Source organism: Paroedura picta, chromosome 4, assembly GCF_049243985.1.
Source record: "Paroedura picta isolate Pp20150507F chromosome 4, Ppicta_v3.0, whole genome shotgun sequence".
NCBI lineage: Eukaryota > Metazoa > Chordata > Lepidosauria > Squamata > Gekkonidae > Paroedura > Paroedura picta.
This window is the reverse complement of record NC_135372.1, coordinates 117,932,716-118,000,377: the sequence shown is the minus strand read 5'-3', so window position 1 is coordinate 118,000,377 and position 67,662 is coordinate 117,932,716. Positions and strand designations below refer to the sequence as shown.

The 67,662-nt window shown below is 43.8% G+C and overlaps 1 long non-coding RNA gene across 1 annotated transcript; it reads right to left on the bottom strand.

The window, feature by feature from the left end:
• Window positions 1-27,353: 27,353 nt before the first annotated feature.
• Window positions 27,354-63,619, bottom strand: LOC143836270 (uncharacterized). Its single transcript, XR_013230561.1, has 4 exons — window positions 63,143-63,619; window positions 60,006-60,100; window positions 28,446-28,584; window positions 27,354-27,493 (listed from the first exon to the last, which is right to left on the bottom strand). It is a non-coding gene; the product is annotated as an uncharacterized LOC143836270 (long non-coding RNA).
• Between the last annotated feature and the right edge of the window lie 4,043 nt (window positions 63,620-67,662).

Sequence of the window (67,662 nt, the reverse complement as noted above, 5' to 3'; positions counted from 1 at the left end):
CTTGAACCTGACTTGGCTCAGGCCTGTTGTGCACAGAGACACCTACTCTTAGGGTTGCCAGCTTCCAAGTGAGGCACAAACCCACACAAAGCCATGAGCTAGTGCCCATTGCATTACAGCACACAATGGGCTTTACTACTAGTAAATAATCAAACTTGCTAGTTCCAGTGGTCAGTTGTTTGCCAGTAGAGGTATGTAGACTGATTCCACACTGAGACTGATCTCTGTGAACCAATCAGTACTATTCCAACACTAGCTGCATGCACAATTACAACGGAGGATCCACATGTCAGTAGCTACAGCACACTGAAATCCTCTCCCTCTTGGATTATTCTATCAATACAGTGGTTCTGATCATGCACCTCCTCCCGTTGTTCACAAATTATGATTCCTAGAGTGTCATGATATCACTTCTGGTTACAAACATGAAGTGATATCCCAATATTGTTCTCTGTTCCCACTTTTTGCTTAAGCTGGAATGAAAAGCCTTCTCCTCCTGCATTTTTAAAATGACAAAAACAAACAAACAGTGGTACACGGAAAGATGCCAAAGAGGGAAAGGGAAAGGTTCCAACTGTGGTGTTGGATGTGGGTGCTGAGGCAAAGAAATCCACACCTTCCCCAAACCTACTTTTGGTATGATCTTCCAAAAAAGAACTTACCAAAGCAGGTTTGGGGAAGCCCTCAGCAAAGCAGGGAGGAAGTCTGAAGGCTGGCAGAAAGCATGACACTGTCTTGTGGAAACCAGAATTAAATCCATTGTCGTTTGGAGTGTGACAGAAAGCAAGATTTTATGCAGAAGCAATGTGTCATTCCATCTCAACAGCACAAATGCTGTTATGTTTTGTTAAGGAAACAATTCCAGGCTAATCCCACCAGATGTCAGTATACTGAAATAAAAGCAGGACAAATAAACACTCTCAGAGATTCATTGGAAGACAGCGATAGGTTTTCAAACAAAATTTCTTCATTAATTTTTTTACAACCATCTATGAGCACAACCGACCTTGATGTTTTGTCATTCTCATTTATTTTCCTTGGTTTGTATTGGGGTTGTTTTCTCCATGTTATCCCTGTCCAAGACCTGTTTCCTTGTTGCTTCTTGCATCTGTTTCTTACCCAAGTGTCCTCAGTCTCCAGATGCTGTTGGCTGCAATTAGGCATAGAACTGGCACGAGCAACGAGATCCCTTCCACACTAGCCTAGTTGTATTCCATGCAGCAAATACATATGTAGTCCTGGTGCTGGTAGCTGTAGGAAGGGCAGAGGGGTATCACATTTTGTTAACAACAGATTACTGTTAACAACCGAAAAGGCAATATCCCCTTCCACAGGAGTGTGACCTCGAGGAAAGACATTTGAATTGTTTGTAATTCAAGAGGCAATCTGTTGAATGAGCATGCACATACACAAGGTGCAATCAAGCATATCTAGATAAAGTTGACATAGAATTACACAGGATATTAAATTCAGGGACATAGCTGTGTTACAGTGCCGCCCTAAGCAGAGTTACACCTTTCATTGTCCATTGATGTCAGTGGTCTTAGAAGAGTGTAACTCAGTCTAGTATTGCACTGTGAACTTGGGGAGGGGCTGCAATGATTTGTGGAGGGCATCTCATCCTCCTTCACTATGCCCCATTTCCCTTCCCTGATAGCCCACAGAGCCTGTACCCCTTTCCTGCCTCCTTCTCACACGCCATCCAACAAACCTTTATCTCCCTCTCCCCCTCTTCAGTTTTCCTTCCTTCCTTAACCCCATAAGGAAAGGTGAGGATATGGGACATGCCAGGATGATGGAATGAGGAGATCATGTGGGGAGAGGGATACAGGGAAAGGAGGCTTCTATGCAAGTCTTTTCAGGTTCTACACCATGCAACTGGTCTGGCCCAACTGCCAGCACTGTGCACTTGGTCAGACTTGGGAATGGAAAGGAGGTTGACTGCTGTTCTGAAATAGCTTACAGTAATTTATTTTATTGTTTTATTGCACTACTAGTTTAAAACTGTTGTATACCACCCTGAGATGTCTGTGTCAAGAGGGGCAGTCATATAAATTTAATCAATCGATCAAAAACAAAGAATAAGAGATCTGTTCCACAAGCTCAAAGAAATCAAGGTGAAACGTAAAACACAGTTAGGCATGCTGAAAGATCAACATGATGGAAATACATTGACAAAACAGGACAATAAAGGAAAGATGGGAACAATATACTGAAAAACTGTAAAGGAGAGATGCAAGAGTGACAGAGTCCTTCATAGAAAAATCTTTTCAAGACTTGAAACAACTACTGATAAAGGTTAAAGCAGAACGTGCCAAAATACAATTACAGCTGAACGTCAAGAAGACAAAAGTAATGACCACTAAGGAATTAATACCCTTAATGGTAATTCTGAAGAAATTGTTTTAAGATTTTATATTCCTTAGCTCCATCATCAGTCAGGAGGGAGATTGCACCCAAGAAATCAGAAGGAGATTGAGACTATGAAGGATGGCTAGGGAGCTAGGTAAGATTCTTAAGTGTAAGGATATACTGCTGGTGACCAAGATCAAGATAATTCATATCAAGACATTCCCTGTTACTATATAGGGGTGTAAGTGAGTGGGAAAACAAACCAATCCTGAACTCTTCCTTGAAGTGAAAATTGAGACTATTATATTAATATACATTGGCCACAAGAAGAAGAAGAAGAATAGTTGGTTATTATATACCACTTTTGTCTATCAGAAGGAGTCTAAAAATGGCTCCCAATCACTTTCCCCTTCCTCACCCCACAACAGACACCCTGTGAGGTAGGTGGGGTTGAGAAAGCCCAGATATTTCTGCTCGGTCAGAACAATTCTATCAGTGCTGTGACAAGCCCAAGGTCACCCAGCTGGCTGCATGCAGGGGAGCAGGGAATCAAACCCAGCTTGCCAGATTAGAAGCCACCACTCTTAACTACTACACCAAACTGGTTCATGCAAAGACAAGGCTCTCCTGCTAGGAAAAGCTAATGGCAGCAGGAAAAGAGGAAGACCCAACATTAGATTGATTGGCTCAGTAAAGGAAGCCATGGCCCTCAGTTTGCAAGACCTGAGCGAGACTGTTAATGACAGGACGTTTTGCAGGTCATTAATTCATAGGGTTGCCATAAGTCAGAATTGACTTGATGGCACTTAACAGACACACAAGGGCACAGCTGAAGCAAATTAACCTTGTGATATATTGTGACTGATGGAGCATTACATTCATAATACATACCCAAATGGGGGATGCGTATGTATGTGTGTGAGAGAGACCTTTGTTCAAAACTGAAGAGATCAGATTTGTTAACACATACAAGTTCTACAGAATCAGTGCCCTACAGTGTCTGGCCATAACCTGGGCAACAAAGGCCAAATACCCACAATACCATGGGGCTCGCTGGATGCCCTGAGGCCAGTCACCTACTCTCAGGATTGATGATGGAGCTACAGCTGTCACTTGTCACTTGATGGTCACTTACTTTTTACTTTCACTACAGCTTCTTAACATTCAGATGGGTTTAGTAGGAATTCTTTTATCTGGTTTTAGACAACTTAAATAAATGGTATATATAAAGAATTGACTAGCAGGCAGAGATTATGCCAATGAAGATGCAACTCAGTGGGCCATTCCGCACCGGGATCCATGTAGCAAATTGTTTGCTGAACGAAAAATCGCCATTTTAAATAGTGGAATTCGTCGTTATGCATACCTGCCTTTGTAGTGGAATCCAGTTGCGTTTCTATCGTTTCCCACAGGCTTTCAGTCTCGGCAAAAATCTCTAGAAAGGAAGCGCTATTGCCGAGCTCGTCCCGCCCCTGGCCATCAAGCAGCCAATGGGCAGCTGTTAGCATGCTCCCAAACAGCCCCTTTCCCTTTAAGGAAGTTTAAAAAAAAAACACACACCCGTTGCAACGAATCTGCGTTGATTCGTTGCAACGGAGAGACCCATCCAGCTAGCAGGTGGTGTTTGAGCTGCTGTTTCATCATTGCCACGCTCCCCCCGAGTGAACCCCCCCCCTCACGGGTGCGATTTTCGGCCGAAAACAGTGTGAAAAATAAAGGGAAAATAAACCAGCAAACGGGCTTCTGTGTTGCTTGTGCTTAGTGACTTTAAACAGAGGGACTGCAGCTGGGGAAGCCTCCCTGGGTAAACGAAGGCTCGCCGGTGCGTTGATCTCTGCTCGCTCGGAGAAAAAAAAATGGCGATCGCTTCACCGGAAGATCAGAGGAGAGAGCCAGGGGGAGGGACTTTGCAGAAACCGCAACAATGGTAACGCACAGAACTTTCCCGCTAGTGTTGCAGATTGGTTGCAGGAGTGTAGCGCTTTCCGGAGGGTGAATCCATTTTTTGGGATTTCCCTGAAAGCGCTACAACTAAGTGCTTTTTGCAGATCGGTTTCAGGAGTGTTGCAAATTGTCAACGACGTTGTGCATAACGGCAAATCAGTAGCGATTACAATTGGCAACCATTGTGCAATTTTGAAGGAGTGCGGAAAGCCCCAGTGTGTTGGCAATAAAATGGCTGTGGCCTTTATTACAGCCCCAACAGGGGGTTGGCCCAAGAGCCAGGTAAGGAAGCCTGACACTCAGCCATCTGGCTGATCTTACCCGTGAACCATGGTGCTCAGGTTCCCTGCCTGCTACCAGCCGGGTAGGTCGCACCACGCCACGGTATCAATCACTTGGGAGGCAGCTTGTTGGGGGCCAACAGGCATCCACCTCCATTGGCTACCCTGACCACCTGGCCACGGGCCCATGGCCTCCCAGCCGGGTAGGCCGTGCCCACTTGGCAGCTGATCTCTTCAGAGAGACCCCCATGCTCAGGTCTTCCCATTCGCTGATGGGAATCCCTGCTAACAGGCTCCTTACTCGGCTTGACCCCCAGCTGCGACAAACATAAAATCTTAACAATTAACAATGGTATGGGTGGGTGGGCAGGTAGCTGTTTTGAGGCAAAGCAGTGCAATGAGGCTGGGAGGGTGACATGCCGAGCCTTAAATAGACTGGCGCCCCGCCCCCTCCAAGTGACGCCTGGCTGCGGTGGAGAGCGTCCTGGCCGAACCGCCGTCGCTCTCCTTGGCCCACTGCTGTGTTGCCAATGCTGTCACATTATAATACAGAAAGGGATTACCACTGTTATTATATGTAAGGTATATGTTCATATAGCTGTATTAACTTTGTAATATTTCTTTATTTCTGTTGTTTTATTATTATTATTATTATTAATATAATAATAATATAATAATAATTTCTGTTGTTTTCAGGACTTGTTTATTATTATTTAATTTATATACTGCCCTTAATAGACTCTCAGGATATGGATATTCTATTTATATATGTGTGGATTAATAATTGACCTTTGAAGATGATCCAGTTGGATCAAAACATGTCGGGTCGTTTTGGTATACATGACATTGTATGCGTTACTCAAAAGGTTTTTGCATATTATCTACTGCGATTTTAACATGTTGGTTCTAATTGCTCTTTTTTAGTATTGTGCAAAAAAAAGTATATTTAGTATATTTTTATTATGTTTAGATTTCTCAACCTTTTTGGTTCCTAGCCCAAGTCATGTTTTTTGTTGGTATAATTTTTCTGCCTCTGACAGGAGCCATTCCCAGGCTGACAGGGCTCAGGGAACAAACTAATTCTGGCTACCTCCCTCAAACTTCCCACAATCATGCTGGTGCTGGTACTGGTACTACTAGTTTTAAACTGGTAAGGTGACCAGATTGACCCACATTTGGAGGGACATCCGGGGGCACCTGGCAAATTGTACTTATGTTGAAATTTAAAAAATATATATTACAATACTATTTTTGCGTTCTATGCGTTCTATGAAACTTTTTGTTGCTCCATATAGACCAAATTTTTAATCAAGAACCCCTCCCCCCGGTCGATGGTGTTCCACTTTACCAATGTTAAAATCTGGTCACCTTAATGCTGGGGCCTATGTCTCAGTTTGCCAATTGGTAGCTACTGTGGGCCTGCAGCAGTGCCCAAGAGATATGGAATGGCACCAGGAGCCTGCGCCATCATAACTGGCCCTTATGATAGCAGAGATATACCATCACAATGGCCAATTGGCTCCCTGAGCACTTTGCCCCCTACCTCCCCTAGGACTGCACTGTTAATTGCTCGCTGTTGTGAAGAAATATTTCCTTTTCCTTGTCCTGATTCTACTGCACATCAGTTTCGTTGGTTGCCCTCAAGTTCTAGTATGTTGGGAGAGGGGAGGGGGGAATGTCTCTTTGTCAGCTTTGTCCACGCCATGCATAATTTAATAACTTCTATCGTGCCCCTCTAAAATCTTTTCTAAACTAAGACGTCCCACTTTAGCCTTTCCTCATAGAGAAAATGCTCCAACCCCCTAATTGTCTTGATTGCCCTGCTATGCGTTTTCCCCCAGCTCTGTGATGTACTTTGTCAGATGGTGTGACCAGTACTGCACAGAATATTCCAAGGGTGGCCTCACCATAGATTTTTACAGGGACATTATAATATTGCCTGTTTTATTTCCATTCCCTTTCCTAAAAACCTCCAACACAGAGCTAGCTTTCTTAGTGCTGCAGCAAACACAGCTGACACTTTTTTATTGAGCTGTCTACTACAGCCCCAAGATCTTTCCCCCTCTCAGTCTCAGCAAGTTCAGACCCCATTAGCCTACAAGTTGGGTTTTTAAATTCCAGTGTACATCACCTGACACATACAAATACTGAACTCCATCTGCCACATTTTTGCCTACTCCTTGGTTTTCACACACCCCCTTCCAAATAATCCTGTATAATTGGCAGTACACTGCTCACCCTTAGATCCAGGTCATTTACGAACAACTTGAATAGAACTGTTCCCAGGACCGATTTTTATGGAACCTCATTGCTCAGCTCCTTCTATTGGATCCGTATTATGCTAAGCACCTCCCACTTAAAGTCATAGTGTCCTCATAGTGTCCTTTTTGTTGGTCATAGCGGACAACCTTCTCCTTTTTTTACCCATGGAAAATCTTGTTGGATCCAAACTAATGGCAGAAAAGTAACATAAAATATCCAGTAAATTCACATGACCTAATTGGGCTCTAGCTGCATTCCATCTCAGGGTCTCAAATGGCTATCATACTGTACCTCCGTCCTCTTGTGCACCAAAAACTGTGCTGGCCATGTCCCAGGCTTTCCCCCTGAATCCTTTGGAGCTCCCCTCTGATTGCTGAGCAGCCCCCAGGAAAATAGTCTCTCCTTGTTCCAACAGATGAGCAGATCTTGATGGCTGCCCAAGCAAAACACATTCATCAAGGAGCAAGAGGTTTGCAATGCTACAAATTCAGCCCTGAGCAGCTTTGACTTTTATGAGGGAGTAACTAATGTGGACCTTTTTCGTAACACCTGAAGGTACTATTACGGACCAAACAAACCATAACATGTAATAACGTGCTATCTCAAATGCAGCCACAAGATAAGATGCTACCTGATACAGACCTGGGTCTGCACAAGAGAAACTGTCATTTCAGCAAGCAAAATATTAACCTTTGGAGGGAGGAAAATGTATTGCTGGGAAAGCTGTCATTGTCATTTATCAGGTGCTATATGTTAGTAGCACCACCATTTTTAATTTTATTTAATAATGCCAGAGTCATCAGAGGAAGTGAATGGAAACCAGATTGTTCAAGGTGGTAATGCACCATTTGCAAACAAGACGTGCATTCCTGGTTGAGTCTTCCCATGAGCATAAAAATGAAATTGGCCTGTCACGATTAAGATATTTGTCTTTCCCTGTTGGGGGGCAAAATTTGTACTGCCAGTTGACGTCTTGTGCACACTAAACAGTGATGATTACAAATGTTCATGGTGGAACAAAGAGTTACGTTGCGTACATTCTCTCTGGGGCCCATAACCACTTTATTCTTGGCATGCCAGATGCATCTGGGTGCAACTCACTGGGCACCGTTCTTTGTGTTCAGTGTCAGTGAATGAGATATGCTCAAGAGCTGTGCAGTGCTTCTGAATTGCTCTCTTTGCATATCCAAGTGTGGCTTGCTTAGGAGGTATTCCTGAGGGATTGTGCTTGCTTGTTCTGTAATATTATAGAACAAAACAATTTTATCCCAGTGGCAGAAACCCTGTGATACGTCTATGGCCAGAATTTCCACAGGTGTTAGGGGAAATGGTTTTCATACATTCTTCCCTCCTGAGAGAGACCTCTGTTTACCCCAAGTCATTCTTAGGGGGTCCCCTGTGTTGTGTCTATAGCCCTGCCAAAGATCCTAGCCTGCACAAAATTGACCAATGTGCGGCTAGATCCATCTGCTGGATCCTGTCAGTTTAAAGTGAAACTGACCAATAGCATGCACTGATCGGAAGGTCTATTGTGTTTCTTGTGCATATATATTTGAGTGTTTTGTGGGTGTTTAATTCAGTTTCAGTCTTGCTTGAACCATGCTAGGGCCTTAATAAAGACCTCAAATCACTACCGGTGTCCGTGTCCACCTCTGAACCCATGGATTTAGCACCCTGGTCCTCAGGAGCAGCATCACAGGAGGCATCCAGAACTGTGATGGGAGGGGGGGAATGAGCACATTGCTCCCTCCTTTCATGTACAAAAATGCTTATTCATTATGAGAATAGGATTAGAGGATTAGCAGCTAACTGAGGCTAAATGTGGCATCTAACAGATGTCCCCCTTAGCTTTTAAGAGCCAGGATGATGCAAAAGTATTATGCTACCTCAGGGAAGACCTGGGTTCAAATTCCTGTTTGCCATGAAGAACTCACTGGGTGACCATCAGCCAGTCATCATTCCTCAGCCTAACCTACCTTGTGAGGCTGAAGCAGGGGAGAGAATCATGCCGAACACCCCAAGCTCCTTAAGCCTGCAGCCTGTGAGTCTACAGACAAATGTGGCTCAGTACAGAACTAAATATGGTTCCTCAAAAAAAATTAAGATCTGTTGGAGGGGTAGTTGAGATCCTAGAAGAACCAGTTTGTGAAGAAAATGGCAGGAAAATATTTTCATTGGACTGAGCAGATTTTTAGAGATGGTTTATAGAAAGAGAAATCGTTAGTGTTAAGAAAGGTCCTGTTTTTAGAGGATGTCCTATTTTGTTGTTGTTGTCTATCCTCTTTTGGGCTCTTAAAAAAACCATGACAGTGTCCTTTTTGGAGGTGAGAAGGTTAGGAATATCCCTAGTTGGTAGCAATTATCACAGCTTGAATAGTAGATGTATTTAAAATCAGATTGATTGGTTTGAAGGAGTCAGTCAGAAAATATTTCCTCTTTCTCGCTTTTGAAAATATGGTAACAGTAGCAATGATGGAGGAGAATAGTTATAAGTAAGGCAAGTGTAATCCGTGCATGCAATTATGGCAGCTAGCTAAAACAACTGCTCAGTGTGCTCTACATGTATACTTAGTATGTATTGTGAGACTTCATATGTGCTGCTTTTTAATAAAGGCCTCACGACAATTAGTACTAGGGCCACAGACAACTGATAGTTTCTTAATCAATATGTCTATTATCAGTCATGCTAAGTTGTATATTTTCAAAGGGGCCGTCTTATACTATCTTTTTGTTGATCTCCTAGTCTGAATTTTCATGTTGTTTGGCTTTTTAATTATAACATTCTTATTGCACTAATTTCTAGATTCTGGAGAATGCTGTTGCGATGAGGGAGAGGAAGTTGTCCTGCCACTGAAGGGGAAAACAGGCACTCATTCGAGCCTATTGGAATGCTATTCCAGTATCCAGCCACCTTTGGGGCAAGCTAGGAGGTGAGGTTGTACTTAATCCGAGGTCAGCAGAGGAATCTAAACCTCAGCCTCCCCAGTCCAATTCCAATTGTGCATGCACATTAAGGTGACCAGATTGTCCCACTTTTGGAGGGACATCTGGGGGTATCTGGCAAATTGTATTTATGTTGAAATTAAAAAATACATATTACAATACTATTTTTGCGTTCTATGCGTTCTATGAAACTTTTTGTTGCTCCATATAGACCAAAATTTTAATCAAGAACCCCCCTGGTCAATGGTGTCCCGCTTTACCAATGTTAAAATCTGGTCACCTTAACACACACTCACACACAGAGCATTGGAGTAGGGATGCCAGTCCCCAGGTGGGATCTGGGGAATCCCCTGGTTTTACAGCTCATCTCCAAGTGACAGAAATCAGTTCCCCTGGAGAAAATGGCTGTTCTGGAGGATGGACTCCGCAGCATTATACTTCATGGAGGTCCCTCCCCACTCCAGATCCCACCCACTCCTAGCTTCACCCCCAAAGTCTCCAGGTATTTCCCAATCCAGAGCTGGTAACTCTGCATTGGATGGTTTTTACAGTCACTGAAGATTGAACCTTCTGTTCTGGGTAGCAAATACACTTTCTGTCTGACCGTTCCTTGAAAAGCTCAGCTAATAAAGTGTATTTGTGCCTGGCAATCCCGTAGGGATTTGCAATGCTAGCAGCTGCATTCAAGGAACCGTATCTTCCTAGTGTTGTCAAATTATTTATCTGAATGTCAGCAATGCCATTTTTTGAAATTCCTTTCTGGTAGCAGGGAATGGAATCGAGTCGCACTAGGCTGGGGGGAGACTCCATGGGAACTTAAGTTTAGCGATCCACTCCATGTGGATTGCTGTTCCACATTTTGTTTGAAGGCGGTTTGGCCGGGACATGTTTGAACTGATCCCTGTCTATTTTATTCTGTGCTATTTCACACATATTGCTTTGTCAGAAAAGAAGCCTTAGTCATTTTCCCTTTCTTTCTGGGTACTGAGCTGTAAAATCCTGCATCAGGCTGAAATTCTCCCATCAAAATAATTCAACAAAAACTCAGCACCATTGTATACATTACAGGAACTCCACATAGTGTTGAGTTTACTTTTAACTCTGATGGAGAAAACCAGCTGGCTTCTTCAAAATGAAATAGGAATAAATTGCCCAGGATTACTCTACCCTCATGTACCTTCATAAAATAATATTAAGAAATTCAACTACTTCTGCAAAGGACTTCACAGACAATGCAGATCCTTTAAGGTCCAGTTTTTTAATTGTTCAGCTTTTGGGTCTATTATAAGATCTTTGGGGCTCACGGGGCCACAGCTGTAACACTCCTGTGTTAGCCATCCTAATTCATGATGTTTGTCATGTTGCCTTACTGTGCAGTGTTCATTAAGCAAATATTGCCATGCAGATAATTGAACAGAACTGAAGATATTATTGATTCTCCAATATGTCTTTGTGTAGTGAAGCAAACAACAAATACAGAGGCCCATTCTGCACCAGGATCAATGTGGCAAATTGATTACGGAAAGAAAAAACGGAATTTAAAATAGTGGAATTCGGCGTAATGCATACCTGCCTTCATAGTGGAATCCAGTTGCGTTTCAATTGTTTCCCACAGGTTTCCGGTCCCAGCAAAAATCACTAGAAAAGAAGCGATATTTGCCATGCTTTGTCCCACCCCTGGTCGTCAATCAAACGAGTAGCCAATGGGTGGTTGTTACCATGCTCTGGAAAAGCCCCTTTGCCTTTAAGAACATGTTTTTTAAAAAAAGAAAAACACATGTTGCAACGAATATGCCTTGATTCCTTGATTCCTTGATTCCTTGCTTCCTCCTAACATAGAGACCCATCTAGCTGGCAGCTGGCGTGTGAACTACCGTTTCATCATTGCCACGCTCCCCCAAGTGAACCTCCCCCCCCCCGTGCACGGGCGTGATTTTTGGCTGAAAATAAAGGGAACTTGCAAATGGGGCTGTGTTGTGCTTGATGACTTAAAGCAGCTCTGTGGAGGGACTGCAGTCGGAGAAGCCTCGCTGGGTGAATGAAGGCTTGCCGATTCGTTGCTCTCTGCTCGCTCTGAGAAAAAAAAATGGCGATCGCTTCGCCGGAAGATCAGAGGAGAGAGCCAGGGGGAGGAACTTTGCTGAAACCACAACAATGGTAATGCACAGAACTTGTTGCAGATTGGTTGCAAGAGTGTAGCGCTTTCCAGAGGGTGAATCCACAACTGTCTTTAGAGCCAGGGTTGTCATGCCTTGGCTCTGCATATTCTTAGTAGGCCATGCACTGCTGGCTGCTAGCAGAGAGACTGGTAGGGTTGCAGAGCTCCAGGTCAGGGGAGTGCTTTAATAACTACATTACTATCAGTGTCATTTGGGAGCTGTCTATAGACATCTTTAGTGCTTTTGTACTTTCTTTAAAACTGTCCCTTTAAGACGGATGGACCAGAACCAATAGGATGAAATTAATTCAAGAGAAATTCCGTCTCAACATCTGGAAGACGTTCCTGACGGAGCGGTTTCTCAGTGGAACAGGCTTCCTTGGGAGGTGGTGGGTTCTCCATCTTTGGAAAATTCTAAACAGAGGCTGGATAGCCATCTGATGGAGAGGCTGATTCTGGGAAGGCTCAAGGGGGTGGCAGGTTACAGTGGATGAGCGATGGGGTTGTGAGTGTCCTGCATAGTGCAGGGGGTTGGACTAGATGTCCCATGAGGTCCCTTCCATGATTCTATGATTCTATGATTTTATGATTCTAAGATAAGCATTTTGTAAAGCAGTTGTTTGTTGGGGGAGTGCTTAAACAACCACATTACTATCATCAGTGTATTTGGGAGCTGTCTACAGACAAGCATCTCCATACAATATGGCCAGATTATATGTTAAAAATTTTTTGCTTAATTAAGTTAAGTAGTCATTTATAACAAGCTATAAACCTAGTATACTTAGCATGCATGATAATGTACGAGGACAATATGGTTGAGGCCAGGGCAAATATCTCTCCCCTTGAACTCAAATGTTGTTATCATTCAAAGGTTATCATATTTTGTAGTAGGCTTACTGATTAACTATTTCCATCATACCTGTAATCTGTCTTGAGGCCCAGTGGGAAAAAAGTGGACTACAAATGAAAATAAATAAAAATAAATAAGTTTGTACCTATCACTTACCCTCTCATCCCCTGATCACTTGTAGATGAACCTGTGAGTGAGCACCTTCCACAGGGACATGTTGCATTTAACCATGTCTGTAAGTTCTGTCCATTGTGTTTGATCTGCAAGGGGCCTTTCCCACATGCAAATTAGTGCTGGATGTTGCAGTCTGCAACTGATAAAAGTTAATGTGTGAACTCCATCCCAACTAGAGTCTGAAAAGTACTAGTGTGGAAGGGGAAAGGATGTGGAGGCTGCCCATAACTTGCCTGCTGCTCACCCTTAGTAAGAATGGTTAGCCGTGATATTGCTGGACAAGAGAAATATTCAATAATGCAAAAGCATCTGAAGATGTTGGTATTGATTCCACTCTCAGGCACCTGCCAAATTCCAAAAGTAACAAGGAGTAATAGAGGTGGCAGGCTCATTATCTCTGGTAGTGTGATAAATCTGCACCATGCACCAGCAAGCAGGAGAAGGGAAAAACAAAAGGCACAGCCCAGTCTCCTGACACATCCATCTCCCCCCCCCCACCTTCTTCTTGCATTGTTTTATCAGCACATTATAATTCAGTTGGAGTCCAGATATGTACCTGAAGCTGTGAACAATTTTGCATTTTAATTCCTGCCTGATGGATCGCTTGAGAATTCAACCTTGTTTGGAACGGAATCAGAAATAGGCTTCGGTCCCCAGGGACTTGCCTTTTTCATTCCAGGATGATTAGGAGGTACTCGTGGCATGGACAGGATCTGAGCAGCGGGTTATTATTGACAGATACACCATTACGCACAACCACCTGAAATAGCTGACATTTTGGATTTAGCAAGCACCGGAACATATTTGCTGTCAGTTGGGGATTTCTAGAGGAATGTCATTCCTCATAATCATTGTTGAGGCAGGAGGCATATTAGGGGGAAATATTATATATATATTCTTTCTAACACCTAGCTCTAGAAGTAGATGTTGAGATTTATGTATATACATCTCTTTCTCCAAAAAAGAGTATATGTTTGTGCACACACATATGCACACATTTATACCCAGTTTCTGTAGGTACGAACAGAGATTACTGAACAAAAATGTCATATCAACTGACACATTCCTTAAACAGTGGTAGCAAAGTGAGGATGAAAACAATCTTCTTTTAAAAAGCTTCAAATGGTTGTTCACCCGGAACTTGAATCCAGCTATGCAATTTGACTTATAGACATACTGGTTTGCAACAATTGTTGAATCAGCTTGCTTCAGGTTGGTAAAAAGATATACATATCAATTTATTTCCAGAAAGTTTGCCCTTTGTCCCCCCCCCCCAAGTTTTAAAAACAGTGGCAACTGATATGGTGCCATGAGATGGAAGGGGTTTGTTGAATCTGCAGATTTGCCAAGGACCAAGCTTGAGGTCTGAGGCAGAATCGTAATCTTGCACTGTAATTAGCCAATACACAGCTAGATCCCAACTGCCAGATCTGGTCCATTTAAAGTTAAATTGAAACTGACCAATAGTTAAGGTGACCAGATTTTAACATTGGTAAAGCGGGACACCACTGACCGGGGAGGGGAGTTCTTGTTTAAAAATGTGGTCTATGTGGTGCAACGAAATTTTTCATAGAATGCATAGAATGCAAAAATAGTACTGTAATATATATATATTTAATTCCAACATAAGTACAATTTGCCAGATGCCCCCAGGTGTCCCTCCAAAAGTGGGACAATCTGGTCACCTTACCAATAGTAAGGGAAGATCTAGGAGAAGAAGAGTTGGTTTTTATATGCTGCTTTTTTCTACCTGAAGGAGTCTCAAAGAGCCTTAGAGTTGCCTTCCCTTTCCCCTCCCCACAACAGACACCCTGTGAGGGAGGTGAGGATAAGAGAACTCTGATACTGCTCTATCAGAACAGCTTTATCAGTGCTGTGGCAAGCCCAAAGTCACCTGTCTGGCTGCATATCAGTGAGGAGTAGGGAATCAAACCCAGCTCACCAGATTAGAAGTCCACACTCCTAACCACTACACAAAGCTGTCTCTCTATTGTGCTGCATTATATATAAGTTGGGGATGTTAGGAGGGGTTCTCTAATTCAGTTTTTTTGTCTCTTGTACCATCATCTGGGGTCACAATAAAGAGCAGAAATGAACTCCCAGTGTCCTGGTCTCTGAATCCACAAATCTAACAGAGCTCATCACGGGTGTAATGCCAATAAGCAACCATTTCCTCCAGGGGAACAGAGTCTGTAGTCTAAAGCAGTGGTCCCCAACCCCCGGTCCAGGGACCAGACAGGTCCGTGGATCACTTGGTACCGGGCCGTGGCTCCTCCTCGTCCTCCTCCCCGGCTGCTGCCTTGGGGGCTGCCCTGCCACTCTGCTGCTGGCTCACCTTTGGTGCTCTCCAGCAGCCGCCATGGCTGGGGTTCCCCCTTGGAGTGGCACTGTGCAGCTGCTGCTGGCAGCGTCCCCCAGCGGGCAGTAGGAAGTTAGGGGCGCTGGCGGGAAAGCAAGTGGAGCAGGGGCTTAGGTGACGGTGGTGACGTCCCTCGGCAAAAGACTACCCCCCCCCCGGGCCTCAGTAAAATTGTGAAGAGTTGACCGGTCCCCAGTGATAGAAAGGTTGGAGACTTGTGGGAGAGCAATTGATATCCTGGGTGAAATCCAGGCCCCACCTGGAGGTTGGGAACCCTAACTGGTGATGATAATGTCCACAACCAGCAAGAACTGTGTAGAACTATTTTCTTTCAGGGTTTACTGCTATACAAATTTTTCCTTGTATTTTCAGGGCAATAAAGGTGCATTCAGGCCATCTTGGCCACATTTACCATGTGGTCCATCTTCCCATTTAATTAGGAACAACTATCAGACATTCTTTTATTTTTAAATCATTAAACTCTTGCTCTCTGGTCTATGGGGCTGATTATAGTGGTGATCTTGCAGTCCTTCCCCCGCAGAATAGTTGATTTGCAAAAACACATGAAGACACTGCTTTTGATGTTTCTTACAGGCAGGTTCATTGGAAGAGACTAGTCCCAGCTGCCAAGCATTGCAGATGCCATCAAACTTTCATTGGCTCCAATCAGTCTCTTGGCTCTTAAAGCTACATAGGTGCTAGTCCCAAAATAGGTGCTCAATATGAGTAGGTTATACATGAATGGCAACATTCTGGAAATCATGGTGGCATGATAACATCTGAAGTAAGCAGATTACATACATGGGAGTGGCAGAGCAGGGATATAAGTCTTTCTAGCCCTCAAGGTGTCACCAGCCCTCATTGAGACTGCCTCATTTCGAACAGTACCCATAATGGTGTGGGAACAGTCACAATACATCAGCTCCTTATGCACACACAAAATAATATTTAGGTAAGCAGAAATGCAGGGAATGCACCACAGTTTAACTCAGCCTTTTAAAACATTATTATTTTATTTATTTTATTTATTTATTTGTATCTATATACCACCATCCCATGAGGCTCAGGGCGGTTTACATAAAACATAGAAATGGTATGTAGAACTTAGTTTTCCATTTTGACCATGGAAGTACTGCTGACATATTTTTCATGCTTCGAGGTAGAGGGAAGGGATGTCAGCTGGAAGTCAGAGGAGCCTTGGGTGGCAAAGGTTTAAATAGCTGGGGCCCCTCCCCTTCCCCTCTAGGCCCATCACTGGCCACTTTGGGAGGAAGTGGGTCAACCTGCCCAAATAAGGATAGATTTTTAAAAAATACAAATAAAAACACTTTTTCTTTCACAGGATGGGGGGAGGGGGCTCTCCTCAGCTGCCATTTTGAAAACCCTTACACTGTAGTACCACTGGGCCTTAGTAGTACCATATGGTACCTCAGTACCAAAGTTGGGAAACTCTAGTCCATTCCGTACAACTAGAAAGTAGCTGAATTGTAACAAATTGTAAATGCTACATTTTTGACATTCCGCATGACATTGCACACAAACCACAAAACTCCTGCAAAACTCCCGCAACATTCGCTTCATTGTAATCAATAACCCCCCCAAAAAAGTGCTTGACTTCTGAGAACAACCTGCAACACAGCAAAACACATGTGCATTCTCAAAATATCTTTCCCCTCAACCTATATTACTCATTAAAAAAAAATAATGTAAATAAAGAACTTAGGAACAATAACTGTATTTTAATATGCAAAAGACACTCTGCTGTGATGCAAGGCAATGGCAAATTTCTATTTAGCTCAGTCAATCAAATAATTAAACAATTATATCCCATCTTTCCTCAATAGAAGTGTGCTGGTTTTGCTTAAGAATAGTTCATTGTCTGCCTTCTTTCATTCACTTGTTCAAAATTTGTTATTCGTGTTCCGCCCTCCCCCCTTCCAGTATTTTGCATGCCATTCCCTGGCAGGCCACAAAAATCTAGGCTGCTATTCCTCTGTGTGGTACACAAATATTCCATGTATATCAGTCATTAAAAACAGTATACAGATTCAGCTAGATTTATATCCAAAGTGCCATTCATTATTGACAAAACAGCACCTGTTTGACACATATGATATCTTTCCTGCAGATAGGGTATGTCAGAAAGGGAAAGCCAGTTGTCAGTTGAAATGCCCTTCCAATTGACAGCCAGCTCTCTTTTTCTATTAATGTATTCATGATTTTCTGAAGGTACATAGCCTGACTTTCCATGATTGAGCCTTCATGAGGGTGGAGGAAGAGAAAGAATTCTTAGCCACATGTTAAGGAATTTGACAACACATTCCACACTCTTTTAAACAGAGAGACATGCCCAGGGGAGAAGAGAACTGGAAACATTATATTTTGACTTCTGGGTGATGAGAGCTTTCTGCTGACAAATATTTATAACCTTAGGTCCTAATTGTCCAATAACCAACGAAGAAGCAAGATTAAGTCTGGATTGTATTACTTCAGGCTGCAGATTACATGTTGGATACTCCAACATACAAAAAACAATTTCCTGCTCAGGGAAAATAAATATGCAGACAAAATTGCTAGGTTTGAATCCTTCTCCTCATATCTGGATATCTAAGTGCATGGATTAGGAAATTAAAAGATTGAGCAGCAGCAGAATAAGTATTAAATATTAAAATGCAGATATTTATTTCAATACATGTGCACATCTAAAACTTAAAAACATCAACATATATTAAGCACTATTGCAGAAATCCAAAACATTTTGACACATGGATAACAACCAAACACATTTCACCCCCCTTGGGGCCTTCTTCAGTGGTCTAATATTTAAATGCACTCATGTGATGTAATAATGGAGACTATAAGGTAGTAAACAGTACAAATGGAGAGGTTCCCACACCAATGAAAAGTATTGAAATATATCTCTTGGAAAATAAAATGGCCAGTATTGTTCTAGTTGCTGTACTGAAGAAATGTGATTGCAGAACTTGGGGGAAAATACAGACAAGTTGGAATACAAGTTGGAAAGGCTGGAAAATCTGGGCCTTTTGGAGAAGTACAAGAAGAGTAGTTTTTTTGTACCTCACTTTTCACTATCGGAGGGATTCCCAAAGCAGCTTACAGTCGCCTATCACAAGTACTCTGGGAGGTAGGTGGGGCTGAGAGAGCTCTGAGAGAACTGTGACTGGCCCAAAATCACCCAGCTGGCTACATGTGGAGGAGAGGAGAATCAAAAACAGTTCTCTAGATAAGAGGATGCCACTCTTAACCACCAAACCAAATTGGCTCTCTACAAAATTATGCAGCTTGGGGAAAGAGGATAGAAAACCTTTTCTTCCACTTTCAACACACTAGAATTTAAGACTGAATTAACTCTGCACAGGATTGCATGATGGAATTATTTGTCAAGGATTGACCATGAATACAGGTTCAGTAGCACCTTTAAGACCAACAAAGATTTATTCAAGGCGTGAGCTTTCGAGTGAAATCGCCCTTCGTCAGACTATGATCTTCTTACATGACAGGGAATATATAGCAAAAATCAATTCTGTTACATCTGTGTCACAACCAAATACAGCCAATGAATACAGGTGTCTTGGAAAGTGGATTCAAAATGTTCGTGGAGGATAGGTCCATCAATAGCTATTGGCTATGGCAAGTAAAAGGAGCCTCCAAAATCAGAGGCAGCAACCCTCTGAATACCAGTGCTAGGAGGAATGTCAGGGGAAGGTCTTGGCCTCTTTGCCCTGCTTCTTGGCCCTCCAGGGCAATTGAAGGACCATCTCTTTTCATGTTGTCCAAACTACCAGTTAAGATCTGCCTCACAAGCACTGCTTTCTGTGCCCTCACCTCCAATGTTGAGAAGGGGGAGGCATGCAGAAACAGGGCCTTTTCAGTAGTAGCATTTCACTTATGGAATGCCCTTCCTCTTGAGACTTGCCTAGTGCCTTTCTTGCTTTCTTCTGGACACCAGCCAAAAGTGTTTTGGTTTACCTGGACTTTTAATAAGGAGTTAATTTTTGAAATACAAACAGAAAAATAAATAAATAAATAAACAAATCTAGTTTATTCTGGAAATTGTTGTTTCAAGCTGCCTGTAGCTGGCTTTTATGATCTGGGTATTTATGCTGGTCTGGGTGTTTTTTCCCCCTCTAGTTTTTAATTAATATTTATACATAGTTTGTTTTTTTCTTATTTTTCTTTTGTAAGCTGCTTCATGTTGCTTGCTGGAGAGGGGGCATGAAAATGTTCTGAACAAGCAAATGAACAAACTGGTTGGCCCCTTTGTGAAACAGGATGCTGGACTAGATTGACCAGAAGTCTGATTCAGAAGGGCGGTCATTATATTCTTATGTCCTTAAACTTTCTTTCTTTTGGTTACCGGTGCCACAGCACTGATCAGGCATTCTGTTTCAGTTTCCAGCTCATTCATGATTCTCATAGATCCTTATCATCTGAGATTCTGCCGTAAAAACATAAAGGGTTCACTCTTCCCATTTCAGCCTGTGCAGATGTATGATTTAGAGCTAATTTCAGAACCAAAACCTTAACATTTATTAATCGTCTCTTCTCTTTATGTCAGAAATGGATTGGAATAGGGCTTGTGGTCCTTATTTGATCAGTAAATATATTATTTTCACTACAAATTATTTGGTTTCTCAGTTTTTTGATCCAGTTTAATGGCTCATGTAGTTAGGCTGTGAATTAACTAAGTGGAAGGTGTGGTATATATAAATGCACTTCTTTGCTGCCCTGGTGGATGTTACTACTAATGGTTTCCATGGCAACTAATGTACTTCATTAGAGGAAAATATGAAGACACAAATAATGTTAAAAGGCAAGACCATAAAACTCAGAACAAATAAACAAAGAAAGATTAACTACAGAATCGCACGGCAAAAAGAACCTGAAAATGATCTTGTACACTACTGCGTGAATCCTAATGTTCAAACTTCCCTAATAGAATAGGTCTTGTAAGGAAAGCATTTGGCTAATGATTTGCTGCATCGGTGATTTCCATACTGTAATAAGAGCAGAGGAGTCAAACTCATTTGTGACATGGGCTGGATCTGATAAAAATGTCATTTTGTCAGGCTGGGCCATATGTGCCAAAAAAAAATGTAATGCCAAGTACTAGAGATATAAATTTTATAAATGTAGTGACAGATTCCAAATAGCAATAGGTGAATAATGATCGCAGGCTTGATTTGATTAGGTGTGATATGCAAAAGAATGGTAGGCATGGTAATGAGACAGGAAACCCAGGTCTCAATTTGGTCCAGGGGGATTCAGTACAGGAGGATGCAAAGAATACATGAACATAAGTCTCACATTACGAATCACAACATTCAAAATACACTGGAGAAACATTTTTACCTTCCAATGTATTCAAGCGCTGACCTAAGAGTAGCAGTTCTTTTACAAAGGAATTTCAAAGACAGATTAGAGAGACAGCTGAATTGCAACTAATAATGATGCTCAGGACAATAAAGATGGCACTAATAAACTCTGCTGTTGGGTTTCTTTTTTCTTTTTCTTGATCCATTGGAACTGGAGAAGGGGGAAATCTCACCAAGTCAAATGATGTTTTGATTTCAGACTGGGCAAAATCCACTCAGTGCTAGCGGCGATAATGAAACATTTTAAAAAGCTAGTGTGAAGCCCAGCAAGGTAGGAGGAGAGAGAGGGAGAGCTGTTGAACTGGAACATATTATGGAACCATAAATGTATTTTTAAATATTTAGCCATCTCCTTCCAGTAACTAAACAATGGAATCCAGTCTAGGTCTTTTTGACAGAAAATAAAACCCCAGCTTTGCACAGAGAAATCTAATCTAAAAATAATTTTAAAACCTCCTTCCAGAATAAACCAAAATAATAATCTTATAATCCCCCTTTCCCCTTATCCCAAGACATCTCTTTCTGGTACGCCCTTCCTTTCTTTTAGCATGCATATGTGTGATCAGGTCTCAAACAAATAAAAGCTTGAATAAAATGTTGCTGACTTTAAAGGTCCCATGGTGCTCAAACTTTGTTCTTCCTCTCCATCTCTCCGGCTCTTTCCCTACCACTCCTCTCCTTCATCCCCAACTCAATCAGGAGGAGGGGGGGGGTGGAGACCTCAGCCAATGCAGGAAAGCATATTTGGCTTTGTATTTCTTCCTCATGATTGAGGGAGAAAGGTGAAAGTGAGCTGTGATGTGGTGGCAGCCCCAGCTGCAGGGAAGGAAGTAGAAAACAGCCAGTTGCCCACAGGCTGGATATGAACACTCAACAGACTAGGGGCCATTTCGCACGGGGATCTTTGTTGCAAATTGTTTGCGGAATGAAAAATCGCCATTTAAAATAGTGGAATTCGTCGTTTTGCACACCTGGCTTTGTAGTGGAATCAGTTGCGTTTTTTAGCGTTTCCCACAGGCTTCCGGTCTCGGCAGAAATCGCTAGAAAGGAAGCGCTATTGCCAAGCTCGTCCCGCCCCTGGCCGTCAAGCAGCCAATGGGCAGCCGTTAGCATGCTCCCAAACAGCCGCTTTCCCTTTAAGAAAGGTTTTTTTTTAAAAAAAACAGACCCATAGCAACGAATCTGTGTAGATTCGTTGCTACGGAGAGACCCATCCAGCTGCCTAATGTGAGCTGTCGTTTGATTGTATGATCGTTTGCACGCTGCCTCGAGTGATAAAAAAAAATCCCCCCCCCCCTCTCACGGGCTCGATTTTCGGCTGAATTTATGTGTAAAAAATAAAGGGACTTTATTTCAGCAAACGGGCTTTTAAGTGGTTTGTGCTTAGTGACTAAAGGTGAAGGACTGAAGCCAGGGAAGCCTCTAAACAGAAAGAGGCTCGCCGGTGCGTTTATCCCCGCTCGCTCCGAGAAAAAAAAATGGCGATCGCTTCGCCGGAAGTTTGGAGGAGAGAGCCAGGGGGAGGGACTTTGAAGAACCAGCAACAATGGTAACGCACAGGTCTTTAGCGCTAGTGTTGCAGATTGTTTGCAGGAGTGTATCGCTATCCGGAGGGTGAATCCACTTTTCTGGATTCCCCTGAAAGCGCTAAAACGAAGCGCTTATTGCTGATCGGTTTCAGGAGTGTTGCAGATTGTCTACGACGTCGTGGGTAATGCCAAATTAGTAGCGTTTTCAATTAGCAACCATTGTGCTATTTTTAAGCCGTGGGAAATGGCCCTAGTTCTAGCTCACAGGCTATATGTTTGGCATCCCTGAGTTAGAGGGGTCCTTGGACAGGGGATCCACAAAAAACAGCAGTAATGCAGGTCAGATCCTGTGGAAAGGCTGGCTATTGAGAGCCAGCTTGCTATAGATGGGTTTGATTCCCTGTTCCTCCCCCACATGCAGCCAGCTGGGTGACCTTGGGCTTGCCACAGCACTAAAAAGCTGTTCTGAGCAAGCAGCAATATCAGGGCTCTCTCAGCCTCACCCACCTTACAGGATGTCTGTTATGGGGAGAGGAAGGGAAGGTGATTGTAAGCCGCTTTGAGACTCCTTTGGGTAGAGAAAAACGGCATATAAGACCCAACTCCTCTTCTTCTTCCATTCATTCATCATCACTGATCTTCCCCTGAAAGATGCATTTGGGGAACAGCTTTGGGCTTATTCTAAAATGCCCATCTTCATAAAGCAGGGTGACTATGGCCTCCAGGGTCCAAGGTGAACTGAATAGGATATGTCCCATATAGTCCATGGCAGACATGTAGAGATATGCCAAACAGGTCAACACTCATTGCAGAGAGTTTAAATACCACCAAATAAATGGTAGCAAGAGTCCAAACCTTAATGAGCCTGAGGGCACATTTGGAATGGCATGGTGGGTGCCGGAACAAAATGGCTTCCGCAAAACTGCTGCTGCAGGAGGTGGAGCCAGACAGAAAAAGATTCCTGCTACTTAACTTCAGTAACACAGTGTAGATCCTTTGCTTTGATGGCAGCTGCTGCCAAAGTAACATTTTTAAAAATCTGCACAGCCAATCAAATCTCCAATAGCCAGTCAAAAGCCTTGCTGGGCAAACCCCCTACCTGATCCCACCCACTTCTTAAAAATACTTGATGGGCACTAGGAAAGGTGTTGGTGGATGTCATGGTGCCCTTGGGAAGAGAAACAGAGGAATCTGAGGGAGCTATGGAATAAGGAATTCAATCACAGCAGAGATATCCAGCAAATTCTCCTCAAAGTTGTTAGAACCATTAAATGCAATCACCACAGCCTTTTGGGAAAAGGGAAATGGTGTAATATGATGCTGTTCAGCTGAAAAGGTCAGCGTAGTTTGACAGACCTCATGAAAAAAACAAACCCATGCATTTACCTTCTACTGAGTCAGGCCACTATTGACTCATGTCAATATTGTCTATTCTGACTTGCAGCATTTCTCCAGCATCTCAGCTAATGGTCTTTCCAATTCACTTCCTTACTCTTTTACCTGGAGGTTCCAGGTTGAATCTGGGGCTTTTTGTATGCAAAGCAGGTGCCCTGAGTATGCCAATCTCCAGGTGGGATGTGAGCATCCCCCGGTTTTACAGTTCATCTCCAGGCAACAGAAATCAGTTCCCCTGGAGAAAATCGTTGTTTTGGTGGACAACATAGCATTATACCACACGGAGGCCCCTCCCTGACCCAAATCCTGACCACTCCTTGCTGCACCCTGAAAGTCTCCAGGTATTTCCCAAACCGGAGTTGACAACCCTCTCCCTGAACCATGTCCGCACCCCGAAACTAGCCTTACAGTCTAGGTTCCATCATATCTTTTTCAATGCAAACTCAACAGTCTCCCAACCAACCTATGCACAGATGCAGCAAACTAACCACACCTTCCCAAACAGTCACATCATTTTAAGCCTGTTGGCTTCATTGTACCCCCTAAGCCGCCTGCAAAGTTAAAGAATTAGCCCCATAACTGGCAGGCATGCAGAGTGACTCAATGATCTTTTGTGCTATATGGTAGTGAAAATACAATATTTAAAAAATCACTGTTTTGTGTAACTAGTATCCAACTGCTTGTCTCCCAAAGTGCCCATTCAAATATAATTATTGGCAAAAGGAGCTACCAAGTGATGACTTTTCAGCAGCTCACCAGGTATATATGATTATATTATTATTCTGTTCTTATTGCTTTGCTTTCTCCTTTTGCAATTCACTGTTTTGCATGGTTTGAATATTATGTCTGATTCTTTTTTGAATTGCTTCTAATTTATGTAATCCATATTCATTTATTTATTTGTTTGTTCATTTGACTTCCATCCCACCACTCCCCGAAGGCTCGTGGCAGTTTACAGAGTATAATATATAAAACCACAATAAAACACCCCTAAAAATTTATTAAATCACATAGTCTACAGGCCCAAGATGTACTGCGACAGTAAAAGCGCCCCCCACTACTTCAGGGGCCGACATATGAAAATGTCATAAACTGCCAAAGATGGTTCCAAAGGGGGGGTCAGATCTTCCTTGGTGCGCACTGGCCTCAACCATCCAATTGCATTGCTTATTAGGGTGTCTCATGCTGCCTGATGCATTGTTTTACCATGTGTAATCCTCCTTGAATCTCAGTAAGAAAGGTGGATTCTAACTAAAGTAAATAAATACTTTTAGAACATGTCTGACAATCCATGGGAAGGCATTGCATGTAAAGTCTGTACACATGAATATTTTGCTCCATGTACACACATAGTAAAATGGAAGCATGCATAATTATCATGCACGATCCATCTTTATATGGAATTTCCAACACAAAAACTATTTCCTTGTGGGAACTATATAATGCATGAAAACAGCCCTCAGTTGCATAAATATTCAAAAGAAAAACTTCTGAGAAATATCTCAGAGCAATTCCTTCAAAATGGAACAATCAACAAATGCTGGCTGGGTGGAACTAGAGTTTCTGCAAAATTGAGGCCCATTTTGCACTGGCGGTTGCCTCTCCAGGCACTTAGCCCTGCCTCTTTCTGGGCCCAGAGAGGTAAACATTTTCCCTACAAGGCCTGGTCCGCCCTGGATTACTGTCTCCACACGAGGCATGCAGGGTAGAGAGGTTCTGCTGCACTTTGCGGTGGTGGCGGGGTGGGTGAGTGGCATTTTCATGAAGGAGGGATTGTGTAATAATTGTATCACACTGAAGTTCATTTCTTAAAGAATAATGACTTTTGATCATGAGAGATTGAAACATACATTTCATGGCTCTATAGCTTTGACCAATAGAACATTTTCTTTCCTAACATCGTATCTACACAGAAGTGAAGACCAACATCATGATGGGATGAAGTGGACTTTAGTCCATGAAGATTAGGGTTGCATGATTATAATGGCTGACCAGGGAGTGATAGTCTTGAGTTTTTCCTGATATTTTGTTCTCATCATTAACCCAACATGTTATTGTCTTATTTTGTATTTTGCGTTCCAAACTCAGACTTATTGGAAGAAGGTACAAATTAAATGGACATTGATTGAGTCATGGGGATTGAGTGAGCCACGGCTGTGTTGGCGGTGAAAGGAGCTCCTAGTTCTCAGGGAATGAGTTTGCACTCTTGAGGCCAAAGTAGCGGAAGGAGGAGGAGGAGGGGGAGGTTGGAGTCTCAAAGCGGCTTCCAATCGCCTTCCCTTTCCTCTCCCCACAACAGACACCCTGTGAGGTAGGTGAGGCTGAGAGAGCCCAGATATTTCTGTTCGGTCAGAACAGCTTTATCAGTGTTGTGGCGAGCCCAAGGTCATCCAGCTGGCTTCATGTGTGTGTGTGTGTGTGGGGGGGGGGAGAAGCAGGGTATCAAACCCAGCTTGCCAGATTAGAAGCAGCCACTCTTAACCACTACACCAAGACCGTTTATGCACTGGGAACTTCACTGCCCCAGCTCTTGCGCAGGAGGCCAAATCGGGGGCGGATGAGGTGCACCAGGCCAAATGCTTCCCCATTTGGGTGGAGGAAGAGGTGGGGCAACCTGCCACAACTAAAACTCCAGCCTGCAGCCCAGCATGAAACCTCCAGTGCATAATCGGTCCAAGAGACACACTACATCCATGAAAGTTAATAAAGGCTTTGAAACTCCAGAGTTGTCAACTCTTTTTTATTTTTAAAGAAAAACTCTTATAGCTGTGTTTGGATCTGTTCTTCAAGTGAAAAAAACTCTCATTGGCATCATTATGGGCTGCCCCAGTGCCCCCAACAAAGTATAGTCTGTGAGAGACGGGTGGTTTCTCGCTTAGAGAAAATGTTCCTGCAAAACCACACCCAGTCTGAGAGGGGCTGAACATTCTCATTGGAGATTCCCGGAGTGTGGGTGTCAGGAAGCTACAAAACAGTGCAGTAGAGAAATGATTCACAGGAATTGCTATGTAACTTGGCAATCCTTTGACACATCAATAAACTTACAGTCCCTGTTTCCATCTGAGGAGAGAAAAACCACACGTAAGTAAGTTGTAACCTTCACGTGCCTGCTTTGGCCACAGAAATTAGGCTCTGAGAAGGGGTATCAGCCACCGTTGCTGCAACAGGGTTGAGGCTAGAATCATCAAAGCAAGGGCAAGAGATGCAAGGGCGAGTCTGGGGGGGGGGGATAAATATGGGAAAGTACCGGAGAACAGAAGTTCCCTCATGAAATTCCTGACAAAACGCTCACACTAGAAAGGAAAGAGGAAGACGCAAGGATATTAACTTCCTGTTCTGAGGCAAATGAGAGAGGGACTCTGGCCAGCCTGGAAGAAGGGCTTGAGGAGAATATAGGTGTCACACTAACCCTTCCCTGGGAAAAAAATTAGAGAAAGAAACATGACACAATTTGGGCAATGGTTTTGCAGAGCTCTAGGGGTCAGTGATGCAGGAAAATACCAGTCGTTAATGTGAGACATATGGGACATGTGCTGTGGCTTAGCAGCCAGTGACCTCATCCTACTGGTGGTAGATGTCATGAGAGTTTGCAGTATTATTCTGCTTCTTGAGGCTGGGGCCAGAAAATGTGAAAAGAACTATTGGCAGTTCTTCAGCTTACCATTGTGGAGATTGGCTGCATACTGCAGCTTGAGACAACTATGTGGTGATGTAAGCCTGCTACAAGAAGATAAAAGTAATGGAGAATGTAATTCTGGAACAATTCATGCAAATTATACCTTTAGGAGCTCAATCCTGGTTGATGTTTAACAATCCTATGGCACTTAGATTCTAGACAATATGGAGATTCCTGCAGGAATGCAGAAAGAAAGGATTAAAATGGAACTATACAGGCCCAAATAGGGGTGGAATTTGGGTTGCAAACCTCCAGGTAGCACCTAGATATGTCCTGCAATTACTATTGCTATTACAATTGATCTCCAGCTGGCCAAGATTTGTTTTTCCTGGGGGGGGGGAAGGATGATTAATTTGGAAGGTAGAATGTATGGCATTATATCCTGCTGAAGTCTTGCCCATTCCCAAACCCTGCCCTCCCCAGGTTCCATGAGCAGAATCTCCAAATATATCCCCACCAATAGCTCGCAGTCCTGGGTGGGCTCCAGGGCAGGACTGGCCTGCCTAATTACTTTAAGTGACAGCCCAATCTGCCCAACTTTCATTATCCTGTTTTCAACCATTTACTTATATTTAGCTTCTCTGGCTTCATGATTGTGTTACATGAATGGAAAATAATAGGAAGGGTTGGGACATTCCTGAGGACTTGGGAAGTGAAGCCCAGGGATGGCAAGGTTTGGAGAAGGGTAGTAGCTCAGCAGGGTTTAATACGGCCCCCGAAAGCAGCCATTTTCTCCAAGGGCATTGATTTCTGTTGTCTGGAGATCAGGTGTAATTCTGGGAGAATTCCAGGTCCCATCTGTAAGTTGGCAACCTTGCAACTAGATAACAAATCTATACAGTTCCTCTGTGGCATTGACTTCATCTGCCTAGTGGTGGTCTGTAGCTATCAGTATGCTGTATGCGACATGAAGTGCTTTATTTCTGCTACTTTGAAGTGTCTCTATCTCTGTTTCCCTTTCCTCTCCAACTATCCTGAGTGAAGCAACGTACTACATCCTCGCTTAACTGCCTGGAAGTATAACGGTGCATTTACAAAGCAGGTGTTGAAAGAGCATTTTTTCTGCTTTATCTCCCCTCACCGCTAAATCTGATCAAGGTTTGACAGCTTCCTTCAGCAGCTTTACCTGAAATGCAGCTGGGCCGTCATATCAACGACCCTTCATCCAACATCACCAGGTTGTCTCAGGCTCCGCCATGATCCCATGTCATTACCATTTTCTCTCATTTATCTGTGTAGATGCTTCAGCCAAACAAGCAAGCACTCTGCAAGAGAAATGAAATATTGATTCCCGTGCAGCGTTGGTAGCATTTCTGAGGGGAGGCAGTCTCTCACTCGGATTCTTTACAGCTTGCAGAAGTAATCGGGCTGGAAATGATGTGACTGACAACATGCATCTGGCCCAAGACATGGGCTGAGCGAACAGTAATTTGGACTGAATGGCAGTTTTCCAATCAACTTTTCCAGAGCAAAACCTGTGGCTGGCATGCTTGAAAGGCATCTTGGCCATCTGGACCGAGAGCCTTTTGTGCTAAATTACTTCACTGAGCACCAAGGAAAGGAATTGAAAGATGCCAAGGTCAAGCAACTTGTCCTAAGTCACATTGGAGGTGAAGATAAGTGCACCCTTGTCCCCCATTTTGGGATTGGACCTTTAATTTGTGAGCCAGGAAAGCTGCCATTGCTATGTGCCAGCAGAATTTGATTTTCCAAGCTGAAAATGAGTGGCTTTTTATGCAGTGGTGGAACCTCAGCTTTCACATTTCTCATCTTGGCCTTCATGTCCAATGTCCGCAAAATGTTCTAGAGCTGAATTTGAGGGATAAGAGAATAGGAATTTTATGCTTCTTGTTCCACTCTACCTGTTTCAGCTCACCCTTGTCTTCTCTATATTCATAAAAGAATTTGTCCCTGCCCATCAGCAACTGATACAATGATCACAATTTTGTAGAGGTTCCTTATCTGAAGGTAGTGTAGTTTTCTATACCATTTCAAATTCAAATAGATACAATTTTCTCCACAGATGTGGCAATCTAGGATCATAACTACCGCATTTGGTATAGCTAGTTGGTGTAGAACTTCTGGCTTGATGTCCTATATCTCTATAACCACAGAGACCATATTCAGGGATATACTGAATTAATTTGCTATTTATAACAGGTACATAGATTCGCACAAAAAGAGGAGTCAGCATATTGTTGAAAGATATGTTCTCATAATATGAGTAGGGTTGCCAGCCCCCCCCACCCCGATGGCAGGGAATCCCTTATTCTTGGGCCCCACCCCTGCTGCCAATTGGCTGGTTGGCAGGGGGACTTACCAGGAGCAGAAGGGAGGCTCAAGGTATGTTGCTGGCAATATGGCAACATTGCTTCTGGCATGTATCAGAAGTGATGCCATGATGTCAGCAATATCTGGGCAGTGTAGAGATGGGCACCAAAAAAATTGTATTAATTAACTCCTACCATTCCAGGGCTGTCAAGAAACCCCAGAGTTTCACAAAACCCAAACTTAGAAAGCCTGGACTAGGACCATTATCCAGAAGATTGCTCCCTACCTGAACTCAGCTAATCTATTCAAAACTAGACTATTGCAATGCATTGTACATAAGTCTCACCCAGTGGGTAGAGAATGCTTGAGCTCTTTTATTCAGGAGGTAGGCAGAACATTGCTCCCATTCTACAGTCACTCCATACACTGCAAAAATTCCATTGGCTGAGTTACCATACTCAATGCAAGGTATTTGCTACTATTTGCTGTTCAAGGCCTTGGACATGGTGGCTCTCTTTCAGATTTCTATTCTTCTTAGTCCCATCACATTGCTTCTTTGATACATCACCCTACTGAATGAATTGTTTTACATTGTGTAGTCTGCCTTAAGACTCAGTGAGAAAGGCAGGACACAGATAATCTAAATAAATAAATCATCCAACCATTCACCATGCAGGTAAACCTCAGGTAAGCATTTTCACCTCAGGTAAACTTTTTTCCTTTCAAAAGTATGAAAACCGTATTTGACATGTAACACTTGACATATAAATGCTCACCCCCAACTGCACATTTAGTAACTCTTGGACAGAAAGCTGGTATTTATTTAGAGGTAGCAGCTGCAAGCCAGCTCTCAATCTTAATTTCCTGCTCTTCTTCATAGTGTTTAATTGCTTTTGGCAAGCAATTCACCTCAGTTTCCACACACTATTGTATCCTTGGACTAGGCCTGAATCTCCCACTGTATTTTCATTTCCAAGACCATGTGCCAAAGAAAGTCAGTGCCAGTTTAAAACTAGCAGGGAAGGGAGAGAGGAGCTGTTGGGGGGAAGGGTGGCTCTTCATTTCTGCCTCCCTTAGGCTGTAGTAGTTCTGCTCCCGGGCTGGCAGATACAGCTTAGGGGTGTCCAACTATTTTCTCCAGATGTCCATGGATTACCATGGACCATTGCCAGCAAAAAGGGCAGTCAGCATATTGTGGAAAGACATGTTCTCACAACATGAGTAGGATTTCCAGCCTCCCCCACACACTGGGGGTGGGGAATCCCCTATTCCAGGGCCCCTCCCCTGCTGCTGATTGGCCAATCAGGAGGAGGAGGAGGAGACATGTCCAGGCTATCACTGACAACATGTTGCCGTGTTGGATGTGTTAGCAGAGTTAATAAGGCAGTGCGGTTGCACACTGTGATTTAAGAGTAGGTAAAGGTTTATTCAGGAATTGACATACTTGATAGTGCAGAGGAGAGACCGGGATAGGAGCTGACTACATGCCTAATTAAGAGAGAGAGAGAGACTGGAACTGTGGCTTCTGAGAAGAAGCAGGAAATTGCCCCTGAGAGCAGCAATCTGGAGACAAACAAGGAAGGACACTTAACAGGAGAAAAGGTCCTGACCTCACTATCCTATCTAACAGTCTTCTTGCAGCCCCCTGCAGGGTCTCCTTCTTTGTACACCAGACACTGCCTATTCCAACAAGATGCTGGATTGTAGTCCATTAACATCTGGAGAGTTACAGTTTGGCCACCCCTGAGCTAGGAGATTGGCCTTGCTTACCTGGACTAGCAATAGCTTCTCCTTGCTGATGGGATAGAAGACAGGAATAAAAGAGAAAAGATGCATTTGTAAATGTTATCTTCATCTTATCTCCTCAATCACTAAGTAAACACTTACAGCCTTCAGAACTAGGGTTGCCAACTCTGAGTTGGGAAATGCCTGGAGATTTGGAGAGTGGAGCCTGTGGAGGGCTGGATTTGAGTAGGAGCAGGACCTCACCAGGGTAGAAACGCCATAGAGCCCACTTTAGAAAGCAGGCTTTTCCTCCAGCAGAACTGATCTCTGTCATTTGGAGATCAATTGGAATCCTGGGAGATCTCCAGGCCCCACTTGGAGATTGGGCGCCCCTATTCCTAACATGTTTTTCCATGATAGAGCACCGTAATACAGGGGTAGTCACCCTGTGGTCCTCCAGATGTCCATGGACTACAATTCCCATGAGCCCCTGCTAGCAAGTGCTGGCAGGAGCTCATGGGAATTGTGGTCCATGGACATCTGGAGGACCACAGGTTGACTACCCCCGCCGTAATATGTTATTTGTGACCAAGAACTAGGGGAGTGAAAGGAATCCTGCCAAACTTAAATCCACTAAAGATAGTGGTGCAACTGGAAGAAATGAGGTCACACAGGGAAATTCCAACCTTGGAATTTTATAATCTCGATAATCTCTAGGTCAGCAGGAAGATCTAAAGCAGGGGTATTCAAACTGCGGCCCTCCAGATGTCCATGGACTACAATTCCCAGGAGCCCCTGCCAGCATTCGCTGGCAGGGGCTCCTGGGAATTGTAGTCCATGGACATCTGGAGGGCCGCAGTTTGAATACCCCTGAAGAGGTTTCTCAACAGAGGCCAACAATAATTTTTCTGGGTCCAGATATACATCTCAACCCGTACATACATTTTCATGACTTGAAGAACGTTTTGATCCTCCTGCACTGAAATGATATAAACAGACTATTACACCCTAAACCAGCCCTCTCTAGCCCCTCAGGTACAGTGTGGTCATTCCCTTCCCCCCAATTCTCAGCCCTCTTTCCATGGCTATGAGTCTGATCAAAGAAAGCTACTTCCCCCTAACCTTTTAAGCATCACATTACTTCAGCTTCCTTGATGTACGGTTTGCAAATAGTATATAGCCCCTAACACAGCAGCACTCACAGTAAAGTATTGAACCAGAATAAGTTTGATTTAGGTGCATCAACCACACATAATGGGAACATCCACTACCCATGATCCTCTTTATATGCATGGTCATCATTTTGTTTGAGTAGGGCAATGTACATATATTTTCATATGGGCACAGTTTTGATACTTATTGTGAATGAACGCTCAATAATCCAGGGTACTGTTCATGCGTACCAAAGCTGGAATGTATCAGGTAGATAGTGGGTAGCATGCACTTCCATTATACATGTGCCAAAATTGAACATCTGAAAAGGGATCTTTAAAAAAGTCTGCTAGGAAACAAACAAATAACCAAAGTAACCACAGATAATATATTTGCTGACTATAACCTAAACTGGGTAGAAAGTTGCTTATTTTCAGTCCAGCTCTAAACTGAGTTCAATGGTCCATTGACGTCAATGGTGCATTTCTAAGCAGAGTTCTAAGTCCATTGACTTCTATGGTCCCCAAACAATAATTGCTTAAGATTGCGCTATTGGTGTGCCATTTCTGAATGTATAGTTCTGCTTTTCAGTCTGCCAGAATGGAAGGGAGGAAAGTCATTTGTTATCGTCGTCTTCTTCCTTCTGGTTCCATCTTCTCAGCTTTTATATTCGAGCTGGGGCTGCTGGAAGAAGAGGCCCCTGCTTAGCTTTTAATTTGCTGGCGTGACTGTATGTAATTCCTGTTAAATTCTCTTCATTCCTGCAATGTAATTAGACAGAGGAGAAGCCTTTGTTCTGCATTCGAAAAGCAATTAGTCATGGTTTTTGCTTTCTAGTTTGTTCCCTTTTTATTTAATTAGAGTTTTGTTTTTGGCTTTTCTCCTTAAAACAGACTAGAACACAAGATATGTATCCCCTGCAGCCATTACTGGGCTGTTGAGGGAGGGAAGGGAAGGCTGGGGTAACTTCTGTCCCCTCTAAATTAAGAGGGGCGAGGATAGTCCACCAGCTATTGCTGGCATTTCTCATTGGGAACCACATTGTCAAGACACACATGCATACAGAGAGACAGAGATTAGGGATGTGTGGTACTATTCACTTTCAAAGATTCAATGCATGGCTTTCGCCGGTATGTCCTCAGTATGTTCTGGTGAGATCTTTTGGTTCTAGGCTAACTGAATCCAAATGGGGGATATAATAAAGGTTTATAAAAATTTGCATGGGGTGGAGAGAGTTGACAAAGAGATGTTCCCCCCCCTTTCCCAAGAGACTAAAATTCGAGAGCATCCAATGAAACTGATGGGCAGTAGATTCAGGATGAATAAAAGAAAATATTGCTTTACAAAGAGAATGATTAAAATGTGGAATCCATTGCCATAGGATGTAGGCCACAGGAATAAAAAGCTTTAAAAGGGGATTAGATAGATTCATGGAAGACAGGTCTATCACTGGCTACTAGCCATGGTGACTGAGGGGAACCTCCATGTTTAGGGTCACTAAACCTCTGAATCCCAGAGCCAGCAGGCAATGTCAGGGAAGGTCTCCTCTGTGCCCTGTCATAGGCCATTGAGTGAGACAGGATGTTGGAACTGGATAGACCTGGTATGATCCAGCAGGACTGTGTTTATGTTCTTAACACATTGTTTTTGAGAGTGGGATTTCAGAGTCCTATCAAAGGATGGATTTCTGCGTTTGGAAACTGGAACTTTTCATCTCTCAGAACTCTCATGCATGGCCCAGCTGGCAGAAATTCAGCAGGTAAAGAGCCCAGCCTTTCTTTATCTCCCTGCTGCAAGGTTTACCTGTAGAACTTCTGTCTACCAAACAGTAGGGGAGCCCTACTAAGACATGATAGCACTCCTACATACCAGTCCTCTTGCCTTTACATTTACAATCAGTATCAGATTCCTAATTCTATGCATCGATTAGCTCTGAAAATGTGGGAGATTAAATATTCTGGGCATAATGAATAAGAATGGTGCTAACAAATAACTAATAACTAATTGCTACTTTTCTTTCTGGACAGGACTCCAGTCCAGGGGAAACTTTCACTCAAATTTCTTTCTATTGTGGATGTTTTAAAGACACATGAGCCCTGCCAGGGGTGGGGGAAACAGAAAAAAATCAACCTTTAATTAAAAAATGTTTTATCTTACTAGCTTTTAAAACCATCGGCAAATTTACGGACAGTTCTCATGCTGCTGATATCTAGTGGCTTGTTTTTATATTGTCAAATTGTTTTGATTGTAAGCCGCCTTTATCACGATTTTGAAGCAGTGGCACATAAATATCCTTTAGTAAAAGGCGAAAGATTTATGCAATCTGAAGAGAAACCAGAATATATTGGCACATAAATATCCTAAATAACTAAATAAATGATATATATATATATGCAGATATCTATTTTTATGTGCTGATAACTTTTGCTGGAACAGGACATCTGTTTTTTTCCATTATGGTGCCTTCAGTTCTCACCACCACCACTTTCTCCCTGGTTAACATAATATCACTGCGTCTGAGATCAAGATGTCATTGGGAAGCTTACAGCGACTGGTAAGTATTTCTTTCCCCCAAAAGAAATGTCAAAGATGGAAGCAATCAGCAGTAACAAGGATTCTTGGTTTCAGCAGACCTCTTTCCAGTTATCATAAACCAGTGAGGGGATGATTATCCCGATTCTTGTCTTGCTAGCACGATTTGACTCCTAACAGACATGTCTGTCTATTTTACACCTAAATTACATGAAATATTCATGCAGAAAAAGGAAGAAAGAAAGGCAGTTTTATGGGCAGAGGCAGCAGCATAAGGCCTCAGTGACAATTATTAAAAGGCACAAAGCACAATCATGGGCATTCTGACTCCAAAACAAACAGTCAGTGGTTCCAAGGATTAGAATGTTTAGAAATGCAACGTTAAATAGGCCAATTTGCACATTACAGATTCCTTATGTATCCTGTGGTCCTTCAACAGACAAGGGTCTGGGAGTTCTGTGCTCTGAGGTGCAAGTGGGTCTGATCTGAATTGGTACTGGTGCATGGGGAGAGAAGACTTGTACTTTCTCCTCTGCACCATTATATATTATATTATATATTACCAGCTTTTATTGTTATTTTTTTAAAGAATAAAGTAAGAGAAAAAGAAAGATAAAGTACATCAAAATTAAGCTCATATAAAATTACAGCTTCACTGTTCAACTAATACATTTGTTTACTGACTGACTATATATACCCTGCACCGTTTTTGTTACTTGAAATTTGCTGAGGGATTTGCCATTTGCCTTACTGGGGAAACTCAAACGTACTTCTTCAACAGTACATCCAAGTTCCCCAGTGAATCAAAGATCTGCTCCCTTAGGCCATTTCAAGCTGGGGAAATGGCCTAGGTCCCATATCTCCATGCATCACAGGGCTCAAATACACAATATGTCTGACAAGTTGGGTCATGAGCGTGCAACCAGAATTGCTGTTAGAGTGTGTTGCGGGAATTGACTTTGAACAACACTCATAACACTCATAAAGCTACGCTACGAGAGAGCAAGTTCCATTTTCCATCTTGTCCTGTTTTTACCAGTAGAAATGCTGTGGGAGATAAACTGGAGCCTTTTTCTCCCCCTTGAGGCACCCCCTCATGCTGCTGATATCTAGTGGCTTGTTTTTATATGAGGACAAATGAGGCTTGTTTAAGGTGTGTTCCTGTGAGGTATGCCTGACTGTGACCTGATGTGTTGGGCATATCATGAATTTATGGCTGAGGTGGAGAATGCCAGGACCTTGGAATGTGTAAATTGCCTGTCAGAAATGTCGGGTTCCAAAGGATATTTTATAACTCCCTGCCCTAAAACAAAGACACCTATCTACTAGAATTAGGGTTACCAATCTCTGGGTGGTGTCTGGACATCTGGGATTACAACTCATGTCCACATGACAGAGATCAGTTCACCTGAGGAACATGGCCATATTGGAAGATGGACCCCATTGAAGTCCCTCTTCTCCCCAAATCCCAACCTCCTTGGGCTGCACCTCAATCTGGAACTGGTAACCCTAACTGGAACCCATCATTCAGTCTAAAAGCCTCATGTGTAGCCAGCACATCCATGTCATTTACTGCCTTAGCATGAAAAGTTGCAACTGCCTATTTCTGCACATGAAAGGGACAGGACATTTTTCTTCAGGCCTCTTGGCAACTCTAGATGTAATCCCCATCTATGAAGGCATAGTAAGGGTCAGGGCAGATTTGCCAGAGGTCTACAGCTTAAATTTATTTTGATTAAAAATCAACTGGCAGTGGATTTGTTTTCTTATCTTATGACCCTCTCCCTACAATACACAATGATCGAGTCAGTGTGGGGTACTGGTTAGACTAAAATTTGGGAGATCTGCCATGGAAGCTCGATGGTCAGCTGGGCCAGTCACTCTGTCTCAGTCTAACCCAGGTTTTCTCAACTTTCCTACCATTGAGAAACCCCTGATACATCCCTCAGGCTTCAAGAAACCCCAGAAGGTGTGATTGTGTATAATATGATTGGGAAGCATAGCTATGCACACGTCCACCTGGGGCTCCTCCCCTTCCCAGCCCCTCCAGGCCCATCATTGGCCAATTGGGGAGGCAGGTCAACATGACCATATATGGTAATATTACCCTATAAATGTTTGATAAATTAAAAATATATATTAAAAATAAATTAACTCCCATCTATTTGGGAAACCCTTCCGGGGCCATTAACCCCCCCCCCCCCCCAGGATTTCACAAAACCCTGGTAGAGAAAGGCTGGTCTAACCTAACATAGTATTATTGTGAGAATAAAATGGAAGACAAAGAACAATGTTTGAAGTTGCTTTGGGTCCCCATTGGAAAACAAAGCAGATATAAATCAGGAGAAGCTCATGATTTTAGGGGGGCTCCAGGCAGAGAGTTCCCAGAAGTCTCCTTCCAATTCCCTCTTCCCTGGATCTAACTTTGTGCCTCTGCACCCCTCCTTGCCCTTTTCACAATCCCTCCAGCATGGTGTAGTGGTAGGGTCCTGGAGTTACCATCGGTGGATCCCTTAACATTAGTTAGATCAAGACCTTCGCTCCCAATGAAAGAGAGTTCTTGGCCCCAGTTGGAGAGTAGGAGAGGTTGGTGACGGGGAATTAGAATGCTGTATCGCCATCTTTTAATGTTAATGTCAATGTTTATTGCTACACTTTCAAGGGGTTTTTGGGGATTGGACTGGTTTTTATTGTTTTATTGTAAACCGCCGCAAATCCAAATGGAGTGCGGGGTATATAAATATGAAAATAAATTTAAGAAATAAAATAAAGAGCGGCGGACTGTAATCTGGTAAACCAAGTTTGATTTCCTCATTCCTCCACATGCAGCCAGCTGGGTGACCTTGGGCCAGTCACAGTTCTCTTAGAGCTCTCTCAGCTGCACCTCCCTCACAGGATGTGTGTTGTGGGGAGAGGAAGGGAAGGTGATTGTAAGCTGCTCTGAGAATTCTTTGGGTAAAAAGTGGGACACAAAACCCAACACTTCTTCTCCCACTGTCCATACTCACAGTCACCTGTACTGCCCCCTGACAGCATGGGGCAATGTATGCAGCTGGACACATGGGTGGTGAAGCACTCACATGCAAGCTGGCAAAGAAATGGCATGTTGGGGCATCAGCAGCTGTGGGCCCCACCAGAAGCCCTGGACCCCGGCATCTGCCCCGCCTCAGGGCATGCTGACGCTGGCCTTGATCTCAACATCCGTGAGAGGTTAATACATATGTGAGAGAGATTAGTACATATACAATAATGTGAGCTGTCATAAACAGGGATCAATGCAAATAAAATACCATTGAATTTGACCAAGCTTTTCAAATATTTGTACACACAATTAGGTTTCCTCTCGGATAATTTACCTTCTCATTGCTTTCCCTATTCAGACAGCTTGCCCATACAGAGCTGCTGGAGCCTCCCTTTTGTGCAGCCTCTTCTCTCCCTCTCCCCCGTGATTTCCATGGAGAGCAGGGGCTGTCATGGCTGCCATAAGCAATGAAATTGTCACACTAATGCAAACTCTGTTGCAAACCGGGGAAAGAACCAAAGCTGCTAGACTAGCCCTAAAAATAGTAGACGTCACTGTCTCTATTGATCCCCTTGCAGAGTGCAGGGAACCTAGTCAGGTGCTTCATTGGCGAGGTTCTGTTTGGAGATGCAAAAATAATGACATGTTTAGAATCCTGTATGGGAAAGAGCTTAAATATGAGACAGCTGTCAAAGTAGGTCGCATCGCAGGGCAAGCCATCATTGCAATGCCCCTTTAATTGCTAGCTCGGGATGTGCGGCTGACAGCCTCGGAATACTTGTGTGGCAATTTGGTACCGCGCTCCATTGCAAGCTCTTTTGCAGCCTCCCAGTGCGTATCCCTTTTGATTTAGCTGTCTCCGTTACATGACACTTAAAATGGTGCACACTTGCCTCTGCTATATCGGATCAGATGCAAGTTTTAGGTTCACCCAAGCAGAATTTTTTGTTTACACCTTGCTTGGTTTGGCTGGGTTACCCCCATTCATTTCAGTCTGAACAGCAATGAATGGGGATTAGAGGCTGCACAACAGAAGTACTTGACATGAACCGTACCCTGTCAGTATGCTATGCAGAAAGCATAGAAGATATTGCCATAATTAAAATGGGGAAAGCTGTGTGTGTATCTGTGTGTGCGTGTGAGAGAGAGAGAGAGAGAGAGAGAGGAAAAATCTTAACAGTGTTCCTATATAAACCAACAGATTGGCCTATATCATTTTGTAAAGCATATCACAGTACTGGGGAGGCAATAAAATTGGCTACAAAGGGGATAGAATTACTGGCTACTCTACCAGAGAGCCTTCGTTATTCACTATTACTAGAGGTAATGACACCCAGTGGCATAGCCAGGAGCCATTTTGATTATCCATCTAGGGAAGAAGCATGTTAATTATGTGTCAGTTGTCACATGTGATCATTGCCCATCCAAACATTTCATGCACAAGCAATGGCTAGTCATAGCCCCCATTGCATGATCGTACTGTGAAATACATCGGTGTGCATTTTTGTAAAGTGAAATTTAAGCCTAATAGCACCTTTAAGACCAACAAAGTTTTATTCAAGCCATGAGCTTTTTACTGCATGCATTCTTCCTCAGACACTGGGTCATAAGAGTGCAGATATAAAGAAAAAGTAAAATGTAAATGACTTGCAAAGTAGCATTTTTGTACAGGAAGTGCTTGCCATGTGAGAAAGCAAATGGGCAGTGAAAAGCAGGGTATAAAAACCAACCCTTCTTCTACTGGGATGGTGCTAATGGGAAACAGTGTTTCCCCCCTCCACGTGTCTCCATGTCCTCATGGTGCTTCTGTGCCCCATCTACAGTTTTCCCATCTTCTGTGCCACTGCTTTGTTCTGATGGTCTTGGGAAAATTGCAGCAAGGCTTCTCTGGTGGCTGTTTCAGCCAGATTGGTTCCCTGAATTGGTCAAACTTGAATTGATATGCAAAATCAGTAATGCAGGTGATTCGAGTTGTAACGAATCAGAAAACCTCAAATCTGAAAAGTACAAATTTTTCCCCTCCTTCTGATCCAAATTCTTCCCACCACTGCAGCTTCTATTAAAAGAAGCTTTAAAATTTTGGGAGATACAGTATTCCAGTTTCTTATTTAGTTTTTCCTACAGACTGAGAAATGAAGCTACAAGCATAAGGTTACTCAGTGAGTATGGCTACTCTAAGTTTTGAACTGGGAACTCATTTGTTCTGCACAATATAGTTGACCATCTTCCAACTTAGTGATGTGATCCTGAGCATGAGTACTTGCCACCACTATTGATGGGGATGGGGATATGGGGGGACATTGCCCTGATGGTATTACATCACTTCCAGCAAATCCCCAGAAGTGATATCACTGCTCTGTAGAAATTAGTGGAAACTGTATTGTAAACCAGCGGTCCGCAAGCTTTCACTTGCTGGGGGGAGAGGGCGGCCTGGGGGCCCGCACACGCCCGGCAGCCCCAGTGCAAACGTGCGTGTGCGGACTACTGCGCACAGGCGTTTGCGCCGCCGCCATGCTGGTGGCCACGGCTCCCCCTCCTGGCCCCTCCGGGCCACAAGCTAATCAGCTGCTTTGGCGGCTGATTTGCTCGCGGCCTGGCGAGCTTCTCGCTTCGGGGGCGGAGGGAAGAAGGAGCCGCGGTCTGGCGCCGAGGCGGGCTGTGGCCCGCGGGTTGGGGACCACTGTTGTAAACCACAGAGTTTTCAAAACTTTCTAGAGAGGCATCTTATCACACAGCATTTTTTCTTAATTTTTCTCCCACTGACCAACAGTGCAGCAGTGGGCATAAAGGATTGCTGGTGGGAGGTCTCCTGCCATAGTAGTAAACCTGGCAACTCTAACAATAGATCATTTATTGTAAATAAATGGCGTAAAGAACTTTAAAAAGAAACCTTTCCCCTTGTGTTCTTTCCTTTCTCTTGAAGTTCTGAAGACTCCACATCCCATTTGTCACTGCAAATTTTTTAAAGGCAGATGTAGAACTGATTTCTAAAGCCATCATTTTGAAGAACCATACACACAGAGATAGCTAAATAATCTCTATCCTTCAAACACTTTGAAATCAAAATTTGCTGTCCAGCAGCAACTGAAAGCTTTGCTTTCTGGAATAAAATGTCAACCTTCTAAGTGGCGGTAATTTCCAGAAGTCAAAAATGCTGTGGGACGAAAAGTGACATGGCTAAGCCTGAATTCATCAAATCTTGGAAGCAGGGTCAATACTTGGATGAGAGACCACCAAGTTTAAATGTGCAAAGAATGTTCAAACTAACTGTTCTGTTATCTTCATTCAGTCTGTTCTGGAGGGAAGCAGGGAGGATGTTTGCTCAAAGTAGCAGGAAGTCACCAATTAAGCCAATCAGAACATAGGAGGGGGCCAGGAAATTTCTTACCTCCTTATGCTAAATACGGATCTCTGCCAATGCCTCCTGTAGCATATTTTTCATGTGTTTTTGAATCCTGCACACTACAGATCTTGCATATTCAAACACAAGGAAGACTTTGCAGAGGAAGACAGTGGCAAACCATCTTCTTCTCTTTCACTAAGAAAACTCGTACTGAATCACTACAATTTGTTTGTGACTTGGTGGCACTTACATGTGTAAAAAACACTGCAAACTCAACATGCCAAAAGCACATAATGGAAATGAACACTTGTGTTATAGGAAAGCACACATCTCCCCATGATGACTGAATTTTCTAGGCACGAATCTATCTGTAACATAAATAAAGCTGAACAAGAGTGGTGGGAGGAGTTGAGACTCATCACCTACCTGACTGGCTCTCCGTCCAATGAATGACCAATGAGGTAGTCTGTCCCACTCCTGACCGCATCCCCCCCAAAACTTCTTCCATGTTGAAGAAGTGCCAGCCTGCTCTTCTGGGCTGGGCAACAGGTAATCCAGCCAGCGAGCATGAGCTGGAAGGGATGGGGGGCCTGGGACCATGGTCACTGGGGAGGGTAATTGCCCATCTAGAGACTGGGGCTGGGAGGAAGGGGGGCCAGCCAGCAGGAACTGGAAAGGAGGGAGGAAGCACGGTCTGGCACTTGGCACTGTGGAGGTTCCAGGAAGAGGGCCTGGGCAGGAGGGGTATGCAGCAACACGAGGCCTCACCACCACCTGCCTGTCCACCTGCAAGTGGACCACCCCTGCCTGCAAGCCATGCGCTCGGGCACCTGCACAGGCAAGCCAGAACATTGCCTGCTGCCAGCAGGGCAGCCAGATGGCAGTTGAGAGTTGGGAGGGGGAATGAGCCCTGGCCTCAGTGCTGGGGTGGGAGGTGAGAACGCCCTGCCAGCACTCCCCTTGGCCCCAAGCAGCCCAGCTGTGGCCTTGAAAGGCATCTGCAGAGCCGAGTTGGCAGGGAGGCCAGAATGCCCCACAGATGCTCCCCCCTGGCCCCAAGCGGCCCCATTTCAGCCTTGCAAGGCCTCGGCAGAGGGAAGGTAGGACAATCATGTCCCATGAGCAGAAATCCTTGTACTCACAGAAACGTTAGTCTGGATGCAACCCTAGACCTCGGGCTTTAACCACGGCATCCATTTTTTAAAAAACATGAACACCCCTATGTGTCTTAGAAGAACAACATTTTCACTTCATTCTTCACATAAATCTTTTGATGCAAATTATACTATGTCTATCTACTTTTCAGCAGCAGTTTAATCTTACTAAATTTATGATTAACAGAGGGGAAATCAAGCCATTCTTATTTATTTAGCTGTTGATTGATCTCCAGCTGCATGACCATGTGGGTTGGATATTCATAAGGTATAATAATACTTTTATTAATTCCAAATGGTAGCGATGGAGCCCTATCTGATTCCAATTTGCAAGCAGTGAATCATGTTCAGGCAGCAAACTTTTCCCCCCTCACACTCCTTAACAATGAGGAACCAAGGTGGCATGATTTAAAATGTCAGGCTGTGGAAAGGATTCTTGTAATTGCTCAGCCTGAATACAGCTCTATAACTGAGCAGCTATTTGGAAGGGGGCCAACCAATAATACAGCTTCAAAAGACTACTCCAGAGGTTTTTAACCTGTCATAAGGATTTCATTTGCTTTTAAATTCTACCTGCAAGGTGATGGCTTCCAGAGAACTATTAGGTCATTCATATCAGTACAAGAAAACAAAGAAAGATTTTTTAAAAGTCCTTTATTTTGTAACACCATCTTCTTCCTTCTTCTTTTCTGGGCTTGGCTTTAGTTCATTGTGGAGTAGATGAAAAAAAATGTCTTTGGCTATTACAAAGGTGTGTGAGGGAAAAGTGTCCCTATTATCTGTTCCACTAACTAGTCTAAAGCCACCAATTAGACAAGCTGTTTAAATTTTGGCTCAGCTGAGAATTTCCTATGCCACCATTAAAAAAAGTTATTGCTCAGCTTCAGGCTACCCCTCCCCAACGATTAAAATATATTCAGCACATGTACTATGAACCTTCCTCCCTTCATGTAGCTCTTTACCCTATTTTATGTTCACAATGGCTGTAAGATGAGTGAAGACTGTCCAAGGTGACACCTTAGTGGAAATTCTGCCGTGTGTACTTCCAGCCCAAATCCACAATTGTATCAACTGTGTACCACACCATCCTCCCATATAAGGACAGTAACATTGTCCTATTTCATCGCAGTGTGTGTCAGGGCTACAGAAAACTAGAAGCTGTAGCCAGGGGATTGTAGCTAGAGAATTGCTCTCCATTGCTACTTGTTGAACATTGCTTTCTCAGGATTGCCAGATCACAGTGGTACAATGTCAGTAGAAGCCACAGCTGGCAGAATTCCCCACTTGGGGTCTAGACAGTAAAGCTAGGCATCCCTAACCCAATTGAGCCAATGGGCACTTTTGTAAATTTGAGAAAGTTTAGTGGAAACTACCACAAAACAACTACCTGCCATGGAAGGTAGGACTAACCACAGAATGTGCAAGTAGAGGAGTTCAAAAGATTGGGAGTGTCCTCACCAAGCATCCTCTTATGATGAGGAAGTTTTTTCTGAATGTGCACTTTCCATGGAGAGCTGGGAACATCTCCCTTCTCCTTTCCATAGCATATAGTCCTTGTTCAGCACACAATTCTTTCCGCACAGTTCCATTATAGGGTTTAACTATATGGTGGAATATCTGTGGCTGAAACCTCCTAACATTTTTTTTTCCTAATAGCTGAAAGGTACCCAGATTTGATTCAGATTGCAGTTGCAAGGTGAGGAGGAAAGGGCTTGACTCTTCACAGTTCATGACTTAGGGGGCTGGAAGCAACACCTTATATAACAGGCAGAGAAAAATGGGGGGGGGGGAGGAGAGAGAGAAAGACCAAAGAAATGGAGTCTTGAGGTAGATCAGCAAAGTTGTCCCCAGTCACGCAGAATCCCAGTGTAATTAGCTTTCCCCCATGTCTTTTGTAGGATTTTGTTCACATCTAAATGGACAATATTCTATTTCCTTGAAGCTGCACTGTCTCTGTTTAATTCCCCAAATAACTGAACACTCCAGCCCAAGCGATGAAAGTTCGATGCCTTACTTTCACAAGTGCCATATAACATTAGCACTGTATGTATATGAAGCATTCTCCCAAGCAGATTCCCAATCTTTTCTGAAGTCCTGCATTACACTTGAGGTTTTTGTGTAACCTTTACAGGCTGGGGGTTAATTACAGCTCAGTACTCAACTCTTGCATTCTGCCATCTCCTCCCTAACATATCAATTAATTCCCTCATTAACTCTTTTCCAGTCTCTGAGGGGAAAGGGTGTTCCCCCCTTAGTCTGAGACATGCATAGATTTTAAAATAGCTGTAAATGCATAGTTTTGCATGCACTTGAACTTGCTATACCACAGATGCAAAAAGACATTCGCTCACTTTTCACTGGAGGGGTGTAAAATTTCCAATAGGGTTTCGGCAGCTCATATGGCCTCGGAAATTCTCTTCTGCTCTAAGCCAAACCACAGACTACCAATGCAATGAAGCTCCCCGGGCAAAGGAGCCATTTAAAATTCCACCAGCATCTTAGCAACAGCACGAAGTTCTGAAACAGGGTCACTCCGATTGACAAGAACATGGACAATTGCCTATTTCCCACAGCGCTTTGCACCATGCTATTGTACAATTGTGCTACTGCTTGGGAGCAGCTGAGGTGAATCACCAAAGTCTTTTCTGTGCAGGAAACCATGAGTTTCCTCAATCATGCAGAATCACACTAAAATTTTATTTCCTGGACAAGGTGTTCTTCGTGCCAGACATGTCCCTTCAGTAAGGTCAGGCTGTGATCAGTTGGAACAAGTAGTTATCCTTATTTTCAGCTGTGGGGTACTTCATATAGTACATGGCAAGTCTGTAATCATACTGTGATGAAATGGCCTGTGTATTTAGAAAGAGAGGGCTTTTCCAAATAATGTTTGTTGATTTCAGAAATGACCTTTAGAAATGACCGCTTCAGGATGTGCACAGATGCACACCAAAATTTATCACCAGTATAATGATTACAGATTAATTGCACCTGCTGTGTTCAACGGAAATCCTGTTCACAGGACTGTCCTTTTACCAATAGAACAGAAAGCAAATTTGAATGCAACTTCCCCAACTTTGTCGGCACATGGGGCCACTTGGATGTTTTAGAGAGTCATATCTTCTATGCCAGTATTTCACAGATGAAAATGAATCATAGAATCATAGAGTTGGAAGGGGCCATACAGGCCATCTAGTCTAGCGATCCCCAACCTGTGGGCCATGGACCACATGTGGTCCTTCAACTAATTCGAGGTGGGCCCCGAAGGATGCCTTCTTCCCCCCCCCCCTTTTTCCTGATATCTAGCCTATATCATTGTACTTGAAGTTTAAACCCATTACTGCGTGTCCTCTCCTCTGCAGCCAACAGAAACAGCATCCTGCCCTCCTGACAACCTTTCAAATACTTAAAGAGGGCTATCATGTCCCCTCTCAACCTCCTTTTCTCCAGGCTGAACATTCCCAAGTCCCTCAACCTATCTTCATAGGGATTGGTCCCTTGGCCCCAGATCATCTTCGTCGCTCTCCTCTGTACCCTTTCAATTTTATCTAAGTCCTTCTTGAAGTGAGGCCTCCAGAACTGCACACAGAACTGCACACAGTACTCCAGGTGTGGTCTGACCAGTGCCGTATACAATGGGACTATGACATCTTGTGATTTTGATGTGATGCCTCTGTTGATACAGCCCAAAATGGCATTTGCCTTTTTTACCGCTGCATCACACTGCCTGCTCATGTTTAGTTTACAATCCACAAGTACCCCAAGGTCTCGTTCACACACAGTGTTACCTAGAAGCGTATCCCCCATCCAGTAGGCATGCTTTGCATTTTTCTGACCCAGAAAAATGCTTGTCTCTTGAATAATATCCTTATTCATATAGCATGGGTCACTGCCCCACACTTCCCTACCACTGCCATCAGGGATGGTCTTACCCATAGGGCATCAAGAACAGCTGTACCAAGTCCCATTCTAGAGTAACCAAGCTGGGAGCCCCCACCATCCTAAAGCCAGCTGCCCAGATACTTCCCTAAAGCTCCACCATTGTAGAATCACTGCTGATCCTGTGCTCCTTGAGTTGTGCCCAGGGCCCCAGATCCATTAAGACTATTCCTGACTGCTATTCCCTTTTGTAGAATGTTCCACTCTGCATTTGCCTGTTCTGCAACTGCCTGTCCTCCACCACTTCCTGAGCAAAAAGGGTGTTTCATTTAGGGCCCTAAAGTCTGTTTTTGGTAGCTTGAAATACAACTCGGCCCTGTATGCCCTATATTGTGTTTTCTTGTTCACGTGCATGTAGAAGGTTACTCAGGTCTATTATGTGAGTCTCCTTGGCTTGGAGTGTTTTGACCCACTGAATATCAGACTCCTGGGCATCCATAGAATTACTCACAATGACCCATTAAGCATGGCGGCTGCTATGCTGGGTGGGTGCTGTGCCATTGCAGTGGGGCAGGATGCCCCACTGTTCCCTGCATACGCACGGGGGCAGGGCTCCCACGGTGTACGCTGATGCCCCGGCATAGTCCACACACACATGCCGGTAAGCTGTCTGCCAGTGACAGCGACTGGGGGGAGTGGGGAGGGGCCGGTCCCCCACTGCTCGCTGGCAGAGAGTAGCATGCCTCCCTCCCACCATGGTGGGGGACAGGGGGACACCCCTGCTGGCTCAATGGCTCCACAGAGCTCGCAGGGGCACGCGGTGTCCCAGCAGGGACACCATAGATTGGGGCCAGGTGGGCTGAAAGGCCCAGCACTGTGGATTATGCACGGCGCCAGCCCACCCCAGCCCCTCCCAGCGTCCGTCGTATTCTGGGGACCACGGAAGTTCCCGTGGCCCTGAGCCAGGCCATGCCCATGCTGGCAGCAGGGGCGTCCATAATTGAGGATTTGGAATGCGGGAATGTGCTACCAGCGCAGGCATTTTTGCCCGCGCGTAACGGGTCTATCGGACAACATTCTGTGTCTGTGACTTGAGCCAGGACTTCTCTGAGTTCCTGCTGACGAGATCAACTGTTCCTTCCAATCTGCCTGCCAAGGGTGGATTGGCCCTGAAGAAGTCTGGAGAGGGTTTTATCACATCATTGTGTTCCCCTGCAATGGAGATGATGCTGATCCATTTCCACCCTGTTAACCAACAGCCAAACCACTGGAGCGTCCTGTGGGCAACCAGTGGGAGGTTTTCTCCTGCCAGCTGTCAGTGCAGTGGCAGGAAATGAGAGCCAGTGGCTGGAAACATCCCATTCCCAGCAGGATCCTGGCGACCCTAGTCATAATGCCTCTCTGTAGACTTCTATATCTACGGTACTGCTGTATTTGTAATATGATGTGCCATTCTGGTTGCCATTTTGGTTTAAAATTGAATTGATGGAAAACATTCAGGAAAACAACAACCAAAGGAGTGTCCATGGCTGCAAGAAAGTTACTAGTTTGTGTGTCTTCTGTGTGGCTTTTAGTGATGTTGCTGAGGATGACCTAGCAGTGAGGTGGTCATAGGAATATCTTAAAATTAGATTATAGCCTCTTGTGGTGCAGGGTGGTAAGGCAGCCGACAAGCTGTCTGAAGTTCTGACCATGAGATCAGAGTACCCAACTTGCTGGTGGGTAAAATGGTAATGACTGGGGAAGGCACTAGCAAACCACCCCGTATTGAGTCTGCCATGAAAACGCTAGAGGGCGTCACCCCAAGGGTCAGACATGACCCGGTGCTTGCACAGGGGATACCTTAAAATTAGATTAGGAATGCTGATGAGTTGCTCATGTCAACTATGCATTGATGAAAGTCTTGGGCATGGGCAGCACATAAAATCCTAAATCTTAAATAGTCTCTATGGCCCTTTGTGGAACAGAACTCCTAGTCTTCTCAGACACAATGGTTAATGGAATGCAGGTTGGTTTTGATTCATGATAGACAATGATGGAGAGAACATGATTTGCATAGTATAGGTTTTGTTCTCAAGACCATCAGGTGGCAGAGTTAGAAAAGACATCTGCCGAAGACACTACCCAACTCAGTTCTCTGACGGCACACAATGGCTTCATATTCCATATTTTCCATAAGCATCTGATGGCTGACCTCAGGGGGAGCGTGCAAGTACAAGTTACCAAGCTCTGTCGGCTGTTAGCTGCCTCTTAAACACTTTATATCATTCCAGAGTGCTCAGAGATGTGGTCACTAAGCTGCTCCCACCTTCAAGCATAATAGGCTGCCCATGATTCTCATTTGTTCCAACCCACCTTTCTGCCACTGGGGAGATTAAGGCAGATGAGTTGAAAAATCATTCTTAAGGTGACCTGATGGCTGTGGACAGCACTAGTGTGCTAGAGGCAGATGCTGCAAAACAGACTTCTGCTTAGTAGTAATAAGTTTTTGCCAAGCAACAGGGACACAACGGAACTCTTAGATTAATGGCTGTTGCTTGAAACAATTGAATGAGCAGAGCAGCCAAAGCTCCCTGAAGTTATAAGGCCTGCAAATCTTCTCCAGTGCTTCCCAAAAGCTCCTTTTCCAATCCACAGAAATAGCCATGGGATCTCTTGTGTACTCCCAGCACGGCTGTCAGCCTGCCAAAGCAAATAAAGGCCATTTGTCTTCATATGCCAGAAATATATTCCTTAAATAGTATCGAGAGCATCTCCAAAGGAAGGATTGCCTTACATATACAATACCTCACTAAATGCCATTCGGATTCTGATAGCTTAATTATTCCACAGATTGTGATGTAAATGAAAACTGCAGTTGAAGCCCTGAGCTGACGTCCCTTTGACTCCCGTATGTGGTGGCAATCAGGAATTAACATCCAACGTGCCCTTGGAATGTGGGATTCCCATGTTTTAGTTGTTTTTGTTCCATTCTGGCTTCAGTGGGACTTGTTTTATTTACTCGGACAGCTGCACCCAGCTTTTGTCCCCAACAGAGACCCAATGAAGCTTGTAACTAGTGGTCTGACTTGGTATAAGGCAGCTTCCAAGCCAAATGAGAGATGCTATCGAGGCTTAATAGAGCAAAACTCTGCTTAGTTGTCAAAAGCTCCCACTACATCCTGCTGCCAGCAAGAATTTCTATGAGTAGAACCACTACAAATTTCTACAGGGACAGATGCTGGTAGGGCAATCTTCCTCCTCCTGTGGAGGGCAGAAGCATGTCCACTCAAGTAAATGCAACATACATACCACCATATATCTTTTCCTGCTATTTAAGGACCTAGCACAGGGGTGGGCAAACTGTGGCCCTTCAGATATCCATGGACTACAATTCCCATGAGCAGGGGTTTAGCTGTCCATGGACATCTGGAGGGCTACAGTTTTCCCACCCCTGGCCTAGCATATGGCATCCAAGCAGTCTCAGGCCTTTGCTGGCTATACGCCCAGACTTCCAAACAACTGGAAGCTGCATAAAAAGTACTTGCCTCTGGGAAAGCTCACACCTTGAATAAATCTTAGTTGGTCTTAAAGATGCTATTGGACTCAAATTTTGCCTCTGAGACATCATTTTACCAATTCCAGATACTTTTTTCTAGATATGGACCTTTCTGTGACATATTTGTGTCAACACTTGCTATTGGAAGGCAGAATAGGATGCATTAAATCAAGATTGTACATAATTTCCCTGGACATTTTTTAGTGGGTGACATGAGAGCTTGTGGGGTTATAGGCCACCTTCTCTTGTTATTTCACATCTTTCATGCCTATTTAAATTTTTAATGTGTTTTGCCATGGCGGCCATTTAAAAAAATGCTTCTTCTCCCTGAAGTGATCCCATTCCCAACTAACCAGGGATCATGCAGCCACAGAGACAGCACTACAGAACCAGTCAAATTTTTCAACAATGTATTCAGTCCATCCTTCTGCCATTTTTTTCCTCGTTGTGGTACAGTTTTTCATAGGAACTGATATGTTGTGGATTCTTGCAATTTATGTGGCAAGTGGCCTCTGGTCTCTGGTCCTCTATTTCTTCATCTTCTCAAGGCACCATGTTGCAGCACATGCCAAAAAGTTTAGATCAGGTTACAAACCCCCAAACTGCTTGGCTGCAGTTTCCTTTTCTAAGAAAAGGTTTTGCAGTACTATACCAATGCATTGTTCAGGGGTGGCATCACTTCTGTTTCTGCCATCAGCTGGCATTCTACCCTGGTGACCTGATGGAATAGTACTAAATGGTGTGGATCCATTGGAGCATCACTTGGGGGCTTACGGAAAGCCCAGGAACAGTACTGTGTGTATGGGAGGGATAGAATTAGGGGCTACAGTAAGAGGTGGGAAGGGGAAAAAATCACATTCTGCAAATGGAAGTGCTTCCATCCATAGAAAACCTCTGGTGGATCTAAGCCAGTATGGCTCAAACTGGGGGGGGGGGGGTATAGAGACAACCGAAGTCCGTAAACGCAAATAGAAGTAGATGCATTATCACAATAGAACAGAACATCCTGTTTGGATGGTAAAATCTGAAAGGTAAATGGTTTCAAAAGCACAATGTTCACCAACGTATGGATCCTCCATCGTAATTCCACATACTGCTAATCATAGAACAATAGTGACTTGAACACATAGGATGACCCAGTGTGTGGAATGGACCAAAGACAGTTCCAAGAAATGACACATATTTAGTCTGCACTCAGCATGAGCATCCTGAACTACCTATCATTAACTGCAGTGACAACTTTGCCATTAAGGCGGGATGGGTCAGGGGAAGCATATGTTGATATCATAATCATGGTTGAATTGTCATGTATCTCTATTCTTTATGCATCTGACTTCAGCTTCTGATCATGGTCAAATTAATCCAGACATCTAAACTACTTTTAAAGTGAAAACTTTCCACGGATCTAGTAAGTAATTAAAAACTTTTTAAAGTGGCAAAAAGGGATTTAATTTTGCAGTAGGCAAGAGTCTCCTGTCGAGTCCTTATTGTTGAAATGAAACAAGCCTATTGATTTTTCACTTATGCTCTTCATTCCTGCAATTAAGAGAAGCATTAAAAATGCCAGGCTAGATTCTGAAAGAGAAGGTGCCCCACACACTGTTTATACTCTAATCTGAGATTCATTCTGCACGGTAGAACCTTAATTCATTTAACACGCACACACCTTTTCAAAAAACGGTAGATTAAAAAAACTGGTGGATTCATCACTGCATTAATCTCTTTCCAAGAATGAAACTGACTTAGAAGTAGTCATAGGTTGTCTTCATTGAACAGAACTTTTTTCTCCCTAACTACATTTTCAAGGGAGTCCTTCCTCGGTCCACCCTGAGGACTGCCAGTTCTTTGCCCAGAACTCAGTTCCCATGTGTGTAGTCACCTGATTGGGATTAAGACCATGGGGCCCAGGGAGAAGGGATTTCAGTCTTGTACCCCATGTCATTCTCTCAGCCTGAAACAAAGAGGAAGGCGGAGTGTTTACACCATTGTGGGCTTCCCCCAATAGGTCAGGAATTGCTAGATGGCTACAACACACTATCATTTAACTAGCTCCTATTTCACTAAAAAAGAGCAAGCTGATGTCCCTTTTCTTTGCAGAGAAAGAAGGGGAAAGGCACAATAATGGTACAGATTTTTTAAAAGAAAAGATGGGAATTCAGAGGAGGTAGCAGATCATGGCAACAGTCTTTATAACATTACAAGTGGACTTGTGTGAGGTATCTTATCTACCATTCCCCCACTATTTAGTTTTTCTTTTTCCTTGTAAGCCACCATAGCCTCTCCTCTTTTTCCTTTCCCAAACTATATTTATCTGCCCCTTTAGCTTCAAGTTTCCCTCTCTCCTTGCAGCAGCCTCTGCCTAAAAAAACTATGACCCAGTTGTGTTCTGCTGGTATGGTAAGGCACTTTTTTGGGGGGGGGCACACATCACTTTGCCCAGTATTTCCCTCCCCAAACTGTTTCCCTTTCTCTCCTCCTGTCAACTCTCATATCTTCCACGTGTGACAGAACCCAGAAAAGGGAGGGGGGAAAATAAAGAAATGCAAGGTTCAGTTGTTTCTGCATTTTGGCTGAGAAAACAGAGGTGTGTCAGTGAAAGGACCATTCTCTAGCCTTGAGGGAAATGGTATTCATCTGAGGGGATTGCTTCAAGGCTGTGACGCTTCCCAGAGGAAAAAAAGTACAACTCTCTCTCTGTAACAAAGCCTGCTTCACAATAATCTATTGAAACTTCATTTATTTAAGAATATTTACCTAGTCAACAAAGTTTCATTTATTTACTTATACTCCACCTTTCTCCACAGTGAGGACCAAAGCAACTTACATTATTCTCCTCTTCTTTTTTTCTCCTCACAGCAATCCTGTAGGATAGGTTAGGCTGAAAGTGGTCCTACATCAAACAGTGAGCTTCCACAACAAGATGGGCATTCAAACCTGGGTCTCCCAGGGCCTACTATGAAGCTCTAACTGGTACACTACACTGGCTTCCATAAGGTGGATTCAAATGGGTAGCCGTGTTGGTCTGAAGTAGCACAATAAAATCAGAGTCCAGAAGCACCTTTAAGACCAACAAAGATTTATTCAAGGCGTGAGCTTTTGAGTGCAAGCACTCTTCCTCAAAGTAAGAACTCCCTAAGTGACAGTGGGAATATATAGCAAAAACTAATTCTCTTACATTAGTAAACTGTGTCACACATCCAAATACACCCATATGATAATTCTTTGCCAAAACAGCCAATAAGTCCCCTGAAATTCAGCTGTAGTTTACAAAAACCTAAGAGAAATAGATTCAAATGGGTAGCCGTGTTGGTCTGAAGTAGCACAATCAAATCAGAGTCCAGTAGCACTTTTAAGAGCAACAAAGATTTATTCAAGGTGTGAGCTTTCGAGTGCAAGCACTCTTCCTCAGTGTTGCCTCCATTTTTAGGATGAATCTGTTTTTAGAAAGAAAGGGTATAAAATATTTAAATAATAAATATGTGAAGGGGGGCCGCAGGGAGAGGAGGGGAGGTTCTCATTAAAATCACTGGGAATGGAAATGAAAGAAAAAACAAAAATACACTTGTAACAAATATAATGAAAACAAAGGTTTTTAAATTTTAAAAAGTGACAACAAAGGTGTTTTTCACATCCTTTGATATGGATCGGCTTACGCTATTTGGCAGGCAAGTAAAATGAGGCTCTGATAAATCTTAGTCCCAGAGCCATCTCCCCCACCCCCGATTTTCCTCTCCACCCCTTGTGCCTGTGATTTCTTACTATTAACAGCTCTGCCATCTTTCTCTGCCTTTCCTTTTACAGAAGCCAGTCCCAGGCAATTAGTTTCTACAATCCCACCAGAGGGCTTACAGATATCAGCTCTCTCAAAGGCAACACCAGTGTTGTTCAAAGCAGCTGTCATGACAGGGAAAGAAAAAAAACAGAAATGAAACTTTTGCCCTACTTGCCTGACAAGCAGAATTATAAAACAAAATTCTATTTCACAACCTTGTTATATTTTTCATCTCTCTTTCTACGAGTGTATGTCATAGACCAGCAATGAGGGCCCTGTTAATTGGCACAGGCTCTATTTATCTCCTCCTTTCATTAGTGCTGGGGAAAGATGGTCTATGCTCTCATTGCTGCTTTATCTATTTACTTCGTTTTCTCCAATGGGGACCCATTTCTTGCTCTTCATTATATCATCACAACAACCCTGCCAGGTAGGTTAGAAAGAGAGAGTAACTGGTCCAAGGTCACCCAGTAATAGGTTTGCCAGGCTCCCATGGTGGAGACAGGAATCAGTCCCCACCAGGCCCTGCCCCTCAACTGCCAATCAGTGGACCAGTGAGGGATTTACCAGTAGAAAGAGGAAGGCCCAGGCCACATAGCCATTGTCACACAGGAAGTGATGTCATCACAGCTGCAACATCTGGGGAAATGCTCTGGAATATGGATAAAACTGTATAGTATAAGCCATTTTTCCCATAAAGTTTTTGTCCAAATACCATAGTGTCACAGTGATGTCACAGCATGATGATGCTACTTCTTGTGCAATGCCAGTATTGTGGCCTGGACTGCCTTCTTTCTCCTGGTAAGTCCTCTCCCATCCCTTGCCAGTTGCCAGGAGGGTCCTGGAAACCCTACCCAGAGAGCTTCCACCATACAATGGGGATTCAAAGCTGCTTCTCCCGAATCCTAGTTTTAATTATTTTAAATAGTATTTATTATATGTTATGAACCACCCTGAGATGGTCTACAAATGTGACAAATGAACAAGCAAAAAGGTTTGCATGCCACTACAAACGCTAGATTATGTTTCTCTTTCCTCCCATTTTCTTACATTTTAAATGGTTTCCTAACATACTACCTTTATTTGTTCGTTTCATTTGCCCTCAGGTTATTTAGATTATTCCTGACCTGCATTGAAGTAATTTGAAAACATGCCACTTAGGATACAACACAGCAGATGGGGAACAGACTGAAAGACAGCTTGGTTAAATAAGAAAGTACATATAGATCTCGATTGGTACAGAGCCCAAAATCGATTTCACTCCTTATCCCATTAAGATAGATAGATAGATTGACTTTATTACCTAGACTTAATCTGATTTGTTGGCACTGAGGGATAAAATTGGCCAGGAAGAGAGATGGGGGGGGGGGGGGGGAAGCAATTCTGTTACTCTCTTGGACTTCTTAGCAACTTTCAGTATCATCATAAACCATGCTTTTCCTCTGATGGGTTGGCTGAAATAGGAATCAGGGAGACGATGCTCCAGTGAGTCTGTTCCAGCAATTTCCAGAGGTGGTGCTGGTGATATAATGCTGTAAATGGGCAGGGCCCTTAAGTCCCATGTCCTTTCATATGAACCTGCTTAGCTATTAAGATAGATCCTGTTAGGTGTGTCATCACTATGAAGTAAAATGGGTAGCCGTGACTGGTGGGTTACCTAGAACAGGGGTAGTCAACTTGTGGTCTGCCAGATGTTCATGGACTACATTTCCCATGAGCCCCTGTCAGCAAACGCTAGCAAGGGTTCATGGGAATTGTAGTCCATGAACATCTGGAGGACCACAGGTTGACTACCCCTGACCTAGAGTAAAGCTTTCTTTGTGGTCACGGCTGATATGTGGAACACCCCACTACCAGAGGTTTATGTTCAGTTTCCAGCTTAAAACATTTCTGTTTTTACAGGCTTTAATGTTTCAGTTCCTAAACTCTCACCTGGCCTCCAGCTCAGCGGATCTGCCACACTTGCCTGTGGCAGTTCCACTGAGCTGGAGGCCAGGTGAGAGGTCACACGTGGACACTGTGCAAAGCTAAAATGATCAATCTAAACAATGACCATGCCTTCATGGTGGAGGCTGGAGAAAGAGGCGCACCAGAGCTCCACCTTGCTACTGATTCCCACAAGCTGACTACTGCAACAGCTGGCTCCTGCAACATCATTGGCCAGTGACAAAAAAGGAGAGTTCCCAAATCAGGCTGGGGAGGAATGAGGATATACCGAGACTGGTGTTAAGGCTGAGCTATCTTTCTCAGGGAGGGTGGCTGGATGTAGCTTTGCAAAATCCCCTGGTGGGGGGCAGGGGGTCCCCTTTTGCCAGCTCCTGCCCCCCAGTCACCAATCAGCTAGCCAGTGGGGGGAAGGAGGAAGAAGCAGTCAGCATTACCCTGGACATGTAAGGAAGGGCAACAAAGGCTGAAAATTGGCTCATCCCTTCCTGCCTTCCCCCTCACAAAGGAATCAGCATTGCTGTCAGATGGTCATGTAGCCTCTGCTTTAAAGCCTCCAAAGAAGGAGAGCCCACACCTCCTGAAGAAGCCTGTTCCACTGAGAAATTGCTCTGACTCACAGGAGGTTCCTCCTAATGTTTAGACACTTTTGATTTAATTCCAATCCACTGGTTCTGGTCCAACCTTCTGGGGCAACAGAAAACAACTGCACTCCATGCTTTAACTGGATAGCCTTTCAAATACTTGAAGATGGCTATCATATCACCTCTCAGTTGTCTCCTCTCCAGGCTAGAGGTACCCAGCTCCTTCAACCTTTCCTAACAGGACTCAGTTTCCAGATCCCTCACCATCTTAATTGTCCTGCTCTGGACACGTTCCAGCTAGTCAATATCATTCTTAAACTGCGGCTCCTCAAGTGGAATACAATACTCCAAGTGAAGTCTAACTTGAGTAGACTAAAGTGATACCATTATAAAGTAATCTTATAATCATTTTGAGAAAGAGAACTGTGCAAGTTGTTCAGACCGCTCTTTGATATTGTGATACTATTAAAGTAATGACAAAGGTTATGGCAATAGCCTCAAAGAAGGGTGTGGAATCTCGCCCACAATAGACAAGGAGCCTGTATTCAGATTTCATTTCTTCTATCTGTCGCAATTTTTGTTATCTCCGTCTTCCTCCAAGTGACTCATAGGAGTATAGATAGTTCCTCCCTCCTCTCTTTCCCCCTCACAACAACCCTTTGAAGTAGGTTAGCTTGAGCAGGTGTGACTGAGCCAAAGTTACCCATTGAGCTCCACCATGTAGCAGGGAATTGAACCTGGGTCTTCCATCCTAGTCCAACTATCCAGCCCTTCCACCACGGTGGCTTTCTTCCTGTGATCCCGCATAACACATCTGATCCCCCTGTGCTCAGGTTCTCTGTCAAAATTACAGCTGGCATGTGTATATTTACTGTCACAACAAGTTCAACTTGGCAATAAGACAAGCCCCCTGGGAAAGAAAGTGTCAAAATGGTAACAGGGATCTGACCCTCAAATAGTCTACTTTCAGAGTCTGGCAGCAGCTAGCTGTCAGTTCAATGGAGCCAGAGTTGAGTGGCCCACTCAGGGCAGGCAAGGCTTCTTTTTGGTCAGTCGCGATTCCAGTTTTGAAGCCAGAAGCGAGGAGGGTAATGTGGATCAGGCAGGAGGTTGAGTTCCAGAGTCAAGCACTGCAGGGGGAAGTCTGAGCCTGACAGCATTCTCTAGCATGCATGTTGCTCGGACTGAGAAGCTAGCTCTGCGGCTGGAACTTCACTGGGCCTTATGAACATAAATGGCTCCTTGGGGGGTAGGGTCAGCTGTCTGGGCTTTCAGTCAAGTGGGATGGTACTAGGGTTGCCAACTCCATGGTGGAAAATTCCTGAAGATTTGGGGTTGGGTCTTGGGAAGGGGTGGAGTTTGGGGCGGGAGCTCAGAAAAATTAGTCTGTCACTCTAGGAGTTTCATTTCCCCTAGACACTATGGTGTACCACACTCTCTGAAACTGCTATTTCATCTAGGAGATGTGATCTAGCCCGGAGATCAGTAGTAATTCTGGGGAATCTCCAGCCCCCTCTTGGAAGTTGGCATCTCTAGCTGGTACTACAGAACGAAGTCTGTTTGTTGCAATCCTCAGTTTTTCACGTACACATACACTTGACATCTTAAAGGAACCCTCAATTATTTTAGCATAATTTGCATAATATTTTTGGAACTCTATTCCATAGTGTATTTTGATAGAATAAGAAATTTAGGTGATAGACAATATTCAGGACCCCGAGATTATTCTATGAGCAAGGTTTTAGTTTAGCTTAGCTTATTTTCCTCACTGCCTTTCTGCCCACATAAACTATCCCCACCAAAATCTCTTATAAAAACAGCAGTAAGCATGTCTATGAAAGCAGCATATCAGAAAATAGAACCATTGAACATGGACATTGGATCAAAACAAAACAAACAAACCAGTAAAATATCTGTACATTAAACTTTAGGCAGTGAGAACAGGTGTAACAAAGGCCCTTCAGAATAAAACATATTAATCTTCTCCAAAGGGACTCAAATAAGGGTTCAAAACACATCTCTTGCTAGTGCATCTGCTTTCCATGTGGAAGGTCCTAGTTTCAAACTCTTGACATCTCCAGTTTAAAACCCTGGTGGTAATCAGTGCAAAAGACTATGGAGAACCACCTACAGTTAGAGTAGACAAAACTGACCTTGATAGACCAATGGTCTGATTTTGTCTAAGGAAGCAATATAGGAACATAGAAGCATATGATCTCAGGACTATTATTCTTATGCAATAAAAGTGCAGGATTCTTGGCCATTATGTGGAAAGATCCCACATAATGACTGAAGCAGTGGCTGGTGATTCCAGGTACCAGTCCCTGACTGCTGTGCTACCTCCATTTCTGCCTCTGCCACCCATCCAAATTCTCCTGTGGATGGGGGCAGCCTTGGAGGACAGGTGGCAGCAGCACGGAAAATGGGGCTCAGCTCTGGGACTTGCCAGCCGCCACTGCCACCACTTGTTCTTCAAGGCTGCCCGCGCTCTCCATCTACTGGCATGCTTCCTGGGGTGGAACTACAGATGTCATGTCCATAGCCACATCCGTTTGAGGGGCCGCGCCAGTAGATGTTTCCACATCAACAAGCCCTACATGGAATTAAGCCATATTCCCTTGCTCAATATCTTGTTTCATTCACTGGACATCTCAGATTGGACTTCACAGGATCTGCTGGTGGAATGAGTTTTGCCAGTCCCTTTCCACAGCATCCTCCAGAGCCTTCCAAATGTTGACCCCCAGGGATCAAGAAACCCTTATGAGCAGCACTGGTGTGCAAAGCAGGAGTTTACAATCAGAGGGAGACCTGGAAATCACACATCCTCTTGTGATGAAAGTGCTGTTGTGTCGTCAAAAGGCTGCACTGGAAGCTTCATTCACCACAGATACCCACTGTCCTAAAGTTCACCAAATTCTTTGTAAAATGTTGTCCTGTGAGGGTTGTGTATGATGGCTAATTTAAACAAATTTTAAACCATGATTTACTTTAGGAACTTTATAATAAGTCCAAGGTTAAAAAGAAGCTATGTTGTTATTCCAGGATAATTTACTACATTAATCCTCCCTCAACTCCCACTCCTATTATCCAAGGCATCTGAACAGTGCTTACCTTTCTTCAGTGTCCTTTAATTCAATCAATCAACCAAACTTTAATGGAATTAATTATAAAAAACAGGGTAACAGTAGATCAGAATAAAATAGCATATTGAAAACCACCCTGAAATTAGATAATCATAATTTTTACACATAAACACACCAGATAGATGAGAATTATCCAATTTGGTGTTGGCAGAGGGCTTTACGTGTCCCTTAACTAATGAACTCGAAGGGCAGATCTAGTCTTTGAGGGATGGCAAAATCTTGCTCACTACTAGTAATTCCGATGAGAATTTAACCTTCCTTTCCTAACAGTCCTATGTTCATCACACATCAGTCATATAAGCTCAACTTCCTTTCAATCATAGTTCTACCAACCTAAATTTCTACTATTTTGTTTCTTAATAAGTTTTGACGCCCTCATCAAATCCAAAGGAGTTTGGAGGGGCGGGGGGGGGGGGGAGAAGCTTCTTTGCTCCACACAGTTGTTATTCTGCCTGTGCATGCAGAAATTACCAGTGACTTTGATTGGTTGATTGAGTCAAAATTGTTCCTAATAGAGGTAATTAGCAAGCAACTTGTGATCCTTAATTGAGATTGATGGGATGCTGTCACGCAGAATTAGTAGTACAATTGACCTACTTTGACAAGCTGTCCCTTCAACACCATGCTCACCTGATAGTTTTTACAAACATATGATGAAATGATGAACAGCTGAATCTTAATGTCTTTGTTCAGGTAAACACACAGCAGTCTTGATGTCGCCCTCTCTGTAAAGCAGATCAACTAATGTTGTTTATTTTTCATATTAGAAAACCTTCAGTAGTCACCTAATGAAAAAGTGAAGGGAAAAATACACAGTGTGCTAAAAGCACAGGCTAATCTAGATTTTCTTAATAGAATAAAGTTTGTCAAATGCATCTTAAGTCCCGTGACCCTGTTGCATCTGTATTTCAGTCATGAGGTGCCTGCAGAAAAATGATGGGAAGACTCAAGTGAAAGCCCTGCAAAACAAAGGAATGGTGTGTCTGATAAAACAAGAAGTCAGTTGTTGGTCACAATTGTGGTCTTTTCCCATCATGACGAACCCACAAAGACCTGAGGCTCCACTCCAGGTTGCAGGCTGCAGAGGTTGCCCTGCCTTTTTCTGCTCCCACATGCGGGAACACTTGGGCCAGTACAACTCCCCCCCCCCCCTCGATTTGTACTCCCACATGGAAGCTGGGGCAGCGACATTCCCAGTGCAGAAACAGTAAAATCTTTAGAAAAAAGTTGTTTACTTAATTATGTTAAGAACCAGATCTATTTCTCTTATAACAGTGCAGTCCTAACCAAATACATCCAACTAAACTCACTGCCTTAGAAAGGTAGCATTCTGCTTCAAATTGCACCATAAATAAATGAATCAAGCTGTCGTAAGTCTGTAATAAGCATAAGATCATAAACCTGAAGCACAAATATATCCACTGCATAACAGCTTTGTAGTGGACTAAACCATTTATGGGAGAGAAGGTGGTATGTTATAGCTTGATTTGATATTTGGATGGGAGACCATTAAGAAGGACTCCGCAGAGGAAGGCAATGGAAAACCATCTTTGCTTCTCACTTGTCTTGAAAGCCCCTTTTTGGGGTAGCCATAAATTGGTTGCAACTTGACGGCACTTATAAATGTACCTAAACCTTTATCTTCAACTCTACTCCATACTGCTTTTTAACTTCATTGTTTCAAGCAGATTACAAAAATATAGAAAAGGCTAAACCCCATTTGAATGGCTGAGGAAATCTTTCACAGATGCATAAAACTTTGCTGCTAAAAGAGTAATAGGTCTGCTATTATCTTCTAATAATAGAGGTCATGTCTCCATATGATTTATACTTCGGAATAAAGGAAGAATTAAAAGATTTCAAGACTCAGAAACATTATTACATTCAAAGGTCACGTGATATTGAGTATCTATATTGCCTGCACCACAGTCTCATACTCTATGGTGTATGCCATTTTAAGATACTTCCCTTGCATAAGGTTAGATGGTAGGGCATTTAGGCACCATCATAAAGGCACACCTATTGCAAGGAAGAGCCAAAGATGACTGGTATAATTGGTGAGCAGGTAACTAACCAGTGCTGATTGGGTGATGTGTGAAAATACCTCTGCAGGTGAAAAGTACTGCATAAGAACCAGGTGACATTATCTCTGCCATAGGGTCATCTTTCCCATTAGCATGAGCTTCCTAAGTGCCATTACCTGTAATTAGCTTCTCTTTGCCTACAGTTGTAATCTCAGATCTGGCTTCCTATTTTTTTTCTTATCTGTGAGTTCTGTGTATTCCTAGTACTCCTAAACAATTCACTGTTCCCAGAACCCAGCCAAACTACCTCTGCCTTTTCAGCCCAATGGTGTTTTTATTTGCCGTAATTCCAACTGCTCCTGCTCCATCATTTCATTTGATAGTCTCTGAATTTCACAAAACTCTAATCTCAGCATGGGCTAAATAGAAAAATCTGAGCCATCCTCCATGCCGCCTTCTCTTTCTTTCTCACAGTAGTGACTTCCCACAAACTAAATAAACAGCCAGTCAATGATGCGCTTGGGAAAATAAAGTTCCTCCAACTGGAGAGCCATCTCCAAAGCCACAACTAGATTTTACCAGGAGAAGCCCTATTGGTTGCTTTTGTCACTTGACCTTGTTGAGCTGGTAGCAGCAATACCCCCTGAAATGACGATACAGAAGCACAGCCTTCCTGTAGCCAGGCTATCATGGTAGTTCACAGGTCCCTGCTGCCAGGAACCCCAGCATAAGACTCCTGATTTCACTCCAACAGAAGTAGCTCTTTCTTTTTTATCCATTCCCACAAATTAAGGAGCCAATGGCCCATCTATGAGACGGGGGAAGAAGTGCAGCCTTGGGAAAAAACCAGTTTGTTTTGCAGCTTCTCAGAACCACGTGATGCGAACTTATGCAGAGCAAGATGTTTGGTCTATCAAGGTCAGTATTGTCTGCTCAGAGTGGCAGCCATTCTCCAGTGTCTCAAGCAGAGGTCTTTTCATATCACCTTATACCTGATCCTGTTCGATAGAGATGCTAGGGATAAAGCATGCAACCTTCTGCATGCAGAGCAAATGTTCTACCACTGAGCCACAGCCCCGCCTCTTCAGTGATACCCAAGGAAAGAAACTGCTAAGCTATATACAACCCCCCCACACCCACACATAAAACCATTACTCAACTATAGTAAGGCGAAACTTTAGACAAGCCCACAAGTACAATTACACGCTCTGCATTTCACTGCCGTACAGCATCAAATGTCATTTGATTAGCCCCACGTCTGTGTGCTAATCATTGCTGGCTACAGGCCTGTTCTCTCAGCTCCAGAATCAGTGTAGCCGGCCCTTCTGGATCCCTGGCAGCTGGCTGATGTGGAGAATGGGGGAGAAGAGACTGCAGCAGAAGTTTGCTGTACATGAGCTGGCAGGGGTGCATGCACAGCCTCGGTCTTTGTGCCATAGGCAAGGTCAGATGCTGCTGAATTAAGTATTTACTCAGCTGCGGGCAACACACAGTTTGTCCCCTCTGATTTGGTTGGTGTTTTTTCTTTCTTTCCTTGACTCATAGATTTCTTTCCAGAGAATGGCCAGGCGACACAAAACTCTCAGAGAAATGAACCTGAGAATCAAGCCAGTTGGACAAAGCCACCTGATCCCCCATCTCCTAGGAAGAAGACAAATATAATATAAAAAGAGCCCCTAGCAAATTCTTCAGCTGCTTTCGGGGGCGAGCCTGTCCCCAAAGCCAAACAACAAATGTACATACCAGTCAATTGAATGTTGGCTGATTCTTGACCCTCTCCTCATACTTCAGGCAGGCTGTCCACCAAGCAGTGCCTAAACCTTCACATACTTATCTGTCTACTCATCACCTACATGAACAAAGGATGAAGGGCTCCACAGCTGGAGACATAAAGACCACTTGAGAGATCTTTTCAGTGTCTCATAGGGACATTCTGTTGCCAACTCTCCATTTTCTTCAACTCTCTTTGATGGCTAGGTCATCCCTCAGGGATCTGGAGTCAGCCCAGAGTAGTCTAGCTGCTAATCCTCAGTAGATGTCAAAGACTAATGCGATATGAGGTGGACTAGAGCAGATTATGGCCCAGGTTTGTATGGTAAGTGCTGTTATTCACAGGTGTATCCTTCTCCGCTGGGTAATTTGTGATGGTTCTTTCCTCCTGTTCTACAGTAATGAAGAACAAGTACACCTTTCGTCTATCAAAGCCAGCTGTAAGGACTTCAGTCCTTGGCCAGAGTGAACGGACTCTGAGATCAGTGAGAAGGCAGCAGATCACCTTGTGAGTACTAATGAGTCTTGGTGTTTAGAAGTCTGCTGTTCCCTGGTTAATTATTAAATAATTCATTATGACTGAACAAAGTGTGTGGCTGATGGCTGAAGGCCCAGGCACTCTCCTCACACACACATTTGTGCACACTCTCTCTCTTCCTCAGGACTGCTGTGTCTCTTTTCACCCAACGCTTTCCTTTCTGTGTGTCATCTCCAAAAGCCAACAGGATGGAACAGATAATGCCAGAAAATAGTTGTGCTTTTGTAAGTCCAGCAGACCAAGAGGTGATTTTTGATGCTGGCTTCCCTGGATGCATAACATCAAACCTAGAATCAGCATGCAGAAGGGGGAAACTGCCCTGTAATAGCACAATCATTGGTATTCTGCACCCAGCCCTCAAATCCCTGTCCATGTTGCTAGGGGCTCTGGCTGAGGCTATTTCATTCTTTGCAATAATCTTTGAACTCTTTTGTTCCTTGCATGGTTACCTCAGAATATACACTGAGACCCCTAGACTGCCTGTCAGGCTGACTTCTCCTCAAGATTTCTGCTTACTATTATTCCTGCATAGCCAGATTGTCATCTTCACAGTCACCCCCCCCCCCTCAAGCTATCTGCATGCACGCCTAGTCCTCCTGTCCCTTTAACCACAGATTTTCTTTTCTCAGTGAATGATGGATGAGACAGGTTCAAATTCAACTTCAGGCTGCCAAGAGCCTTGAATTGTACAAGAGAACATTCTGAAACTGCCTCTCTATTAAGGCCAATTCACACTTGACGTGATAGACATGATTATTGTGCGTACGTACTGAATGTTTCCGAGTGAACAGTCTCAAGTGTGAACGTGAGAGATGTGTCTGTAAACATAATGGAACATGCAGTGGCCCAGCAATGGGGAGCTGGGACTCTTTCAGGCTCCCTGACACGCATCCAGCCTGTGCTTTCAGATGCGCGTCCCCCTTCATATTGTATCGTGTTCCCCATGGCAAAGACTAGCATATGTTTGTCCTCCCCATTTTCAAGGGCCTGATCAGGCCACACCCCGTCCCATGCCTCTGTGCTCAGGGGGGAACTCATCCAGCAAAATGACAGGCCAACAAGCACAGGGCTTTGTGGGGCTCTTCCTGTTTCCTACTGTAGCCTCCATGCTGAGCCTGCCAATCTCTGATTTATTTTTTGTTATTAACATCAGGGACCAGCATGGTGATTTGTAACAGCAATAGCTGTCCAGGATGGGCTGTTTCCCACCACCATTTATTTATGCACTGCACTTCTAGTTGGGAGTGCTAATACGGCTGTGTGTCCCACTCCTGCTCTTCTGCTCTGAATCCTCCTAGGCACTCAGAGGCTCCCAATCTTGGCAGCATGCTGGCAGTTGGGTGAACTCGCAACATTCCAGGCAATGCTATAACCCTGATACTCACATTTGTGATATTTGGGAACAGAGAGAGAGAGAAGAGCTCGTATTGTGTTTTGTTTTGTTTTTTTGCATCCTGCTTTTTTCTACCAGAAGGAGCCTCAAAGTGGCTTACAATTCCCTCCCTTCCTCTCCCCACCACAGACACTCTGTGCAGTATGTGGGGCTGAGAATTAAACCTGGGGGCTTTCCGCACCGGGATCCTTGTAGCAAATTGTTTGCTGAACGAAAAATCGCCATTTAAAATAGTGGAATTCGTCATTATGCATACCTGCCTTTGTAGTGGAATCCAGTTGCGTTTTGTATCGTTTCCCACAGGCTTCTGGTCTCGGCAAAAATCGCTAGAAAGGAAGCGCTATTGCCAAGCTCGTCCCGCCTCTGGCTGTCAAGCAGCCAATGGGTGGCCGTTAGCATGCTCCCAAACAGCCCCTTTCCCTTTAAGAAAGTTAAAAAAAAAACACCCATTGCAACGAATCTGTGTTGATTTGTTGCAACGGAGAGACCCATCCAGCTTGCAGGTGTGTTTGAGCTGTTGTTTCATCGTTGCCACGCTCCCCCCGAGTGAACCCCCCCCTCACGGGCCCGATTTTCGGCCGAAAACAGTGTAAAAAATAAAGGGAAAATACATCAGCAAACGGGCTTCTCTGTTGTTTGTGCTTAGTGACTGTAAAGAGCTTTGGGAAGGGACTGCAGCCGGGGAAGCCTCACTGGGTAAACGAAGGCTTGCTGGTGCGTTGATCTCTGCTTTCTCAGAGAAAAAAAAATGGTGATCGCTTCGCTGGAAGATCAGAGGAGAGAGCCAGGGGGAGGGACTTTGTAGAAACCACAACAATGGTAACGCGCAGAACTTTCCCGCTAGTGTTGCAGATTGGTTGCAGGAGTGTAGCGCTTTCCAGAGGGTGAATCCACTTTTGGAGATTTCCCTGAAAGCGCTACAAGGAAGCGCTTTTTGCGGATCGGTTTCAGGTGTGTGGCAGATTGTCAACGACGTTGTGCATAATGGCAAAACTGTAGTGATTTCAATTGGCAACCATTGTGCGATTTTGAAGGAGTGCGGAAAGCCCCCACGTTCTCCAGATTAGAGGTTGCTGCTCTTAACCACCACACCAAGCTGGCTCGTAACTGGATACGCAGGATAACTTGGACAATAGAGCTCTGACCATCAGTGATTGACAAAGAGCCGTGCACAGAGACATATCTTGTGAGGCACTGCAAAGCACAAGAACTGATGCCTGGATTCTGGAGAAGTCCCCTTTCTTCTTGATGTTTGTGTTTAGCCCTGTGAGTGTGGTGAGGGGTGGGTGGGTGGGGAGGAAGTACGGTAGCATGAAGGGGATAAAGAGGACACTCAAGGACACACTGCTAGGTGACCTTTAAGAACCAAAGGTTTGGATGGGGATTTTGGAGTTCACAGAAAAGATTGTTGCACACTGGGCAGCTTGGGTCCCCCGTTCTGTTGCTTTCTCCCTCTCTCCTGCTGATTTTATCTATTCCAATTTCTGCAGTCAGAATAAATTAGGTAAATTTAGTAGACGTATGCTCTATTTGCATAATTCAGTGGAAGAACGTTATTTCTCATTATTCAGGCCATGTGGCACCCCCACCTGTAGTTACCATAGCGGCTTCTTAACTGATCCTACATCCAAACCAAACTCACTTTTCCCATCAAAGCCCAGCTTTCAGTGCTTCATCCTGATGCTCGTATATAAAGGATATATATGGTATAGAACAGAAAAGGGAAAGGACAATAAAACAGGAGAGGGGGCATGGCTTTGTAATAGGACTTTTGATTTGCATGCAGACTGTCCCAGGTTCAGTCCTTGGCACGTTCAGTCAACAAGATGATGGAGCAGAAGAAGTGAAAGACATCCTGTACCTGAGACACTGGAGAGCTGCTAATACTCAGTCTGGTCCCACAGTCATGAAAAACACTGCTGGAGGGCTCATACAGCTTTGCAGAATAGCAAACATTTTATACCAACATCTGGCAGATCCGAATGCAATTCCAGTTTGTGCCACAGTTTGAGAATCCTCAGAAACTGCAATTTATCCCCCTTGACTTAGAAGGCAATTAATGGTTATCCAATTATTATTATTATTATTATTATTTATTTGATTTGTATGACCGCCACTCTCGGAAACCGGCTCGCGGCGGTTCACAATGTTTTAAAACAAATACAATATATTAACCATTAAAATTCCCCATTAAAACCCCATTAAATGAGGGTTTAAATTTAAATTTAACCCCATTAAACCCCATTAAAACCCCAATGAGGAAGCTCAGGATTCAAGTCTGCTTCCTTCACCATTCTCACTTCCCGTGGTGTTATCACAGATACGACTCAACACTGCCTACTATTTGCCTCTCCTCCCACTCTCCCCTCCATATATTTTTTTTAACCTGATTGTGTTACAATGCAAATTTGCAAAAACAATAGCGTCCATTTTCTGGGAATGCTCCAGAAAGTCAACCGTAAGTCAAAAACAAGGACTCCACATTCACTTCTCCCTCAAGCATCTAAACCCACTTTCCTTTCATGATTTAAGGGGCAGCAGGGCACATCGTAACTTCTGTGC